The following is a 56,442-nucleotide window of genomic DNA, read 5'->3' on the forward strand; positions in this document are numbered from 1 at the left end:
AATTAAAATTACATTTCAGTACAAATAAAATATCACCATACATGACTGTAATTCCGACACTCAGGAGGCAGAGGCAGGCAAATTTCTGTGGTCTGAGGCTAGTTTGGTCTATATAGCAAGTTCCAGGCCACTAGGGGTTACACAGTGAGACCGTGTGTCAAAAAATAAGACACAAAAATGTCTTCCCACATCACAGGTTAATGTAAACAATATGAAAATGGTTAAAATGTAATCATTATGGAATTAAGTGGAAAGTGAATTTCTCAATGTATTTTCACATTACCAAGAGGTTATGATCAGGTATCTTGTTGGAAAACATGGACAATTTGTATTTCTAAAGAACAGCACCCAATATATCACAGGAAATACTTTAGTGGTCATGTGGCACTAGAGCCCATCTTCATCTCACACAGAAGAGACAAATCTGCTGCTGTGATTACATGTGCAGACCACCATCATTCAAACACCACTCTTTAAAGACTACAACAAGAGAGATGGGCATCCTGTAGGTTATTTGTAAAATGTGCTAAGCATAAAACACTTGAGCCACAGTAATGAACACAATCCCCTCTCCTTACTAATCTGCCTGACTATTATTTCTCTTCACTCCATTATCACAGCCTTCCACACAATCAACTGCTATGATTTCACCAATACAGAATTACGTTCAACACTGAGTCACTCCTACAAGTCCTCCAAATTACACACCAATTCTGCCAGAAAGCAATCTGTCACTACTGAGGGGGCATGACTGCATATGAACATATTTAGTGGAATTTACCAAGTCTATAGTGCTCATAATCTTTACCAAGAGGACACAAACATCAGCTTATCTTTTAGAATAATGACTGAAGGAATGACAATAAAGGATAACAATATCTGTAAAAGCAAAATTTACCAAAAGTAAAACTCCATAATTAGATGCATATGATACAAGTAGCTTGCCACATAAAAGAAAAAAATTAGCAAACTTGTAAACATGATCTGACTTATGACTTAGCTTGGTAGTACCCACCTTTAATCTCAGCACTTGGGAGGAAGAGACAGGTAGATCTCCATGAGTTTGAGTCCAGCCTGGTGTACATATCAAGTTCCAGGAGAGCCATGGCTACATAAAAGAAAGATCCTGTTGCAAAATTCAAAAAGAACCAGTCTCCCCAAATGTATATACTTAAGCCTATCCTCTGATTAGATGGGAAGGTTAACATTTGTTATTCTAGAGGTGAATGGGAAACCGTGCAAAACTGAAGCCATCCAAGAGAAAAATAAACATACACATAACAGAATGGATCTACGTCAATACAGAAATAAAAGTGGTTTAGGGCTGGGGAGATGACTCCCTGTGTTAAGAGAATTTGCTGTGCAAGCGTGAGGAACTGAGCCTAAATCCCTAGTACCTACATAAAAGGTGGGGTTTCATCACAAGCTTGCTTTTATTTTCAGAGGTATAGTAGGTACAGGTAGGTGATAGATCACATCTTCCTGACTGCCAGGCCAGCTCCAGGCTAGGCCCCTGTTTCACAGGAGAAAACTGGTATCCTAGAGCAAGAAAACATGTTCATAAGTCACTAACACATATACCACACATAATGTTTTGAGGTATTAAGATGTTGTTTATAAGCCGGGCGGTGGTGGCGCACGCCTTTAATCCCAGCACTCGGGAGGCAGAGCCAGGCGGATCTCTGTGAGTTCAAGGCCAGCCTGGACTACCAAGTGAGTTCCAGGAAAAGGCACAAAGCTACACAGAGAAACCCTGTCTCGAAAAACCAGAAAAGAAAAAAAAAAAAAAAAAAAAAAAAAAAAAAAAAAAAAAAAAAAAAGATGTTGTTTATAATTAAACATAGATTAACAAATTTAAAGAACTTGATGCTAGAACATGGCCCTGATGTCTAGCTTGTATGAATGTACCCAATGTTGGTGTCACTATATGTGGCAGTTTCTTGGGCAATGATTATGAAGAAGTACTATTATCTTGTAGGTATATGCACATGCATAAAATTACACATGTCCAAGCAATGTTACTCATGAAGACAATAACTAATGAGGAAATTATTTAAATGATTGATGAGTACTAAGTTATAATATTTGACCATACAGCTCTGAAAAAGACAGCAGATACATTCAATATTTTCATGATAAATTCCTAAGTGCAAAAAGCAAGTCACATGCCAACACTAACATGTTTGTAAAACAAATTATATGTGTGCAGGCATATGGATGTGTCAGAAAAAGTGCATTGAATGCCATTAGTCTTCCAATGCTGGTGAGTGCAACTGAATAGATAAAAATATGCTTATTTTCCTCCGAGTCTAATCTTGTAACAAAATGTGTGATATTTTCACATATTTCCTATGATTCTTAGGAAATCATATATGCTTAGGAGATCCAATATGCTTTCGTCAAATGTATAAAAGAGAACTATTTACAAGATGCTAAACTATGTTTCTTAAATTTATTTTTGTAGTTAAAATATAAGATGAAACTTGACATATATAACATCGGAGCAGCTTGCAAAGACTTGACATTACATATAACTTATACAAATTAAGTAGTAAGTCAACATCTATCAAAATAAATAAGCATTATTTACTCCCATAATTTTAGGCACTGTTTGTATAAAACCCATGTATCAGAAAGTAGGCAAAGTAGGATGTTTTTTAGAGAAAAGAAAATACTCTGAAGTGTGTAGAATAAAACTAAAAACAGTCTTAGAAATTTAAGTTAGGTTTTTAAAATTTATTTAAAAGTTTTTTTTTTTTTCATTTTACATACCAAACAGTTTCCCATCCCCTCTCTCCTCCCTCTCCCCACCACCTCCCATCCACTTCTCTGAGAGGGTAAAGCCTCCCACAGGGATTCAACAAAGTCTGGCATATCAAGTTAAGGCAGGACCAAGCCTCTGCCCTCTGCATCAAGGCTGAGCAAGGTATCCCTCCATAGGGAATGGGCTCCAAAAAGCCAGTTTATGCACTAGGGATAAATCCTGGTCCCACTGTCAGGGCCCCACAAACCACCCAAGCCATAAAAAATTTTAAACTGTTTTTTTTTTTTTTAATTCATGAAAAACAATGAGTTAGACATTCATGAGGCATAGGTAGATGGATCTCTGGGAAGTCAAGGCCAGACTGCTCAACATAGTGAATTTTAAGTTATCCCATGCTATACAGTGAGAGCCTGTCTCAAAAACAAAACAAAACAAAAACCCCAACACCAACAAAAGTAAAGAAGAATGAGACTACAGCTAAGAATATCAGACTCTGCCATAAAACCAGTAATCTCAATATTCATAAAAAAAAAAAATTCAGTGGCCCTTTAGTCACAGTGATGGAACAATGTACTTTTTTGTTTGGTTGGTTTTTTTGAGACAAAGTTTCTTTCTTTCTTTTCTTTTCTTTTCTTTTTTTTAAGATTTATTTATTTATTATGTATAAAGTGTTCTGCCTGCATATATGTCTACAGACCAGAAGAGGGCACCAGATCTCATCACAGATGGTTGTAAGCCACCATGTGGTTGCTGGGAATTGAACTCAGGCCCTCTGGAAGAGCAGCTAGTGCTCTTAACCTCTGAGCCACCTCTCAGCCCGAGACAAAGTTTCTTTATGTAGTTCTGGGTGTCCTGGAACTTGCTTTGTAGACCGGGCAGGCCTTGAACCGGAAGAGGTTCACCTACCTCTGCCTCCCAAGTGCTTGGGGTTAAAGGTGTGTGCCATCAATGCCCGACATAACAAAATACTATTAATGAATATTTTTATATTAAAATATCAATGGACTGTTAAATAAAACACAAAATCAAATGAAAGATAAAAACTAACTCATGTAAAAAAATATACCATTCATTAAACTTACACACTAGTTCTGCAACACACTTGACAAAATTATTTCATTATACTTTTCTTTATTCTCATGATTTTATTTTGAGATGAAGGTTTCACCTCCTGGGAGTAAGGGATCCTTCTTCCACTTCACCTTCGTGGATTAGTGCTAACTTTTTACAATAAAAATTAGAAATCTGGACCCCAGACATGGACCTTTAAAAATGAACTGCTATTGCTGTTTGTGGAGGCAGACACCTTTCATGGAAACATCGAGAAAGCTAACGCCAGCAGATTACCAATTCAGGGTCAATTTGGAATAGCAAAATATGACATTTCATTCACAATATGTATTTTCTGGATAATGCAAACCAAGAACCCCCCCCCCCCAAAACCAATATCCAGTCCTTCATATTGCTGGCATTTATCAGAATGAGACAGGAATACCCAAGGGACTTCTCCAGTATTTGCTTTCACACTTGATACATTACTGCTTTTTGTTATTTTTGTAGCAGAAAATTAGATCTGGACTGTTTGAACATGTGTGCCAATAAAAACCAATTGTCTCTCTTTCTTTCTCTTTTTTTTGGTTTTTCAAGGCAGGATTTCTCTGCATAGCCATGGCTGTCCTGGAGATCTGCCTGCCTCTGCCTCCTGAGTGCTGGGATTAAAGACCAATGTTACTACCGCCTGACCACAATTGTCTCTTTTAATCAAACTTGTTTGTTTCCCCAACCTTACTATTTCTCAAAATTTTTTTGTTTGTTTTTGTTTTTCGAGACAGGGTTTCTCTGTATAGCTTTGCACCTTTCCTGGAACTCACTTGGTAGCCCAGGCTGGCCTCAAACTCACAGAGATCCACCTGGCTCTGCCTCCTGAGTACTGGGATAAAGGCATGCACCACCATGGCCCAGTTACTTCTCAATTTTTGAGTTGAACCAAAAAATGTTCCCACGTGTTTTCCAATGATGAGTTCTTGAGATTCATTCTTCTAAATGCTATGAAAGTGGTAATGAAGACTTCACAAATTCCATATTTTAGAATTAACCTGAACTATATTTATGTCTGTAAAAGAACCTGGGATGATTGAAAAATCTGGAAGATTTCTCAAGTGTGAAAGATTTCTCTCCCAAATATTAACTTCATTGTCTGCTGGGGTCCTGAGAGAAACAAAGGCTGTCTGCATTGCGTGCACAAGGTTTCTCTCCAGTGTAAGCTATTTCACATCTTCTTCACAATGAGAAGAATGCAGACGACTTTCTCTCATTGCTTGTAGCCTTTTTCCAATGTGTCTGCTCCCATGTATTTGAAGGCAACTACTAGTACTAAACGCCACATCCATTAAAAAAATAGCTTTTCAAGCCTGGCAGCGGTGGTGTGCGCCTTTAATCCCAGCACTATCGAGAGGCAGAGGCAGGTGGATCTCTGTGAGTTCAAGGCCAGCCTGGTCTGTAGAATGAGTTCCAGGACAGCCAGGACTACATTGCAAAACTCTGTCTCAAAAAACAAACAAACCAAAATCTTATCTCTCCACTATGACATTTTCCCACATTTTCAGCATTAACTTTCACTCTCCTGTAGTTTGATTTCTGTAAGAGCTAACCAAAAGAAGACTTTCTCTTGTTATTTACAAACATCTTTATTTGTTCTACTATGAATCAGTGCATGTCTTCCCAAACGGTATGATGTCAAGAAGCCTTTCCCACACTGCTTACATACATAAGGTCTCTCTCCAGTGTGAGTTCTTTCATGTATTTCCAGTTGATTCGAAGCTATAAAGCCTTTCCCACACTTCTTACATTCATAGGGTCTCTTGCTGCTGTGGATTCGTTCATGTATTTGAACATAAAAAGCATAACGAAAGGCTTTCCCACATTGCTTACATTCATAGGGCCTCTCTCTTTTGTGGATTTGTTCATGTCTTTGAACATAAAAAGCATAGCGAAAGGTTTTCCCACATTGCTTGCATGCATATGGTCTCTCTCCAGTATGAATTCTTTCATGTGTTTTAAGAGTACTGGAATAACCAAAGGTTTTCCCACAGTGCTCACATACATAGGGCCTCTCTCCAGTGTGAATCCTTTCATGTGTTTTTAGAGAACCAGAAGAAGTAAAGCTTTTCCCACATTGCTTACAAATAAAGGGATTCACACCACTGTGAATTACTTCATGCTTTTGCAATTGGATCAAAAGCCTAAAGGCATTCCCACACTCCTTACATACATAAGGTTTTTCCCCAGTGTGAGTTCGCTCATGTACTTGAAGGTTACTAGAAGTAATGAATCCTTTCCCACATTGTTTACATACATAGGGTTTCTCTCCAGTGTGGATTCGTGTGTGTCTTCGAAGGGAAGTAGAGCGAGAAAAACTTTTTCTACACTGATTACATGTGTAGGGCTTCGCACCACGATTACATACCAATGACTTCTCAACAGTGTAAGTTATTTTATGTCTGATAAGGTAACCTAACCTAACAAAGTCTTTCCCACACAGTTCACACACATAGGTATTTTTACCACAATGAATCTTTTCATGTGTTTTTAAGAAACTGAGATATGAGAAGCATTTCCCACATCGCTTACATGCATAAGACTTCTTTGCTTGGTCATGTTGTTCATAGCTTTGATCAGGTCTGAAACAAGGAAGGTCTTGTTTGTAGTCCTTATTTTTAGAAGGTTCCTCTCCAGTGTGAGCACTTTTATGTGTCCGAAGGGACAGAGAAGAACGGGAGCTGCCCCCAAACTCCTTGTGTTTATACACCTTCTGTCCATATTCCTGGTCTTCATGAGGTTTGGGTCCTACCTGATGATTTAGGGGTGCACCTAGAGATGACTGGCCAATGCTCCCTTCTCCACACACATGCTTCTCACATGTGGGAAGTCCTGGGCAAGATTTCAGGTTCACAGAAAGCTCTGGAATACAGCTGAAGAGTTCTGTACTCTGAAGACTTTCTTTATATTCACAGAATTTCTCTACCAATTGGCTTCTGCAAAACAAGTGAAGAGTACATGACTAAGACTTGGTTTATTAATGACTGAACAAAAGGAATGTTGGTTTCATGCTGAGTAAAAGTTTATAACATGTTTAGACTGCAATGCTTTCCAAGACCACTTGAGGACAGTTAAAAGAGAAACAATGGTATTCATGTATGATGGGATATATCACCTTGAGAACATTAGGTATTCCCATAGCATTTTAACACAAATTTGAATTCACAATATTATACACATTCTGGATATACTTCAAATGCACTGGATCCACCAGCATATTGGAGATACCAGCAAGGGGCAATGACCACTAGGGACAGTAGCAAATATGGTGTGATGCTGACCTAAGCCTCAGAGATACCAGCAGGGTAGAATGACCACTGGGGACATTAGCAGATATGGTGTGATGCTGGCCTGAGCCTAGCAGACAATCTATGTGTGCTACCAGTGGCAGACCTGGAGAAGTGGAGCTGACTAAGGTCTTGGGAGCCCAGAAACAGTGAATCTCCACCAGACATGAGACACTGGATTGTTTACACTGTTGGGAGGCTGAGTTTGCCTTGATCTGATTATTACTATGCCCTCGTTCCTCACTCTTGGAGTATGAAATTATGCAACTGACTTTTTGTACCTACACTTCAAAGACTCTTCACTTTTTAAAAAGATACTTGGATTTTAAGGGAACTTTGACTTTTAAAGTATTGAAATATCTTAAGACTATTTCTTAGTTTTTTAAAATTAATTTTTCTTTTCTTTCTTTTCTTTTTCCTTTCTTTCTTTCTTTCTTTCTTTCTTTCTTTCTTTCTTTCTTTCTTTCTTTCTTTCTTTCTTTCTTTTTTTTGGTTTTTGAGATAAGATTTCTCTGCATAGTCCTGGAACTTACTCTGTAGACCAGGCATCCCCCTGTAGACCAGCTGGTATTAATAGTAACATGACATCATGGAGACAAACAAAAAGGACAGCTTATGGCTTAATATGGGGTGTTTGTATCTCACGTTGACAAGGGGTCAATTGTGCTGGTATTTTGTCAACTTCACAAAACCTAGAGTCTTTGTAGGGAACTTCAATTGAGAAAATGTCCCCCATCACACTGGCCTGTAAGCAAGCCTGTGGAGCTTGATTGACAATCAACGTGGAAGTGCTTAATTTTCTGTGAGCAACACCACTCCCAGACAGCTTGTCAGGAGGTGTATGAGAAAACCAAGTAAGCAAGACAGTGAGCAGCAATGCTCCATGGCCTCTGCTTTCTGTTCATGCCCTTGACTTCCTGCTTGAGTTCATGCCCTAATTTCCCTTGATCATGGACTGCAAAATGGAAGGTGAAAGTAACCCTTTCCACTCCAAGTTGCTTTGGCTCAGGGACTTCATCCCAGCAATACAAAACCGAACTAAGACACTCTGTATGGCATGAAGTTTGTATATATGAACTACGATAACACATCACATGTGACATCATCATATTCTAGTTGTCCTCAAAATTGAAATGTTTGGGATGTACTATTGCTGATGCTTAACACATGAATTTTAGGAGAGAATTTCCTGAAAGTGGTTTGATGCTGGATATCAAGTACATCTTTTACCTCTTTGTAAAATATTCTATCGCACCACCAGCACTCTGGAATATGGATATCTTTTAGGAAACAAATTACCTTAGTTTTCTCCAGAGATTTTCACACTCATTTACAACCTTCTGGTTTTCCAACTTGTTTCCTAAAATGTAGAATCAGAGAAATAGTTAAGAATTATTATTTACAGAAAAAATATATAACAGCTAAAGTGAAGGTATAAGTGATCTGACACATGCACCCCCATTCCACTTCCCATATTTTATTTCATACATCAACACTGATAAGCTAGAAACACTGTCCTGTGATGGGTTAGTAAAGGCAATGCTCAAGTGTACCTATAGCAGCCAGGTTCCTCAAGGTTTCCTGCATCACATCTTTGTACAGCTTCTTCTGGGATGGATCCAGCAGAGCCCACTCCTCCTTGGTGAACTTCACAGCCACATCCTCAAAGTTCACTGACTCCTAAAAGCACACACATATATTTCCCAGAAAGTGAGCCTCATGGTACTGGAGATGTACACAGATTTAATGAGAAGTTGACATGACACTATGTTCCACAAGTTGTCTTGGTCATTACACTCTACTGCTCATACAGACTAAGATTCCCCCAAACACAAATGCTGAAAGTAAACTGGAGCTTTCTGGGAAGGAAACATCAAGATAGCATGAGCTCTTGGGCACATCACTGTGCTAATTTCTCTTTCTGCGCTGCATCTTTCTAACAACTTTCATCACAAATTCTGATGGTTTAATAGCCTCCAGGGAGTCAATATCAGCAGTCCTTAGAATGTGCGTGCTTAGAAATGCTGGACAAAACAGTTCTCCTGGTATCTGGGAACTGAGATCTCCAATGATTCCTTCCCCCCATAGCTATAAGAAGTCAGGTAGATTTCTTACATAGTTGATGACAACTATATCTCAAGTTAAAAAAGCACATGAACAACATCTGTTCTCCCTTAGAATCCTTGGAATAATCTCAGAGGCATCAGATAAATATTATCTGGTTAAACCTGATTATTTTCTCTCGCTGATGACTATCACTTACTTAGTTTGGTAGACACTACTTATGCATTTTTTATAACTTAATTTATTATGTGTGTGCATGGGGGTGAATGAGCATGCTCCAGTGTTCTTATGGAGGTCAGCAACAACTCGTGGGAGTTGGTTCTCTCTTTCCATCTTAACAAGGGTTCTAGAAATTGAATTCAGACCATCAGGGTTGCACAGTAAGTGCCTTTACTGCTGAACCATCTCAGCAGGCCTCTAATTAATACTTACAACTTGTTAGGAAGCTGAGCATCTCTCCTGTGGTTGCACTAAAGGCCAGTATTAGAAAGTATATAGCTGGGTCCTCTGGACCATTCTTAATCAAACAGCAAACCAGACTCATGATGAATAATAATTTATTTCATTTGTGCCTTAAGTTGATTTCTATTGCCTTGATAAAACACGATCAAGTGCAACTTGGGCAGGAAAGTATTTATATGAATGACAGGGTATAGTCGATCATTGAGGGAAGCCGAGGCAGGAGACTCAAGAAAGACATGCCCACAGGCCAATCTGGTGGAGCCAGTTCCTCAACTGAGATTCCCTCTTCTCAGGACGTCAAGGTGACAACCAACTGAACCATCTCACTGGCCCATCACACCATTTTTATTTGAGAATGTCACATGACAATGGAAACATGTTCTTAGACAAATCTCTAATTCACCAACATGTCACCTCTATAATCTGTAAAACATGCTTTAAAGTAAAATACTTGATTCAATCTATTACCTGCAACTAATATCTGTAATAAATGTCTAAAACCAGTCCCCTACACAGGACACTATGCTCCCTCATTGAAGGTGGCCATGTCAGAAGAGCAGCAGATGGCACTTGAACTTTGGGAATTCAGCCCACCAAGAAGCAAGGCACTGATAGACAAGGCCCCGAGGACTTTGGCCCCAGAATGTCTCTTGCTCCAGCTGTGCCCTTACATGTTTGCCACTGCCTTTTTCTCTGGTATCTGGTATGGTGTGAATGGGTGTGGGGGATGCCCACTGTCCTTAATGTAGTCTGATTACTCATGAAAATATCCCATTCTGCTGGGCCTTTTTTACCTGTGGATTATTACGAAGATAATTTCCTCTTAAGCTGTACTGTTTAACTGAGGTAATGATTTTGTGCAATAATAGTTTTAGTTTAAATAGAATTTTGATGATTAAGAATTTCTAACAAATACATTAAGGGGTTATTACAGAGATTAGTTTAGTTTAGTGGGAAAATTAATAGAGGTAAAGTAGGATATAGTGTTCTCCCAATTCTTGATAAAGTAGGAGCTGCAGAGTATACAAAATAGAACCAAGGAAGTGTCATACAGCTAGGACTTATGAGTTTCTCTTTCGGAGCTGTATAGACTGTGGCTTAAGTTAATGACTGAGGAAAACAATCGAGTCCCAGGTGTTAGCTCAAGTTCTTTTTGATATTGGGAAATGTGTTCACAGGTTTCGGTGTGCACCATAGCTAAAACAAACTTTTTTTCCTAGAAACCTGGTCTTTTACTTTTTTTTTTTTTTTTAAGATTATTTATTATGTATACAGTGTTCTGTCTGCATGTCTGCATGCAGGTCAGAAGGGGGCGCCCTATCTCATTACAGATGGTTGTGAGCCATCTCTCCAGTCTTTAAACACCTGACTTCAGGTAACTAGAAAACAAAGAACTGGATGGTTAGTTGGACTAGACTCTAAAATAAAGTGAAACCACTAACCTGTTTTTCTGGCAATTATAAAAACTACCGCCTATATAAACAGTTATCTTGAAAGGCTCCTGATTTATGAGAAGTCTAATAGATAAATGTTTAACTGTATGTGGGTTCTTAGGGATAATTTGTTTTTCACCTGTAATATATAAAATGTTTAATCATATGAGGGATATGGAAAACATGCTGTTTTTTACTTATATTCATTGTAATCACTCACATAAAAAATAGAATGTAACCACATTGTAATTTTTATATCGCTTAGAAGATTTTGCTGGGGTATATAAGCTGTAAGGGAAAAAAAAAGGAACAAAAGGAAGACATCAGGAAGTTGTGGAGAAGTCACCAGGAAAGAAAAAAAAAGGAAACGTCAGGGTCGAAGAATAGAACAGAAAAAAACATAGAGTATAACAAAGACCAAAAGAAAAATAAAAAGAAGAGGAACTTTATCCCTCAGAAAATAAGCTTGTGTGTTTCTTCTCTCTGACTCTGCATCTTATTCCCAGTCTCTCTGACCTGCAGAAGGCTGGATCCTCTGCACCTCCTAGAAGCCACAGGTTTCCAAGTAAAAAGCCCAGTGACAGATGTTAGTTACTGTTGGTCTGGGCTGTCCCAAAAGCCCCTTCTCCCCAAATGAAAACTCCAAACAGGCCCTTATCACAGCTCTTGGTTGCCCACTACATTGTTACTGCAGAGGTAGAAAAGTTACCACCACGCTTCCCTACCGGTGAACCTGAGAGCCATAGTAACAAGCAGCCTGGAACGTAAGTCCAGGGTGTAATTGCATCAAGGTTGTAGGGTAGGAGATCACATTCTGACTGGACTTAAGCCCCACTCCACTCGAGGAAAAACATGTCTGTTCCTGTAAATCTGACCCAGAGCTGGAGAATTCGCAATATTAATAACACTAACTTACTAAATTGTAACAATCTCAATATCTATCTGTAGACTCATAGATAAGTGCAACACTTATCCTTGTGAGAAATGTTTCTGTGTGCAGTGGACAGTGATTAATGCAGAAAAATTCACCACTTGTGAAAGTGAAACAAATAAGTGTCTATGGAGTGCTCAGGTATAAACAGAATATCTACACTATACCTCTGTCTCCCATCCGGGTCCCCCAGGCTCAGGAAACATTGATCAACTAGGGGCAGAATGATTGTAAAAGTCAGACATCGGGCTGAAACAATATCTTCTAGACATGATAGGACTCCAGTATAAAATAACAGCAATTATGTTCATCTGCAGGAGATGAAGCCAGTCAGCATTTTCAGCATGCATGAGGGATAAGCTGATAACCACTCACCACTGTTTGAAGAGTTGTGTCTCTTGGACAATCAACTGTGCTCTGGAACATGGCCTTTGAACCTTGTACATAAGAGCAGCAAAAACTAGCTGGGTGGTGGTGTCCCACTAACCCCAGTGCTCTGGAGAAAGGAAGCAGGGGAATCTCTGTGAGTCTGAGGCCAGCCTGGTCTACACAGCTCGTTCCAGGACAGCCAGGGCTACACAGAGAAACGCTGTCTTGAAAACCCAAAAAGAGCGCCAAAAACTGGATTCAGTAGATGATTAAAAGAGAGAGAGAGAGAGAGACAGAGACAGAGACAGAAAGTTAGGTGGAGGATGGAGAAGTTAGGAGAGAGGGAGTTGTGTGTGACGATGTTAAAAATATTGTCTATATGATGTATGAAATTCAGAAACCATAAATAAAAATAGTGTCTTAAAAAAATAAATAAAACCAGCTAGGTGGTAGTAGTGCATGCCTTTAATCCCAGCACTCAGAAGGCAGAGGCAGGTGGATCTCTGTGAGTTTGAGGCCAGCCTGGTCTACAGAGTGAGTTCCAGGACAGCCAGAGCTACACAGAGAAACCCCATCTCAAAAACAAAACAAAACAACAACAACAAAAAAAAAACAAACAAAAATAACCACGCAACCAACTAACGAAATAGATAAATAAATAGATATATAAACAAACCAAACCAAAGGGTTACTGCATGTTTTTAGAGATCAGTGTTGCATCTAAGTTGTCTACTTAGTTTCTATTAGAATTCCTGTCTTTATCCATACAAGGTTTAGGTTAAAGACTAATTAAAATTTTTAAAACAATCAAGTTAACAGTGTAGTATAAAAATTGAAAAATCATAGCTCTAAGTAAAAGTTTAAAAATCTTTGACTTAGAGAATTATCTTTATGGCAGCTATATGTATATAAATACTGTCTACATGTCCATATTATTCTGTATACATAGTATCAAATTTGTTTATGAGTGAGTGCAGGTGGAGAGGCAGCTCAATTGTATCTCTCCAGGCCCTGAAAACACAAATTTAAAACTCAATGTGGCCTTCTTAGGGTAAACTACAAAGGGAATCTGATGTCTCCAGGCATATGTTGGGGACTGATATGGTCTTCACATTATACAGTTCAAAGAGAAGTAATGAAGAACACATACTTGTATCTTTTTGATAGGGTGGCGTCTTTTTGATCATTATCACAATGGTCTTTGTCTTAGTATTGGTTTGCAAGACAGTCAATACAAATCCTTATCATTTAAAAAATAAGCTAGCTTTTGTAGGTCATCTTTCTCCAAGTTGAAACATTCTCTCCAAATTGAAATGTTTGCCCCAAGGAGGAGGCTTCACCAGCCTCAGGTGGTAAACAGCAGGTAAAACGAAAGATAACATATCCAGAAAGAATAAAAACTTGGAAGATAGCCGCAGATCCCTACCAACAGGCTCAAATGGAGTAAAATGCTGGAAGACATGTTGGGACTGTGGAGCTGCATGGAAACTGAGTAGAAGAGTCAAAGGGTGGCAGTGGCTGAGAGACAAGATAAAGATTTTCCCCTTAGCTCTTTTACTTTACTTATGACCCTGGTGTATATCTGTTCCAGCAGATTTCCATTCAGTTAACAGACACTCTCCAGGAATCAATTGCGGCATATAAACTGCTCCAAAGATTCCTACATCATGCTAGCCCCAGGTAGTACTGCAGAATCAGTCAGCCCTGGACTTTCAGAAAGCCAATGTAAACTAGTCCAGCCACTGTGACTGCTTGCTGTCTCTTCAGGCTGGGTCAGCATACCAGCTGCTTCCCACTGCACCCTACCATTGCCTGAATGTCCTCCCTCCCTCTCCCAGCCTTTGATCAGCATTCTGGACTTCCTGGGCCCCCAATTTCAGCTGAGAAGCATTTACAGAAGAGATTACACATTCTCTTACCATTAACAAAAGTCTGGGATGTCAGATCCAAAAGAAACACCAATACCCAAACTCCATAAAACAGTCCAAAGAGCTCAACCTGGAAAAGAGGAGCATTTCTGGCCATGAGATCAAAGCCAGTATTCCTTAGGAACCTGGGAAGCCAGTTCCCCTCTACCAAAAGGAGGCATTTCCCTTACCTCTGGCAGGCGGCTGGTTGCCTGTTGCACCTATTAACATATGAAAGGCATGCTGGTGTCGTAAGTACCTGTTACACATTTCAAAGTCCAAGCTAGCATCTGATCCCCACCACCTCCCTTATCCTAAACTTCCTGCAGTTCATGGGCTTCCCTTCCTCCACTGAACCTCTAAACCAGCTATTCTTGCAGGGAATTTTCTCTCTCTATGCTGTGATCCTGCTTCTCTCACTATGGTCTCTCTATTCTGTAACTCCATTATTCTCCCCTCTCTCTCAGATAACCCTGGCCATGTCCGGTCTGCTGGCCATGTCCAGTCTACTTTCTCTCCCTGCTCTGAACTCTTCCAGATAACCCCAGGCTGTTCTCTTTCATGTCCACAATAAAAACCTTCCCTCTAATCATACCAGAGAACAGTCATGTGTCAGTCTACGCAGGCATCTCCGCACCTGCACTGCTGGCACTTCTGGTCTGGTCCCTACAGACTTCCCCTTAGCCCTGCCTCAGCTCTCTCTCTGCCTGTGACTTCAGGACAGCCTGTGATCTCTGCAGCCTCTTCAACCATTTCTTAGCCATTCTGTAACCTGGGCTGTCCATCACTGTGTGATCTGCTGGATAGTGTTGGTGATTCAAACTGGGATAAAGGGCAGGCGTGGTAGTGCACATCTTTCATCCTGGTTCTTAGGAGGCAGAGGCAGGCAGCTCTGTGAGTTCAGTGTCAGCCTCCCCTACCTACATGGGGAGTAGCAGGCCAGCTAGTACAAAATAGTTACACAGTGTCTCAAAAAACAAACAAACGGACATAACAACCATACTGGGATACACGGGCAAGAGTGTGGCACGGAAGTTTTAGCCCCAGTACTCTGGAGGCCCGGTGGAAGCAGACGGACTTGTCTGGTTTCAAACCCAGGACAAATGACCAAGGAGCCTATTTAACACATCGAAGGGGACCTGGCCGCCAGGTTCTCCAGCATCTCACAGTCTACCTGTTACAGGACCCTCCTGCCTCGCAGTCCACGCCCCCTACCCAGAACTCTGCAGCTCTGGGGCTGGGCTGCCTGTGCCTTGCTCTCTCCTTTCTCCCTTCCGCTCCCCTCTCTTGTCACTCTGGACTTTACCAGATGTCCCTGGGTCTGACTCTGGCTATGCTTTCCCATCTATAATAAACTTTCTCCCCCACCACACCTAGAGGCAGTCATGTTTTCATTTGTTTTTCATTCAATTTCCACAACAGTGTTGTCTATATGGGTAGTTCCAGGCCAAGCATAGTGAGACTTAGTCTCAAAAAAGAGATAGAGATAGAGAGATAGAGAGATAGATAAACGAAACAAAATAAACAAGAACAACAAACAAACAAACAAGATAAAAGATTGGAATAAAGCACTTGGATTGCCACTGCCCAGGTAGGAAGCAAAGTCAGGCTTATTTGACAAATTACCAACAACAGTGCTGGTGAATCTGAGTAGTCAATAAATTCTCACACGGTAACCTGCCTGGCAAAACTGAGGACATTTAAAAACTGAAACAATGGACTTCCCCCCCCCCCCCAAAAAAAAATGGGAATTTCTTCAGGAATCTCATGCTGAAAGAAGGAAAAGATGCCAATCAAAGGGGGTTGGGGGGAGTCTGTCTCTCAGAAAGGGATTTCACACCCTTCTAACACCTAGTCAGATGCCCTGCTGGGAAGAGGCTGAATCCCAACAATGACGGTCATTGGAGGGCGGGACCACACCTCGACCAGCACTGCTGGCATTTGCATGTCCTTGGTCCTCTTTAAACTTTCTCACTTCAGGACCCTGAAGACAGACTTAGGGTCTCCCTGCATCTCTTTGTCCCTCCCTCCATTGTGCATTCACTGAATGAATCTTTTTCTGTTTTCCACTAATTTTTTGGCTCTCTTTATTGGCTTATTGAGAACAGACCTGATTTGGGGCACAGGTTGGGAATGTCAAGTTCAAGAACACAAGCGTGCCTATTTGTTGCTCATATAACAGGCTCAAGGCTCTTGGGGTCATTGTTAGACAAACAATGTTACAGGACAAACAGAAAGGGAGCTGAGGAGAGCTTCTTTGGACAGTTAGAGCATCAAGCCACAGGCAGCCATGTTGAAGCCCTGAAGGGAGAAACAGCCTTCAGTTCCCGAGGAGTGAGGGAAGTTACCTGCTCAAAAAGGTTTAGGGTGAGGACAGGAATATTCAGTGTCCCCAGACCTAACCTAAGAACAGGCAGTATGAAAGAGCAGCGGGGTGAGGAACTCTTACAGACTAGAGCCCAGAAGCAGGGTGTGGTGGTGCACCCCTTTAATCCCAGCATGGGGAGCAGAGGCAGGCAGATTTCTGAGTCTTAGGCCAGCCTTGTGTACAACACGGGTTCCGGGACAGCCAGGGCTACACAGAGAAACCCTGTCTCAAAAACCAAACAAACAAAACAACAGCAAAAACAAACAAACAAACAAACAAAAAAAAAAACCAGACTAGAGCCTTGACTCTAAGCCATCCTGCATCTAGTGAAGACAGAGGGAAAGCAAGTAAGTGTCCACAACGGCTTGGTTTTCCCCACCTGAAGTGCGGTTGCTCCTTGGATGAGTAAAAGCCTCGGGTCACGAGGAATTGTGTCGGACTATGCAGGGCAATAGCCCCGAGCCATGAGGAATTGCGGAGCCTGAGCCTGACCTTTCCTTCCTCTTCACCTGCAGAAACAATACGCCTGGGTATCCAGTCCCAGCCCGACTCGACTCCCAGTCAAACCACAAAAACTAGCTTTAACTTCCTGGTGGCTACTTAGGTATAAACACAGACTCTCTAAATGCACTCAACCTTCACCCCGGAAAGGTTGGGGTCCCTTGCTGTTCCAATAAAGTGGTCTCAGCACGTTGTGATTATGTCTGGCTGCTTTTCTGCCTCATTTATTTTTACATTGAGACTCACAGGTGCTCTGGGTGGCTGCGTCCTGAGACACTGCATGGGATGCGCCGAGGTTTGGGGGAGAACGGACCAGTGACCTAACGGTCACCATCCACAGATTCTTATAGGGATTAAAGGGGTGCACCACCACACCCTGCTCCTGGGCTCTAGTCTTTAAGAGTTCCTCACCCCACTGTTCTTTCATACTGCCTGTTCTTAGGTTAGGTCTGGGGATGTGATTCCCCAGACAGTTCCTCACTTTAGCACATGAGCCCCAGTTCAACTCCTAAGACTGCCCACTCCCAACCCTCTGGTGTCCAGACTGCAGAGACGCGGGCTGCGGGCGCTAAGCTAACAGACACGCCGCAGCACTTACTTTTCAGGTAAGGAAAGGACCGCGGCACTGCCTGCTGGTCCAGCTCCAGCACGCCGGGTCTGGACAGCGTGGCCCAGAGGAGCCAGACAAGGCTCAGCTGCATGCAGGAGGTCAAGTACCCATTACCGCCTCGAGATTACTGCTGCCTCCTCACCATACCTGGGACGAGTCAGCACGCACCATTTCCAGCCTCTGGGTGTCCTGGTGTCCGCCTGACGCTCCTGAAGTCAGTGAAGGAGACCTGGATACCCGGGACTGGGATATGGGATCTACTTCCAAAGAACACACACACGTGTCGGAGAGTGGGGGAGAATGGGGAGAAAGGAAGGAAAGTAACAGACCTGATAGGGGCAGATTGCTTCACCTATGGAGCAAACTCCTTGTTGGGCAGTACATGCATTCAAATAAGACCGTGATAGGCCAGCAAGCCTTAGGCCCGCCTCCTGGAGCCCCGGGGACAGGAGAAGCAACTTTCACTGAGTAAGGTAAAGATCAAATTACAGACTCGAGGCCTCTCCAGATCCCAGAATCCTGCTGTCACCCATGCCTGAGCCCCATGAAGAGCTAGTATGGGGTGTGAAGGCAATTGCAGACCTCGGGGTTGGTGGAAAACGCCTTTCAGAGCTATAGTCAGCGGCTGTATCTGCCTCCCTGCGGCTGTTGTGGTCTCCCTCAAAGACCAAGTACCTTCCAGGAAGATGTCAGGGCTAGATATGCATCTTTGTGGTAGAGCCTTTGCTGAGCATATGTGAAGGCCTGCGCCCAGCCCTCGACCCCACTACACCTGCATTAGAAATAAGACAGGGATAAAACTAAAAACAAAGTACTTGAAACAAATAGTTATTTGTAACTATGTTTACGTGTGCCCGTCTGTGTGGGGGTTTGCTCGTGAGAACAGTGCCCCCAGAGGCTATTGGATGGAATCCTGCCTGTCATCCATGCTGCTGTAAAAATGCTCCTTGTGGTGGTGAAAACAACTGTTAGGGTTAAAATGGATGTTAGGATGTTGGGTTGAGGAGCTGGGAAGATAGCCTGGTGACTAAGAGCACCTGCTGCTCTTGGGCAGGAGCAGACTGCTGTTCCCAGCACCCACCCCTGGCAGCTCACAACTAAATCTATCTCTAACTAAAGCAGTGGTTCTCAGCCTTCCTAATGCTGCGACCCTCTAACACAGCCCTTCATGTTGTGGTGACCCCCAACCATAAAGTTATTTTTATCACTACTCCATAACTGTGGTTCTGCTGTTATGAATCGTAATGTAGATATTTTTGGAGATAGAGGTTTGTCAAAGGGTCACAACCCACATATTGAGAACCATTGCTCTAAAGCATCTACTACTCTCTCTGACCTCTGGGGGTACCTTCACACACATGTCCATACTCACACATATACATAAATAAATGTAAAAAAATAAAAATTTTGTTACAACTATACACAATTAGATATGTAAAAATACTTTTCTAAATGTTAGGTTAGGACGAAAGCCAAGCTGATCTTGACGGTCTCAGACTGGCACGTGTGAAGCTCACCCCACCCGGGAGTCACACACAGGCACTGCTGTCCTTTCACATGTCCTTGCACTGTTCTAGTTAATTTTATGTCAAGCTGACACAGGCTAGAGTCATCTGAGAGGAGGGAACCAAAACTGAGGAAATACCTCAATAAGACTGGCTGCAGACAAGCCTGTAGGGCATTTTCTCGACTTGTGGTCAGGGCCCACCCCACTGTGGGGCCCTGGGTTAGTGGCCCTGGATTCTATAAGGAAGCAGGCTGAGCAAGCCATGGGGAGCCAGCCAGTGAGCAAATCCCCTCTATGTTCTCTGCATCAGCTCCTGCCTCCAGGTCCCTGCCCTGTTTGAGTTCCTGTCCTGACTTCCTCTGATGATGAACAATATGTAGTTAAACCTTTCCTCCCCAAGTTGTTTGGCTTGTGGTATTCCATCATAGCAACTCTCCCACTAAGTCATGCACCCAATGCACCTAACTGCAACAGACTAAATAGTGGGAATGGATGGTTTTAAAAAGCTTCTACCTTTCCAGGAAGGAGAACAACCCAGACAAATCAACAGGCAAGGAGGTAACCAAGTCCAACTGGAGCAGTGTCCAGATGGTTGAATGCCCATTTGTGACTAAATAAACTTGACGCTGCACTTAGGCATTTCCACTATTAGAAACTAATAAAATATGTGTAATAGGGTGGAGCACAAGGTTACTATATTCACATATCTTCCTAAGTAGACTAGACAATAATATAGGGGGAAATGTTTGCTCAAAATGAAGTAATGGGAAAATGAATATTCTTTTGCCTTGTATTTTTAATGAGGACATATACTTCCTGTCAAAATACTACTTCAAAATGTGATTATAGAATAAGACAGGAGTGTTGTAGTGAATGTGAGGTCATCCTGGGCATCATAAGAATCAAGTTAGCAGCTATTACCTAGCTATAGCCTACTTCAAAGAAGCCAAGAGGTGCTGGAGAGATGGCTCAGTGGTTAGGAGCACAGGCTGCTCTTTAGAGAACCTAGGTTTAATTCCCAGTGCCACAACATGGAGGCTCAAAACCATCTGTAACTCCAGCCCGGGGGTCCAGAGCCCTCTTCTGGCCTCATCAGGCCTCAGGCACACATGTGCAGCACAGACACAGATGCAGGTAAAATACCCACTCATGAAATAAATCTTTACAAGTTAGAAGTGTGTGTGTGGGGGAGACGAGAGAAAGAGAAAAGGAGAGGCGCTAAGGGCTTGGGGACACAGCATAAGACAACTGCCTTCGGAGGCATATAGCTTGCCTGGTATGCTGCTATTCACTCAAACTTTATTAAACAGTCCTTGAGATTTCTTCTGGGTTCAATTGTTAAATTCTATGATTAACAAGACATAATCCCCAAAAGGGGAACCCAGTTTCCCTGGGAATACCAGGAACTCAATATATAGTCCAGATGGTTCTGGAAACTTGGGATTCTTACTAGCTTCCCAAGTAGGATCACATGCTCGTGCCACCACACCCAGTAATAAGTGATACTCATGGCGGATCTCCCAAGACAGCACACAGACTCAGTGGGTGAGATTGTCACATTAAAGTCAAGTATCTCTTTTAATGACACTTATTTCCCAAACCTTGCTGTTTCTTAAATTTTGAGTTGAACCAGTAAATATTCCCACAAGTTTTCTAGTGCCAAGAGTTTTCTGAATACACTCTTTTAAGTGCTGCCAAAGTGATAACGGAGACCTCACAAATTCTTTACTGTAGGCTACCCTCGGTGAGTTCTTCCATTTCTACAAAAGGATGACTGAAAGAGTTGCAAGATTCCGTGCTCACTTCGGCAGCACATATACTAAAATTGGAACGATACAGAGAAGATTAGCATGGCCCCTGCGTAAGGATGACACACAAATTCGTGAAGCGTTCCATATTTAAAAAAAAAAAAAAAAAAAAAAAAAGAGTTGCAAGATTCCCTGTATGTCTTAGTCACTGTTCTATTGCTGTCAGGAGACACCATGACAAAGACAAATCTCGTAAGACAAATCATTTAATTGGGGGCTGGCTTACAGTTTCAAAGACTTATTCCATTATTATCATGGCTGGCACTATGGTGCTTGAGCAGTAGCTGAGAGCTACATCCTGAACCATAGGCACAGACAGAGAAAGAGTGACTGGATCTGGCACAGGCTTTTGAAACCTCAAAGCTGACTCCCAGTTTCACACTGCCTCTAAAAAGTTCACATCTACTCCAACAAGGCCATATCTTGTAATTCTTTCAACAGTTCCACTCCCTGGTAATTGACCATTCAAATATATAAACATGTTTGGAGCATTCTTATTCAAACCACTACATTATACATGAAGGGTTTCTCTCCAAAATGACTACCACAATGTCTTTTGTGGGCCCCTAAAAACCAAAGGCTTTTTATGTTTTCTACATTGTGTGCATAAGGTTTCTCTCCAGTGTGAGCTATTTAGCATCTTCTCCACAATGAAAAGAATGCAGAAGACTTTATCACATTCCCTGCAGATTTTCTCCAAAGCGCTATTCTCCGTGTGTCTACTTCCATGTCGTTGAAGGGAACTTTTCTAGTATTAAAAGCCACATTGATTCAAAAGAACTGCTTCTCTAGAAACTTGTTTGACATTTTCCCATGTTGTTTGATTTCTGTGAGAGCTAACTAAGACAAGACTTTCTCACGTTATTTACAAACATCCTTATTTGTTTTACTATGAATTAGTGCATGTCTTCGCAAATGAGTTGAACTCGAAAAGCCTCTCCCACATGTCTTACATTGATAGGGTCTCTCGCTGCTATGGATTCGTTCATGTACTCGAACCTCAAAAAAGCGACGAAAAGCTTTCCCACATTGCTTGCATACATAGGGTTTTTCTTCACTATGCATTATTTTATGTTTTCGAAGAGAACTGTCAGAACTGAAAGCTTTCCCACATTGCAAACACACATAGGGCTTCTCTCCAGAATGATTCCTTTCATGGCTCTGAAGGGAGGAAGAAGAAGCTAAATCCTTTCCACACTGCTTACACTTGTAGGGGTTTGCTCCAGCATGCATTCTTTTATGGAATTGAAAGGAACTGTGATTATTGAAAGATTTCCCACATTGCTTGCACACATAGAGTCTCTCTCCAGTGTGAGTACTTCCATGTCTTTTAAGGTTACCAGAACTACCAAAAGTTTTCCCACAGTGCTTACACACATAGGGCTTCTGACCAGTGTGAATTCTTTCATGTGTTTTTAGGGAACTGGAATAAGTAAAGCCTTTCCCACATTGTTTACAAACATAGGGATTCACACCACTGTGAATTACTTTATGCTTTTGAAATTGGTACCAAAATGTGAAGGAATTCCCACACTGCTTACATACATAAGATTTTTCCCGAGTGTGAGTTAGTTCATGTGATTTAAGGTAACGAGAAGCAGTGAAGGCTTTCCCACATTGCTTACACACATATGGTTTCACACCAGTGTGAATCCTTCTATGTATTCGAAAGTAAGTAGAATCGAGGAAAGTTTTCCCACACTGCTCACACACATAGGGCTTCTTAACACTGTGAATTCCCATACGTCTTCGAAGACAAGCAGAATGAGGCAAAGTTCTCCCATTATGATTAGGCAGAAAAGGATTCTCGCCAGTGTCAGTTGTCTGATGTCTTAAAAGGTTACCAAACCGAGCAAAGCCTTTCCCACATAGTTCACACACATAGGGCTTCTTAACACTGTGACTCTTTTCATGCCTTTGTAAAGGACTGGGGTGAGTGAAGCCTTTCCCACATTGCTTGCAAACGAAGGATTTTTTTCCATGGTCATGTTCTTCATTCTTTTGGCCAGATTGGAGACAAGGAAGGTCTTCTTTGTAGTCCTTATTTTTAGAAGGTTCCTCTCCAGTGTGAGCACTTTTATGTGTCCGAAGGGACAGAGGAGAACGGGAGCTGCCCCCAAACTCCTTATGTTTATACAACTTCTGTCCATATTCCTGGTCTTCATGAGGTTTGTGTCCTACCTGATGATTTAGGGATGCACCTAGAGATGACTGGCCAATGCTCCCTTCTCCACACACATGCTTCTCACATGTGGAAAGTCCTGGATAAGATTTCAGGTTCACAGAAGGCTCTGGAATACAGCTGAAGAATTCTGTACACTGAAGACTTTTTTTATATTCACAGAATATCTCTACCAGTTGGCTGCTGCAAAATAAATTAAGAGTACATGACTAAGACTTGGTTTATTAATGACTGAACAAAAGAAATGTTGGTTTCATGCTGAGAAAAAGTTTATAACATGTTTGGACTGCAATGCTTTCCAAGATCACTTGAGGACAGAAAAAGAGAAACAGTGGTATCTATGCATGGTGGGATTTGTCTCCTTGAGAACATTTAATATTCACCTATCATTTCAACACAAATTTCAATCCAAATCTTATGTACATTTTGGATGTAGAATGGCATCAATCAAAATCATCTCGGTTTTTTTGTTTTAAATACTTGCATGTCCATAAAATAAGCTGAGAATAAGTCATTTCCAACTTGTCCTTATGGCTGGTAGATAAACCAATACAACATTAAGTTTCAAAAATGTGTCCATTTACTGTGTTTATAGGTGTGCATGTGTGCTATGGTACATGAGAGGAGCTCAGGATAGCTTTCAGGAGTACTATTTCCTTCCATGTCAACGAAACAGGGTCTCTGTTAGAAGTGCAAGTGTCATTTCATGTGGGTTCTGGAAATTAAACTCAGGCCGTTATAATTGCATGGTCAGCCCTAATACCAGTTAGGCAATCTTTTGGTTCCCCTGTATAACATTTGAAATGATGAGGTGTGCTCTGGTTAGTTTTCTGTCAACACAATGTAGAATTATCCTGGAAGAGAAATCTCAGCTAAGAAAATGTCTCCTTTAGATTGTCTTTAGGCAAATCTATGAGGGCATTTTTGTGATCATTCATCAGTGTAGGAGAGACTAGCCAACTGGGCATGGTATCGTCCCACCCTCACCTCTGGCAACGGCTGGTCCTAATTATATAAAAAAATAGTCTGAGCAAGCCGTGGAGAACAAGTCAGTAAGGACTTTCTTCCATGGGTCTCTGTCTCAGTCCTTATCTCTAGGCCCTTGCCCTGCCTTGAGTTCCTGCCTTGATTTCCCTTAATGGTGAACTGTGATCAGGACATGTAAGCCAAATAAACCCTTTGCTCTGTCTATACAGGAGAAGGCGGCACCTCAGTTACAGTGGACACCACAGCATGTTGGCAATACCAGTAGGGTGGGACAACCCCTCAGGACAGTGCATGATGATGTGGAACTGGCATGAGCCTGGAAGACTACCTGTGTGTGCGGCCAGTGGGGGAGTTGGGGAAGTGGAGCTCTAAAGAATTTGGGAACCCAAGAGATGGTGTTTCAATTCCAAACGTGACACACAAATATGTATACTGCTGGAAGTTGGTTTTGAGTGGCTTTGATTTTGACTATGCCCTGGTTCTTCACTCCTCGGGTAAGAAAGCATATAGCTTTTTTTTTTTTAAATATTGTCGAGACCCACCATTTGGTAACTTTTGACTTTTAAAAGAAACACTGAGTTTTAAGGGGAATTTGGACTTTTAAACTGTTGAAACTTAAGACTGTTAATTGTGATATCAATATCAACATGACATCCTGTGGACAAACAGAAAGGACAGGTTATGGTTTAATATTGAGGTGTTTGTGTGTAATGAAGACAAGAGGGCAATTTTGCTGGTAGGTTTTGTCAGCTTGACAAAACCTAGGGAACTTTGGTTGAGGAAATGTCCCCATTGACCTGGCCTATAAGCAAGCCTGTGGAGCATTTTCTTGATTGGTGATCAGTGTGAAAGTGTCTAGTTCACTGTAGGCAGTGCCTTTCCTAGGAAGGGGGTCACGAGGTGTATAAGAAAACAAACCGAGCAAGCCATGGGGAGCAAGACAATAAGCAGCAATCCTCCATGGGCTCTGCCTTCAGGTCATGCCAGAACTTCCTGCTTGAGTTCATGCCCTGACTTCCCTTGATCAGGGACTGCAAACTGCAAGGTGAAATTAACCCTTTCCACTCCAAGTTGCTTTGGCTCATGGACTTCATCCCAGCAATACAAAGCCAAACTAAGACACTCTGTATGGCTTAAAGTTTGTATATATATGAACTACGATAACACATCACATGTGACATCTTCATATTCTAGCTGTCCTCAAGATCGCTGTATTTGACATCTTCTAGTGCTGATGTTTAAGACAGAAATTCTAGGAGAAATTTCTCTGAGATGAAATTGGTTTGATGCTGGATATTAAATACCTCTTTTACTTCTTTGTAAAATGTCCTTGTACAACAGCACTATAGAATGTAGCTTTGGGAAACAAATTACCTTAATTTTCTGCAGAGATTTTCATACTCATTTACAAACTTCTGGTTTTCCAACTTGTTTCCTAAAATGTAGAATCAGAGAAATAGTTAAGAATTATTAATAACAGAAAAAATAGATAACAGCTAAAGTGAAGGTATAAGAGATCTGACACATCACCATCCCCCTTTCCGTTCCCATATTCCAATCCATACATCAACACTGATAAGCTAGAAACACTGTCCTATGATGGGCTAGCAAAGGCAATGCTCAAGTGTACCTATAGCAGCCAGGTTCCTCAAGGTTTCCTGCATCACATCTTTGTACAGCTTCTTCTGGGATGGATCCAGCAGAGCCCACTCCTCCTTGGTGAACCTCACAGCCACATCCTCAAAGTTCACTGACTCCTAAAAGCACACACATACATTTCCAGGAAAGTGAGCCTCATGGTACTGGAGATGTACATAGATTTAATGAGAAGTTGACATGACACTATGTTCCACAAGTTGTCTTGGTCATCACACTCTACTGCTCATACAGACTAAGATTCCCCCAAACACAAATGCTAAAAGTAAACTGAAGCTTTCTGGGAAGGAAACATGAAGATAGCATGAGCTCTTGTGCACACAACTGTGGGAGTTTCTCTTTCTGTACTGCATCTTTCTAACAACTTTCATCACAAATTCTGATTGTCTAATACTCTCCAGGGAGTCACTATCAGCAGTCCTTAGAACATGTGTGCTGCTGGGTGGTAGTGGTGCACGCCTATAATCCCAGCACTTGGGAGGCAGAGGCAGGAAGATCTCTGAGTTTGATGCCAGCTTGATCTACAGAGGGAGTTCCAGGACAGCCAGAGCTACAGAGAGAAACCATGTCTGAAACAACAACAACAAAAAGAATGTGTGAACTTAGAAATGCTGGACAAAACAGTTCTCTAGGTGACTGGGAAGTGAGATCTAGATTGATTCCTTCCCCCATAGCTGTGAAGAATGAGGGAGATTTTTCAAATAGTAGATGGCAACTGTACTCCAAATTAAAAACAACTCCTTCTTCTCCCTAAGAATCCTAGCAACAATTTCACATTGTCGTCAGAGGGATGCTATCTGGTTAGAACCCAGCATATTCTCTAGATGATGATTCTGTATCATCTGGTTTGGCAGACAGTATTTGTACACCTTTCTAAAACCTTGTTTTAGTGTGTACTGTATGTGGAGAATGTGAGGATGCCACAGTGCTCTAGTGAAAATCAGCAACAGCTTGTGGGAGTTGGTCCTTTCTTTCTAACTTAGCAAGGGTTCTAGAGACTGACTTCAGACCATGAAGGTTACATAGCAAGTGCCTTTACCTGCTGAGCCATCTCAGCAGGCCTCTACTTAATACTTCTTATAAATTGTTAGGAGCCTGAATAGATGTTCTGTGACTGCACTAAAGGCCAGTATTACAAGGTTTATAACTGGATTCTTTGGTCCGGTCCTTAGTCAAACATCAAACAGGACTCATGACAAGCAATTCATTTTATTGGTGTCTTATTTTACTTTCTGTTTCTGTATCACCGTGACCAAATGCAACTTGAGCAGAAAGTGTTCCTATGGATTACAGGTCACAGTCAATCATTGGGGAAGTCAAAGCAGGAGACTCAAAGAAAAAACATGCAGGCAAGAACTGAGGCAGAGAGCAGAGATGAGCACTGTACAAGCCCAGGCCCACATAACCTGGAATGGCAACACCCATATTGGAGTAGGCCCTCCCACGTTAATTAACAAGCAAGGAAATGCCCTAAAGGCATGCACACAGGCCAATTTGGTGGAACCAATTCTTCAACTAAGATTCCCATTTTCTCAGGTGTGCAATTTGCCAACCAACTGAGCCATCTCACTGGCCCATTACACTATTTTTATTTGAGAAATTCGATGGGTAATAAAACAATGGAAAGATGGTACATGTTCTTAGACAAACTTCTAATTCACCAACATGTCATCTCTAAAATTTCTAAAACACATATTAAAGTAAAATAGTCAGGCAATGGTGGCTCATATCTTTATTTCCAGCATCTGGGAGGCAGAGGCAGTTGGATCTCTGTGAGTTTGAGGCCAGCTTGGTCTACAAAGTGAGTTCCAAGACACTCAAGGCTGCTAATACAGAAAAACCTCATCTTGTAAAAAATCAAAACAAAACAGAAACTACAAGGAAATAAAAGGTGGATATATACAATTAAATTTATTATAATTAGATGACTTTCCCTTGCCAAAATGCATCAAGACTGATAATGGTCCCACCTACAACAGTACAGGATTTTCAAAATTCTGCCAAGACTTTTCTATTGTTAATAAAACTGATATTCCTTATAATCCTCAAGGACAGGCTATAGTAGAACGCTGCCATCATACCTTAAAAACATATATTGCTAAATTAGAAAGAGGGGAGCTAGAGGCTCATCTCTCCTCTCCACATTCTATTCTTTCCCTTGTTTTATATATTTTAAATTTTTTATCGGTGGATTCTGCTGGAGTATCCGCTGCAGATAAGCACTGGAGGGCTCCTGTTGCAAATCATCCTCTGGTGCGATGGACGATCTTTCTACTGGCACTTGGAGGGGACCCGATCCGGTGTTGGTGTGGGCCCGGGGATCTGTTTGTGTCTTTCTGCAGGACAATGAAGTTCCTCTTTGGGTTCCTGAACACTGTGTGCACCCTGTGGCTGCTGCTGAATCCCAACATGGCAGAGACCTATTGGGCCTTTGTAAAAAACTCTTCCCTTCTGATGCTAACGGGGATTGAGAGCCCAATATGGCCAGCCTTGGCAAACATTAACGTAAGCTTAGGAACTGTAGCCATGTGGTTGGATTCTTCAGAAGGTAATGTATGGTAACTTTTTTCAAAAATGTTGAGAATGTATCACACCTTGGAGATTAAGGATAACTCTGAAGGTCAATGACCTTCATTTGTTAACAGTAGCAAGCCAGCTAAGCCTTTTCACATTTTGCAACCCTCTTCAAGCTGGTATAGTACCTACTTTTCAGGAATAGCTCTGTGCAACATTTATTGGCCTCCTGAAATTCATATAGCCTTTTTGAAGATACCTTAAAATTTGTGAGCCTGAATGTAGCCATTAATGAGACCATTAGTTCTGCTCCTTGTTTGCTGTTTTTGTTTTCTTTATGGTTCTCAGTTGTTCTTTTGCAGACCTGCCAGCCTAAGTAGTGCTGGGATCAAGAAAAATGGGCCTTGGTGGTTTGTGTTCCTGGAGCTGTGTCCATGCCAGTGGACCGTGGCAGTTAGACACAGATGATGCTCACATGCTCCAGAAGAGACTCTAACATCGCTGCTGCCATTGTTGCTGTTGTAACAGTGGTGGCCACTGCTGCTATTGCTTCTGGGATTGCGATTTCATTGGTTACTACAGCTAGCACAATGGAGACCCTAGCAGCAAAAGTCGCTACCACAGTTAATCTTTCATCTTATTGGGCATGATAAATTTAATTCCACTATTATACATTTAAATTGGCTTTAAAAGTTGTAAAAATTACTAATACTCAAGTTCCATTTGCTTATGGGATACCACCCTACAAGACTCCAATTTGCAGTAAGGCTCATTTAAGGGAATGGCTCAATTGCCTTTAGCCTCCTGGCTAGGGGTGGGTTAGGACTTCTGTTGGTCTTTTCTGTGTCGCACAGATTGCAAGCCCAGTGCCACTTTGAGATCTTTGGCAGCAGTTACTCTACAGCTCATGTGGTTGAGTCTGTATGACAATGAGTATTCAGAGACGGGTAATGCTTGGGGGGCGGTCATCAACCTAAGACAGAGCACTTTGTGTGGCCTGGGCAGGTGTCTCCATGACGGGTAAGGTGACCTGTTGACGTCCCATGCAACCTAAGTCAAAGCTCATTTTTTTTTTAGTAAAAAGGGGGGACCTGTGGGCCCCGGCCTCCGACTGTGAGTGGCTGCTGCCTTGCTTGCTGACCTTGACCAGATGTCCTCCCTATTCAGATTCCCTGCTGGTTTCCTTCTCACCTAAGGATCACTAGAGAGATCACTGGAGGTTCTTTGTTCCTGTATCCTGCATTTGGTGTAAACAGCTTGATGCAAGAATGTAGAACATTCTCCAGCGAACTTCTGCCCTCCGGGGATCCTCCATTGTGCTGTAAGCCTGTATTTAAGGTTTCCTCCCTCTTTCAATAAATGGCATTTGGCATTCGACATTCAGCTGTGGCAAATGACTCGCTGTCTCTTGTCTCTTATTTTCTAATCCGCAGCCCCTCGATTGGACATGGTGAACGGTATCGGTAACGCCGGCGTTACCGCTACATTCCCTAATTTCTCAGGGTCAGTATTCATAGATGGTTATGGTATCAGTGCTAAGAGAAAGCTACACCAGGAGGAGCTGAATATAACCACGATTATGTTTTTTAAAAAGAATATAAAATTCTTTCAATTCAGAAAAGCTGCAAGGGGCTGGTAAGGGAGCTCAGTGGTTAAGAGCATGGGCTACTCTTCCAGCGGATCTGGACCCTTTCCTAGCACTTATGGCATCTAACTCCAGTTTCAATGTCCTCTTCTGGTTCCACTGGGACTGCACACATATGGAGCAAAGACATTCACGCAGGTAAAACACCCATAAACAAAACACTTAAATTTTTTTTTGTTTTACAGGTATAAAAGAAGATAAATAGCTGGAGAGGGAGTCCAGTGGATAAGAACCCTTGTTGTTCTACCAAAGGACTTGAGATCAATTCCTGCACCCGTATTAGGCAGCTCACAACTGTCTGTAACTCCAGTTCCAGAGGGATAAGGTGCCTCTTGCCTCTCTGGTCACCCACACTCAGCCTTAAATCAAAAAAATCGTTAGAAGAAAAGAAAGAAAGGATATTCCAAAAGGATCAAGGGAAGTGATCATAGACACAAGAACAAAGATATCTCTAAAACTGGATAATAAGTTACTTCCCTGAAATTATCTGCTAACTCAGAAACCACCAGGGAAAGAGAAACGGAGGCATGTGCTTGTTTGTCCCTCAATGTTCTTGGGAAAAAGATGGCTTTGCATCCTAAACAAAGACAGAAATCACTGTTCTTAATCAATAGTTAAGAGGGATTGCTGATCTTCTAGAGGATGCAGGTTCAAATCCTTACATCCCCTCCAGGTGACAACTCCATGTATTATTATTTGCTGATTCAGATTCATTGTGCTTCTAACGTGGGACATGTACTGCGAACATCCTTCCTAATAAAACATTGTTTTCACTCAACAGGGCTTTGCAAATTCAAACTTTTAGCTTCAACAATAAATACCTAAACTGATCAGAAGACAGATAATACTTAACTAAACAGATTTCTTTTTTGTCCTCTTTACGCTCTAGGCCAGTTATTGCTGACCAACACCAACCTGATCCTAAAGTTGCCCATTCCACATTGAAACCCCAAGGACAGGATGGTCTCAGAGAAAACCGCTTTCTGATTTAGCAGCTGACTATGACACCCTCCATGACACCAGATCTCCACCTTCTCTTTCCTTCTGTTTACCCATATTTAGCTCCGTTTCCTCCTCCCTAAGAGAGAACAGCCTTCTTCACCTAACCTCTAGAGAAGCGTGCAGATCTACCACTAGGAGCCGACTCCTTACAGCAACACCCCTTTCACATACAGGTATGGCCTGGCTCTATCACAAATTGGCTTTTTAAACAACATTAAAAAAATACAGCCAAGTGTAGTGGTGCACACCTTTAATCCCAGCAGAGGCAGGTGGATCTCTGTGAGATTGAGGCGAGCCTAGTCTACAAAGGGAGTTCCCAGACAGCCAGGGCTGTTTAACATAGAGAAATCCTGGTTCTAAAAAGCAAAAAAAACAAACAAAAAAGGACAGTGACAATTATGACAGAGGCCAAGTCCACTCACCCAGCCCTTTTCAGTGTGTTTGGCCATATCAGAAACACTTGGAAAATTAGAGATGTATTTTTAGTCCTAAGAATCACAGAATTTAGAGGAAGCATTCTTGAATCTGTGACTTTCCTAGGCACCAAGAGGGGAAAGCGGTGGGACTGCTCTTGGTTACTGTTGTGCAGAATATCACCGTTGTGACCGAGCCTAGCCTGCGCTCTTGACCTGATTTGTTACAAGCAGAGCATCAGGGCCTGGAAAGGGGGACTGTTTACAGAAGAACAGCTTGTTTACCTAAGTAAACACCCACCACCTGCCAGCACACGAAGACACATTAACCATATCAATAAGTAACAACACCTGAAAATATAACAAATCATAACAGAAATGCCAGACACAGGAGCTTTTGATCCACAACAGATGGAACCCCCTTCCTGAGACTGTAAAAGACCAAAGTGTGGCAAGCATGAGTCATGATAGGGTCAGCTGTCAAAAGCCGGAAACTTCTCACCAGCCTGCTAACATGTCCCCCACCTCAACCTTGCTCCAGCAGTTTCTTCATGGCCAAACACTCAGCCCACTTCAGACTCACCATCCGACAGCCTGCCCTCCCAGGGCAGGTGCATTCGGCATCTCCACCCCTGCACTTCTGGTCTGGTCCCTACAGACTTCCCCTTAGCCCCGCCTCAGCTCTCTCTCTGCCTGTGACTTCAGGACAGCCTGTGATCTCTGCAGCCTCTTCAACCATTTCTTACCCATTCTGTAACCTGGGCTGTCTATCACTGTGTGATCTGCTGGATAGTGTTGGTGATTCAAACCGGGATAAAGGGCAGGAGTGGTAGTGCACATCTTTCATCCTGGTTCTTAGGAGGCCTCTCTAGATCTCTCTGTCCCTCTTTCCATTGTGCATATTGACTGATCCCAAGACATTCACTTTCCCAAAATTTGGCATTTAGACAAAAGTCAATATTCCCTCAGGAACTTGATAAATAGTTCATACCCACTAAAACTTGAAATCCTCATTATTGCTGGCATCAGGATCCTATGGGTCTTCTATTAACACATGCCTTTGGTGGCTATTACCATACCAAGGTCTATGCTAAGCTCTAGGCTCCTTCTATTCTTACTCACAAGTTATGTACTTCAAAGCCCTCTGTCCCAGCTCAGAGGCTCCTCTTCTCCCAGGCACCTCTTCCCTTAAAACCTTGGAACATTATCTCCCTTAGGCTCTTCGCTTTCCTGAGAGACAGCCTGGGCAGTTTGTAATAAACATTTTCCTCTCTCACCTACAGAGCAGCTGTTCTGGCTTCTTGACTGCGACCATTTCATCCACATACACTGACGTGTCTTTCTCTGCTTTTCACTAATAACTTGGCTCTTTTTACTGGCTTATTGAGAACAGGTGGCTGGGTGTGACTTGGGGCACAGGTTGGGAACGCCAAGCTCAAGAACACAAAGGAACAGTTACAGGATAAACAGAAAGGGAGCTGAGGAGAGCTTCTTTGGACAGTTAGAGCATCAAGCCACAGGCAGCCATGTTGAAGCCCTGAAGGGAGAAACAGCCTTCAGTTCCCGAGGAGTGAGGGAAGTTACCTGCTCAAAAAGGTTTAGGGTGAGGACAGGAATATTCAGTGTCCCCAGACCTAACCTAAGAACAGGCAGTATGAAAGAGCAGTGGGGTGAGGAACTCTTCAAGACTAGAGCCCAGGAGCAGGGTGTGGTGGTGCACCCCTTTAATCCCAGCATGGGGAGCAGAGGCAGGCAGATTTCTGAGTCTTAGGCCAGCCTTGTGTACAACACGGGTTCCGGGACAGCCAGGGCTACACTGAAAAACCCTGTCTCAAAAACCAACCAAAAATCAAACAAACAAAACAAAACCAAAAAAAACCCCAAGACTAGTGCTTTGACTCTAAGCCATCCTGCATCTAGTTATGACAGAGGGAAAGCAAGTAAGTGTCCACAACGGCTTGGTTTTCCCCACCTGAAGTGCGGTTGCTCCTTGGGTGGGTAAAAGCCTCGGGTCATGAGGAATTGTGTCGGGCTGTGCAGGGCAATAGCCCCGAGCCATAAGGAATTTGCTCAGCCCTCGCTTGACCATTCCTTTTCTCCTGCTGATACAATATACTGGGGTGTGACGAGATTTTAGGGGAAGGACGGGGCAGTTATAGAACCAGTGCCCTAACCCTTACCATCCACGCAGCTCCGCCTCCACCACCCCACCCCACCCCGCACATGAGCCCCTGCCCAACTCCTAGGGCTGGTTCCCCACGACCTTCTGGCGACACCGCCCAGACCGCAGGGACGCGGGCTGCGGGCGTCCCACTGACCCCACACACCGCAGCAGCGAGCGCTCAGCCACGGACTGGACCGCGCGGCTCTGCCGGCTGACCCAGCAACATCCAATCGGACCCGGAGCCAGAGGAGACTCAGCTGCCTCCGAAGGCCGGTTCCCACGGCAGCCTCCAAACGCAGCATCCCCCTCCCCACATGCACGATGCCGGCCGAACGTACCATTTCCAGTCACGGAGTGTCCCGGTGTCCCCCCGCTCCTGCTGTCAGTGAAGGCGACTTTGATTTCTAGGCCGGGGATTTAGGACACACTTCCTGAGAAGACAAACATGCCTAATGTTGGGGGTTAAGAAAACAGACCTAGGTCAGGCAAATTCCCTCACCTAAGAAGCATACTCCTCATTGGACAAGTCAGGCACTAAAGTAATAACGTTTATCCTGATAGGCCAGCAAACCCTTGGCTCAGGTCCTGGCGCTCTAGCGACAGGAGACACAAGTTTTCCTAGGCGAAGAAGCGAGGAAATTACGCGCTCTAGGCTATAGCTTTCTGTCTCCATGTGGGGGAAAGTGCATTTAAACGTAATTTGTCCTGGCCTCCACTTGCTAATAACAATTCCTATTTCTTCCGCCTCTGTGGGCTGACAGCAAGAGTTCAGAGAATTCCAGACTCAGTTGCCACGGAGACAACGAAAAAGAGCTGCCTTGAACAGACTGGTCCCGCTGTATTTGGCTGGGGGGCCTCATTAAAGGAAATCCCCTGTCCCCATCGCCCCACAGCCCATTAACCCACCACCAACCTGCCCAAGACTTCAGGAAACCTACCCACAGAATTTACAAAAACAGGCAATCTGGTTTACCTTTCACCCTGCAATTTACAGGGGAAAAAAAGACAGGACAGGCAGGCAGGCAGGCAGAGGAGAGGAGGGGAGGGGAGAGGAGGGGGAGGAGTTGGGGGGAGGGGAGAGGAGAAGAGAGAAGTAAAGAAAAAGAAAACCAGTTTGTCCAGAAAACCAGGTTCTGGGCCTGCTGAAGCCAGGACCTCCCCCTCCCTGCTCTCCACTGCAAAAATTGATTCTCAACCCCGAATGGTATGTTCAGGTTTGGAGGCCTCTGTTTCTCAGACTAATGAAAGTCTGCTCCCTCTTGCTGTGTGTTAATCAGGGTTCTTTAGTATAACAGAACACACACATGCCTATATGTATATGTATGTGTATATGTGTGTATATACATGTATATGTATGTGTGTGTTAGGGGATTTGTTACAATGATTTACGGGCTGTGGTCTAGCTAACCCAACAATGGTCAGCTATGAACAGAAAGTCCAAGAATCCAGTAGTTGCTCAGTCCACAGGCTGAATGTCTCAGTTGGTCTTCAGTAGATGTTGGAATCATGAAGTAGGCTCCAACGCCGGTGAAGGAATGGACTTGCTAGCAAGTCGAGAGCAAGCAGGCAAACAGCAAAAGCCTCCTTCTTCCATGTCCTTATATAGACTTCCAGCAGAAATGCAGCCAGATTAGATCTGGGCTAAAGATCTGGATTAAAGACACGTCAGCCTGCCTCAAGATCTGGATTAAAGGCATGTCTTTTCTCAGCTCAAAAAACAAAGCAAGAAGGAAAAAAGAACTAGATTATGGGTGTGCTTTTCTACCCAAAAGATCCAGAGTAGATGTAGTCAAGTTGACAACCAAGAGTAGCCATCACACGATGTTTCAAGGTCAAACTGAGTCTATTCTTTCATTTTTCTTTGCTAACATATTTCTTATTACATTGGTATTTTCTCACCTCAGAATTTGGAATGACAGAGGTTCTCAAGGTGTTCTCACTGCCATAGTCAACCAATAACATAAAAACACACAAAAAAGCAATGGCAGTTTTTCCATTCCATTCCATTCAGGCAATTATTCCACAATGGAATTTATAGTGAAAAACTGGCTCAAATAATAGCAAAAATTCCCACACATTAAAAATTAGACCCTTATATGTGGTGGTGCAGGCCTTTGTCCCATGCACATGTGAGGACTTGGGACAGTCCTGAGCTCTGTGAGTTCAAGGCCAACCTGTTTGTTCTACCTAGGTAACTCTGGGACATCTAGAGCTCCATAGTTAGACCTTGTCTGAAAAAAATAAAAATAAAAATAAAAAGATGTACTGCTCAGTTTGACTGCGTGATTCATGATGTTGTAACAGGGCCCCAGACTTTTGTTGGTCCCCAGACCTTCACACAACTGAGTCCATGATGTAAGTACCATTCGGGCTGTAAAACTCAGCATGGACAAAGTACCACCAAAGCCCATAGTTATGGGAGAGTCTCTAAATGTACTACCCTTGCTTTTTGGCTAACTGTTTTGTTAACTGAAGTATATCAACACAGGACATGGTTTTTATACATAAAAGCTCACCCTGAGAAAGGCTCAGGACTATACTGGGACCCCAAATACCTAGTATAGTCACTGGCTGACTAATAAAGACTCTATTAGCTTAAACTCATGTTTGAGCAGTCTTCTCTGGTGAATACCCCACAACAGTGTCTCTTACAAACATTTACAACTGACCTTCCAATGAATGACACATGGCACCTGGCCCTAAGTGACCAGTGTAAACAGACGAAATGTGGGCTAGAAAATCCAGCCTCTCCCCGCAAATATAGGCCCCATACAAATGGTCCTGGCATAAGACTATGCTCTCACTCAACTGCTATAAAAGCCTTCCCTATCCTCTCAGTAACGCGCTGAGTTCTGTCCTCTGGCCGTCAGCTGGGGCTGCACAGCAGTGTATTTAATAAATTGTCTAATAATCTACTTTTCCCTTTGTTAGGTCCAAAGAAGCCCCCCCAAGATGGCAGTGCTGGTAACAATGTCCTAACAGAAGGACTTTGGCTGAGTAAACAGGAGGTTTATTGGATAAACTAGGCTTGTTTCTGTTTACCAGATAAACTGATCTCCTAAGGCAGGTTTCTGTTTGTCAGGAAGATCCCTTAATCCATCCCAAAGATCAACTACCTTGGGCAGGAGTATCTATTTCCCAGTCATTCCTAACAACTCCAAGACCCCACATGTTGGTTGCCATAGAACATCTGCCAGCTTTCACTCCATTTTGCTTCTGTCTCCCCACCTTCCCCCAACCCTGAGAGATGGCCTTAGCAGTGCGACCACCGATAAAGCTTTCTTTCCACCCATGGAGTGGTCCAGTTTGTGGTTTCACTGCACCCAGGCTTCAAAGCAGTTCGTATGTTCCTAGCCTGTCAGAATTGTCCACTACGGGCCAAATAGAAGGTGCCAACATTGAAAAATTGAACCAAGAGAGAAAAGAAATACCTGATGTCATCCAGAGAAGTGGGCTGTTAAGTAAAAAGGAAAACCCACACTCACAACGTCCCCTTCCCAAGTTGAAGGGCCAGATTGACATTGAAACATCCTAGAGAGGATCACTGGTGAATGGCCAAGGGCAATTAAGGATGGGACTCTAGAAGACTGAAACCCCCTCTTCTCCCCAGTATCAGAGGTGGATCTCTGTATCTCCAAACCTACACAACTATCAAAGGGACTTCTCACTGTGGGAAAAAGTCAGCAAGTCAGGTGTAGCAGTGCACACCATTAATCTCAGCACTCAGGAGGCAAATGAATCTCTGACCAGCCTGTTCTATAGAACTAGTTCCAGGACAGCCAGGGCTACACAGAAACCCTGTCTCAACAACAACAACAAAACAAACAGAAAAGAAAAAGTTAGCAGAGAGAGAGAGAAAAAAAAAAGAAGAATAGACTCAGTTCAACTCCAAATCAAAGAGAGCAGACTTTTAAGAGTCTGAGAGAATGGCAGCCCAAAACCCTGAGCTCAGTATCCCAGGGTACAGGAGAGTGAGCCTAGCTGGGCCTGTTTGTGGTGGAGAGTAGGGAGGGGAAGGGCCTGGCTCCACCAGACACAGAAACTGCTTTTTGTTTTTGTAAACTGAGAAGTGAGAGATACACCAGGTTTCAGGGGTCTTTGAATCTCTGGGCTCCAGGCACACGATGCAGCTGGCTGCTTTCCAGGAACTCCATGGACAGCACATTTCTTGAGGCCTTGGGCCTGTCACATGGCCCTGGTTTAGGGTAGAGGTTTCCTTTAAACATTCTCACCTACACTCGGGAATACAGACACCTTTTCTCCACAGGACCCACACTGTTGAAGGCTTTCCCTAAGCCTGGCCTTCACAGGAACTGTGCATTTCAAATCAACACACTATCCAGAAAACACCGCCACCCCAACAGCCACCACTTCAGTCACATCTGCACCCCAGTTTCCTGTGTCCCTACTTCCCACTCATGGTTCTACACACAGACACTTGTATGGAGACGAAAAGTTAAAAAGGCCAAAACCAAGGAGCAAAATTCCCCTCTTAAGAGCAGACAAGCCCTGAGGGATTGGAGGCTGATCCAGCAGTTTGTGATAGCTTAGATAAACAGTTAGTGCCTGGTTCGTGAGGGTCTTGCCTCAGTTTGAATACTGAAAGACACAAGTCAGTCCTCAGGTGTGAAGACTGTGTGTGCGTGGTACAGGGCCTTGGAGATTTATGAGGTGGAAAGGGGCGGTATGAAAGATTACATTTACAGGTTAGTTCCCTTCACATCTCAAAGTGACAGATACCAGCGGGGGAGCAGAAGCTTCCACAGGCGTTATCAGTCAAGTCAACTTTTCTACTCAGGGGTTCTCAGTCCACTGGAGGGTGGCTTTTCGGTTCTTTTTTTGAAGGGGTCTGGGGTGTGGTGGTAGTTGAAATGGTCTCTCTCTCCACAGTCCTGGCTGTCCTAGAACTCACTCTGCAGACCAGGCTGGTCTTGAACTGAGAGAGAGAGAGAGAGAGAGAGAGAGAGAGAGAGAGAGAGATCCACCTGCTTCAGTGAGTGCATGAGCCATCACTTCGCGGACCAAGGACCATTCTTATTCAAACCACCACACCCTGCTTCTTTTTTCCATCATCCTCCTTCAAGCATCTGCTGAGATTCAGAACTTGCCTGCCCTGGAGTTCTTCTGCTAAACTTTAATAAATTATCCTCCACCTCAATTTTCATCCATTCTTTATGTTCTTTTATTAATGAGACTAAGAACCCTGAAAGGGGTTGCCAGTCTCAGTGATGGACGAGAATCTTTCCAAAACCACAGCCTAAAATAAAGCCTCCCTGCCCGCGATTACTTCAGTCCTATATCTGGTCATGGGGCTGCCTTGAATATTCCTATACATGTTTGGGTCCAAACCCTTGTTTTCCTTGGGTTGCACACACACACAGTAGACTGTCAAGATAAAATGGGAATCCTGCTTCACTCTCCTTGAGCTGACAAGCTGTTTTCCACACCAGCTGCAACAGTCGAATTCTCTCTAGAAAATGTCAGGGTCCCAGCTACTCAGCATCCACCCCAGTCAACACTTGCTGTTTCCCCTTTCTGGATGCCAATCTTCCTGGTGGGTGTGAACTGACCTTGTGTCATGGCTTTCTCTACATTCTCCCAATTATTATCGACACTGAACACCTTTCCAGGTACTCTGTAGCCAACTGAATAACATCTTAAAATAGGACATTGTATGTATGTCATTATTAGGGGCAAATAAAAATACACACAAAAATATGGTTATAGGGGCTAGAGAGATGGCTCAACATCTAGAGAACACCAGCTGCTCTTCCCAGGACCCAGGTTCAATTCCCAGCACCCATACCCAGTTCCAGTACACCTGACACTCTTTTCTGGCTTCTGTGGACACTGCACAGATGTGATGTACAGACATACATGCAGGCAAAACACTCATACAATACAATAACAACAAAATAATTTAAAATATTGTTATAAATAAACACTAAAGATGTGTCTGAGAGAATATTAACAGTGATTACTTAGTATATTTTTTTTTTTTTTTTTTTTTTTTTTTTTTTTTTTTTTGGTTTTTTCGAGACAGGGTTTCTCTGTGTAGCTTTGCGCCTTTCCTGGGACTCACTTGGTAGCCCAGGCTGGCCTCGAACTCACAGAGATCCGCCTGGCTCTGCCTCCCGAGTGCTGGGATTAAAGGCGTGCGCCACCACCGCCCGGCGATTACTTAGTATATTACATTCATCTGTGATACATTTCTGTTTTGCATCTTCCTTCTTTTATGGGAGTGTATTTGAATAGGTATTTGAAGTGAGAAGCCTGGAGGCAAAAATCACAGAAGTGACTTTCAGAAGAGAAAAACATACCTTTTTTTTTTTTTTTTTTTGGTTTTTGAGACAATGTTTCTCTATGTAATAATTCTGGCTGTCCTGGAACTCACTCTGTAGCCCAGGCAGGCCTTGAACTCAGTGATCTGCCTGCCTCTGCCTCCCAAGTGCTGGGATGACAGGTGTGAGCCACCACTGCCTGGCAAAAAGCATACTTTTCTTTATCTCTTTTTGAGGCCAGAAGTTAGACCCCACCAAGCAGTCAGGAAGGAGGCTCCTAACCCTGAAGGCTTCCCCTCGATGACAACCCCTTGCCCACCAAGGTTGGTTCTTAGAAAAACTACAGATAGCCAGGTGGTTGTGGTGGTGCATGCCTTTAATCCCAACACTTGGGAGGTAGAGGCAGGCCAATCACTGAGTTCAAGGCCAGCCTGGGCTACAGAGTGAGTTCCAGGAAAGGCTCCAAGGCTATACAGAGAAACCTTGTCTCAAAAAACCAAAAACAAAAAAAGAAAAGCCAGAGATGCCTGGTGTGGTGGCACACACCTTTAATTACAGCTCTTAGGAGGTAGAGGCATCTGATCTCTGAGTTCAAGGCCAGGCTGTTCAACCAAGCAGGGGGGCGCTGGGTTGTTGCACATAGAAACCCTGTCTCAAAAAAACCAAACCAACCAACCAACCAACCAACCAACCAAACAAACAAACAAACAAACCTCACAGAGTTAGAGAGCCAATTGCTCTTGGCAGTTCATGTCTGTTTCCTCTAGGGTCGCCTACTCCCTTTGCTAAGTGGGCAATGGAAAGCATGCTAATTGGCAGCTCATGACTACATCCCCTAAAGTCACTCTCACTTTACAACATCCTTTTTAAAACCCTAGGCAGGATCCAGACAGCTGCAACTTCCTCTTGGGACTCCCTTCCTTACAGATTTCATTCAGGGACTCAGGATAAACCAACTTAGCCTTGGCCTCTGGTCACTATTGACTATTCACCCTCTTTGTATCAATCCCAAGCCCATTTGAATCTCTTCAACAGACTTCTTTGCACTCAAGGAGACCATCTGCATCTCATTTTTAAAGTTGTATTTATATTTTTATTTTAAATTATATGTATGTGGGGCTGGAGAGATGGCTCACAAGTTAAGAGCACTTGCTCTTCCAAAGGGCCTGAGTTCAATTCCCAGCAACTACATCTGGTGCCCTCTTCTGGCCTGCAGGAATACATGCAGGCAGAGCACTGGATACATATTTGTAATAAATAAACAAATCTTAAAAAAAAATTATGTGTATGTGTGTCTCTATATGTGTGGAGGCTGTTGGGAGTTTTGTGTGTGTGTGTGTGTGTGTGTGTGTGTGTGTGTGTGTGTCTCCGCGCGCGCACACACACATGTGAGCACAGTTGCTCACTGAAGCCATAAGAGGGCATCAGAACATCAGATCCCCTGGAACTAGAGTTAAACCTGAGGTAGGTGCTGAGAACCAAACTTGGATCCTCTGAAAGGGCAATAAGTACTCTTTGTCATCTTCCCAGTCCTTACATCTCACTTTATTATTATTATTATTATTATTATTATTATATTTATTTATTTTGAAGCAGGGTTTCTCTGTGTAACAGTCCTGGCTGTCCTGGAACTCCCTGTATAGACCAGGCTGGCCTCGAACTCACAGAGATCTGCCTGCCTCTGCCTCCCGAGTGCTGGGATTAAAGGTGTGCACCACCGCTGCAGCCCGGACTTCATGTTACATTTTATTTGTTTCATTGTGTTGTTTTGTTTTAAATGCAGGGCCTTTAGGGTGAAGAGATGGAACACAGGGCTTCCCACGTGCTCAGCAAGGGCTTTATCATTAAGCTAGCCCCACTGTGAGGGGCACCTCCAGAGACAGCCCTCGTCCATAGCGCAAAAGGAGTGGATTCCAACACCTCCCGTACCCATTAATTCCCTGCAATCCTTCGCTTTCTTTCTTACTAGGGAAAAACCTGAAGGCATCACTACATAACACCTAGAAGAACCTTAGAAGAACCTAACACAGTGACCCACAGATTTGTAGTGTCAGTTTGCAAAGCCGAGGCAGAGCTTACTTTAAGACCAGGAGTTTGAGACTGCTCATGGTGACATAATGAGACCCTAACTTAGGGGAAAAGAAAAAGAAAAAAGACAATGAAAAAAATGCCAGGTTTTAGACTGAATAAGCACAGTAATTTATGCCCACCCCTCCAGAAAAAATAATTCTGAGGTGAGAGAAGGCAGGTCTATCAAGTCATTAAAATGGGGGTCAAAGTAGTGAAAATGGAGCTGAAATTTAACCTCTTCTTGGCTTCCTACGTCCAGAGAGTAGTCCAGCTTGGCTGAAGGAGAATGCACCTTCACTATAAAGACCTGTGGTCAATTAGAGAAAGTCAAGGGTCTTTGGCTCAGACACCAGCCGGCCTCCCTCACCCACGCACTGGATCCGTAGCGACCCCTGCTGGCGTTCAAGTAAGGTTCGGGTATGGGTGACAGCTCTGTTTATTCTGGGATCCGCAGAGGTAGTTGGGTGGGTAGGGTGGTCCCAGGCCAGGTGTAGGGTTACTTTGTGCCAGGGCTCAGCGGCTCCACCCGCAGCCACAGCCCGCCCTCTGCGCGCAGGATCAGCTCCGGCTGCCTGCGCGGCTCCTTGTCATCAGGCAGGAGGCGGAAGCGCAGCAGGGTGAGCGCCAGCGCCACCTTCATCTCGTTCATGGCGAAAGTCTGTCCTATGCAGTTCCTGCGGGAGGGAGGGGTGGGGACTGTGACTGCGCCCGGACCCAGCTAGGCATCGTAGGACCCAATCTGACCCGGTCCCTGCCGCGCCTGATCAGCCAGAGGAGCAGGAGGGACCGTGATGCGCCTGGGACAGCGCTTGGGTATCCTACTTCCCCGAAGCTCTTGCAGCCTCAGCGCCCAATTCAGACCAGGGCGGGGCTCTGAGCACAGAACAGCAGCCCTTCACCTTCCAACCCCTACTCTCCAGACCTCAGCAAATAACCTGAGTAGAGGGCAGGAAGGAGACCCAGAACCCGACCGTCCATTTCCCCACTATTTCCACTGTCAGCCCCACTCCATTAACCCAAGCCCGCTGCCCTCACCTGGGCCCCGCTGAGAAGGGAATAAATGCCAGAGGTGACCTGTCTTTGATGTTTTCAGGGTCAAAGCGGAAAGGGTCATAGACCTGCAGAAGACATTGAGCCAAGGTAGATGAGTGACCTTCCAGTACAACTAGGGGCAGAGTCCAGAGTGTTCTCGGGGAGGCGAGGTCTGATTTCCTAGATCAAAGCCACACCTCTTCCCCTAGTATCCCTACCACACGATGTGGGAAAATAGGGGGCAAGACAGGCAGCACCTCAGGGTCCGGCCACACAGATGGGTTGTGATGAATCCCAAAGATGCTGATGAGGCAGGCGACACCTGAGGGAGAAAAGGGGGTTGTACCGACAAGTCTGTGCTGCCTACCCTGGACCCTTATTCCCTGTCCTATGTGCACCTTTAGGGATGACCCGGCCATCTGGGAGCATAACGTCCTGAGTGCAGCATCGGGAGATGACAGGGACCGGGGGATGCAGCCGCATACTCTCCTTGATGCACATGGTCAGGAAAGGCATCTGGTTCAGGTCGTCCCTAAGGAAACCCTTTGAACTATTACTCAAGGAGTAAGAGAGAGACTGGAAGCCCACGTGGATCAGCGAAATGTTTTCTCATCAAGGTGGACCAAATATGTGGTAACTGGAACAGTAGAGAATTAGGAAGTGTTCTAAGTTGGGACTGATTTCCTGCCAAGCTGTAGCCTTCTGACCAGTCCTTAGCCTGGTCCCTCCCTGGTCTCTGGAGCCACAGTGGAGGTGAACACAAAACAGGTGGGAAAGCCACTGTAGGAGGGATGAACGACCCAGGGGCCCTGGGCAGCACATAGACTGCCATTTTGTTTTATTTTATTGAGACAGAGACTCTCCACACAGCCTTGGCTACCTTGGAACTTGCCATGTAGACCAGCCTGACCAGGAACTCAGAGGGCCTCCTGTCTGTCTCCCGCATGCTGGGATTAAGAGTGTGTGCCATTTTATTTGTGTGTGTGTGTGTGTGTGTGTGTGTGTGTGTGTGTGTTTATGAGTGCAGGTCAGGGCTTAAGATCCACTAGAACTGAGTTCCTGTTGGTTGTGAGATGTGGATTCTGGGAACCAAACTTTTCAAGAGCAGGAAGTGCTCTTAACAGCTAAGCCATATCTCTAGCTCTAGCACACTTTAATGCCCAAATATCACCTATGAGTTTCTGAACATAGCACTACATAAGATCTAGGGTACAGGAGAAGAATAAACACTCATGGAAGAAAACATCTATTGGAAAGAAAAAAAGACTAGGGGAAGTACTTTCATTGAACACATGCAAAAAATCACCAACTTTTCCTTATCTCTGTTATCTCAGCAACACAATTTTTTCTGTTTCAAAGCCAACAACCGCTTTCTTGCTAGCCAGCCTTGGTACCAGGTCTGTTCTCTGGGCTCACATTCTGTGCCCGTGAGCAAATACAGGGAAATCATCAGAGTGACTCAACCCCTACTTGAGGAGGAGAGCCAAGAAGAGAGGAATGTGCCAGGAAAACCTGTTCTCACCATTCAATCTCCTCAGGCTCTCGGTCCCTCAGCAGCTCCCGCACCTCCTGCCGGCAGCGCTCCTGGTACTCTGGGTGCCTCGCCAGGTTGTACAGGACCCAGGAGAGCCCACTGGCTGTGGTGTCATGGCCTGAGGGACAGACAGGCATGGGTCTCTGCACTGCTTCAGCACTACTGAGTGGACAGCACCCCGCAATTAAGTCCAGGAAAGGATGGAAAAGGGAAAGGGTAGAACCGAAGGATTCCAGGTCCTCCCAACAAGTCTCAAGATGGAGAAACTCCTGCCTCCTCCCTAGTCCCACACTGGGACCCTCACCCTCAAACATGAACGTGTCAGCCTCTGCTCTGATGTCCTCGTCTGACAGCTCCTTTCCATCTTCATCCTGAAGGCCAAGCAAGACCCACGAAATCTCAGAAGTTCTGAAAATTTCTGTGTTTAAACTATGACATTTTCAAAGGATCTGTTGTTCAGCCAGAAACCAAAGGCCACCCACCACTGCATATCTCTTGGCTATTACTATTGGTACAATCACACCTTCCCAGGCTTTCTGCTGGTTATCCTGTTTCCTGTGTTGTTCACAGTTGGAAGAGCCAGTAACTTATACATAAAATGTCACCATGTTTCTGCTTAATGAGGAATTTATGGAAAACCAACAGTGACTTGATATGTAAGATGACTGTATGGCAACTTGCCTTGGGAATCAGAAGTACATCTTTATTCCAAAGACTTCTATCTATATTCAAAAATGTTAGATCCAGGGAACCTTATCTCACCTGTTGAAACATTGTTTGCAAATCTACAGACTTTGCCCTGAAGAGAAGCTGTTTAACTCTAGAACAAAGTTTTCTCTCTCTTCCCTTCCTCCTTTCCTCCCTTTCTCCCTCCCTCCCTCCCTCCCTCTTTGTTCACCATTTACCACCTTGAGGGGAACTAGATTCAGGTGTACTTGTTATTCAACATGAACCACAGATGATAATGCACTGCCCTTTCTCTGTGATGTAAACCCTGTGGCACATACAGCTAAACACTTCATCTCCTGGAAAGGGGGAAAATGGAGAAGCCATTGCTGTATCTTATTCTGGCTGTGCCTGTTGCCATGACTAATTAAGGGCTGCTGTGATTACTGACTTGAAGCAGTTGCAAACTGTGTGCATGTACAGACATAAATGCCCTACAGTGATGTATTAACCTGTAAAGTGCTCAGGCTTTTCACAGTTTCAGCCTTGGCAGTTTCCTGAAGTCTGTATTCCAGGATCATTGATAAAATCTGCCTATGCATGCCATGTCTCTCCCAACCCCACACCTGCATGGCTCCACAGTGCCCCCTGTATCAAGCTCATGTTATTTGACTTGACATTTGGCATCGATATTCATCCTGCTTCTTGATAAGCCCACCTTGACCAACAGCAGCACATCAATGAAATCCAAAGTCTTGTTCTCAGCCTTGGACTTTAGGAAATCATCCAAACCCTGATCTGGGAGGGTGCAGCGCCGCTTCTGGATGACAGCATCAGTGAATTTATGCACCAAGTTGCAGGCCTTACGGAAGCGCATCCCATCGGGGGTGAGATGGTACAGCAGGTCAATGTACAGCAGAGGCTGTTGGTGCCTTTTGGCCACTAGAGCACTGAGCTCCAAGATGGCAGCAATATATTCACTAGGCTTCCTTCAGGATTTGGACAGAGGAGACAGCAATTTAAAATACATGAATCTTGTGCTTCTTACCAGCAGCCAGGAGCCATTGGGAATGGAGTAGCCAGGAACAGTTGGCCACAGAAGAAGAGTGGAATGAGCCCTGAGATTCAACTCTCAACAAACTCATCACATCTCTGTGAGCTGCCTCCACACCCATAGGCCCCCAAACCACAGTGTGGACAGCTCTCAATACTGACTTATTATGAAGACACTAGATGAGTCAACAGTGGCAACATTGATACTGATAGGTGAGCTGAACCCTAGGTCCTTTTGAAAAAGAATGAGGTCCAAGCTAGATGAACAGTTTAAGGAAGGAGGTATCATTAGCTCTGCAACTTAGAATTAACTCCCTAAGGGGTGTGTGTGTGTGTGTGTGTGTGTGAGTGTGTGTGTGTGTGTGTGTGTGTATTCTTGAACTTTATTTATATATTATATATTTATTTATTTAAAAATTTTATATTTATTTAAATATTGATATCTTACTTATTTACATATTTTTTGGTATATAATTTATTTATTTTGTTGGGCATGGCAGCACATGACTTTAATCCCAGCACCCTGGAGGCAGAGCCAGGTAGATCTCTGTGAGTTTGAGGTCAGCCTGGTCTACATAGTAAGTTTCAGTCCAGCTAAGGATACATAGAGAGACCTTGTCTCAAAAAAAAGTATTTATTTTTATTTTATGTGTTTTGCCTGATGTATGCATTTGTACACCGGTGTCCTTGAAGGGCAGAAGAATGTGTTGGGTCACCTAGAACTGGAGTTACAGATAGTTGTAAACTTCCATGTGGGTGCTGGGAATCAAACTCAGGTCTCTGCAAGTGTCAGCTCTCCAGCTCTCCTATAGAATATTCAAGGCCATAGAACTTCAAGATGTGGGGGCTAGGGAGGAATGTCTTAGGACATTAGGTATGTTCTTGATGGGGATAGTCTATCTGTCTGCCTCTTTGTTTGTCTGTCTGTTTCTAGATGCTATGAGGTGTCAGACTCTTTTAGCAGGTGCTCCTGGCTGTGATGTGCTGTTATACAGGCTCAATGGAGCTGACCGACCATTGACTAAGGCTTCCGAAACCACAGGCCAGAATCAGCCTGCCCTCATTTCAAGCTCTCTCAAGTACTTTGCACACTCTTGGAAATATGACTAGCACAAGAAATATGACAAACACCTTCATAGTTTCCCTAGAGCCATAGACTAAAAGTACTCCTGCCTTACACTGGCCGTTTGATCCCTTGAATTTCATTTCTAAGGTGCCTCCCCATTTCCTCTCCCACCAATTCTGCTTGTCATCATCTCTGTGGCTTTACTGAAACAATCCTACCTCCTGCGAGGAAGAATCACTTTCTCCTTTCCCACGTCTTTCAGCGTTGGTTCTGAACCACCTCCTCTAGGGAGGCCACTCTAGTCCTCCTAGTCAGTCCTCCCTCCTTTTGGTCCATGACCCAGGTTCTGAGGCCCAGAACAAAGACTCACTCCTGACAGTTGCTGTTAAAACTGAAGACACATTTCTGTAGACTGTCCAGAGTCATGAGGCTGACATGTTCAAACATGTCCAGACGGGCACTGCCTTTGGATATCATGTGCTGCCATTTGGCCTGGCAGAAGGAGAGAGGACAGGGATTAGACCTTGGCTCCTTGAGACCCTGCCTAATCAAAACCCCTGACCCAGAACCAGCCTCTTCATCTTATGCTCCAACCACACAAAACCAGGAATAGCCAGGGTGTGGAAATGAGGGTTCCAGGGACTCACATGCATGATGTTGGTGCTGTCATTGAAAATCTTCACATACGGCTTCAGGATGTTGAAATGGAAGGCGGGTGTCAGCATGCGACGGTGGCGGGTCCACTTGTCACCAGCACTCACCAAAAGCCCATCCCCTGGTAGAGCAGCCATAGTATTAGGCAAGAGTAGACCTTTCCCTGACCCCCAAGGGTGTCCTTTGCCCCTCGCCTGCAGATACTCACCCAGCCAAGGTTTCAGAAAGCTGTAGAATATCACATCCTTGAGAGCAACTGCAGCTGACATGAACAAGGACAGTTGGGGGTCACAGAGTCAGTGAGGGCAGACCATGGAAGGTGGGAGTCTGTCCTTCACCTCCAAAGTCCACATGCCATGAAGAGAACCAAGGACAGAGGAAGCAAAATGAAGTTGAAAATGAGAGAAGACTAGACCAGGCAGTAGCAGTAGCAGCAGGTAAGACAAAGGTATGGCCTGACATGCTACATTATGCTGCAGCACCAATTCACATGGCTTCTACATAGTCTAACATGTCTGCCATACCTGATCCCATCACAAAACTCTGTGACATTTAATGGAACGTAGGTCTCTGTCATCTAGGCACCCTAGGTATCTGACATTTCCTGAACAGATATGGGACACATCACAAGGACACATAAGGGTTAACCTGACATAACTACCTTGACATCTTGACCCCTTATGCTATAACATGGACCAGAGATCATCTGACAGACCTCTGTGTATACCTCAGTCAAGCTGCTGACAAGATTTGAGAATAGTTATGTATGGTGGTTTGAATGAGAATGTCTCCCAGAGGCTAATGTACACGAATATTTGTTCTCCAGCTGGAGGCACTGTTTATGGAGGTTTAACAGGTGTTGCTTTGCTGGATGAAATGCCTCACTTGTGTCGGGCTTTTGAGAGTTCACAGACTATAGCTACTCCTGGATTCCTCTTTCTTCTTTGTGTTTATGGTTGAGTATGCGATCTCTCAGTTTCCTACTCTTGTCACCATCACCATGGTGGACTCTCCCTCCAAAACCATAATTTAAAATAAAATAAACTCTTCCCTCTATGAGTTCCCTTGGTCATGGCATTTTATCACAGCAACAGAAAAGTTACTAAGGAATTGTGGTTCTTGTTGTTTCCAACACTCAAGAGGTTAAATCAAGAAAATCCAGAGTTTGAGGCTAGCCTGGACTGAGCAGCAAAACAGTATCTCAAAAAAAGCAAAAGCTCCATTAATATACCAGATCTGGCCCAGATCGTAACCCACTGATCTCACCTGGAGGTTCTTAAAGTCTTGCCTTGGATACAACATCGATAAAGTATCCATCATTTCTCAGAAGGACCCTGGATCCCAGACCTCAGATAGCCCTAAAGAGGGTCCAGAGATAAAAAACAAGAAGGCCATCTCCAATAGCTTCTCAGTACCTGCCATGCCTCAAATATTCAGATCTGAAGTTAAGCCCAGACATGACCACTATCATGCATCTCAGCTGCAACAAATACAAATGCAAAAAAAAGGAGATGGAAATGTAATGTAAACTTGCAACAGCTGTGACCACACAGATGACATCACATAATTATGTTCACAAAATAAGCAACATGATCAGACATAAGACAGGGTATGTCCAGGTAAGAAAAATGGGGGAGCATCAGGGCCACAACCCAGCCTGCCTGCCTGATACACATTACATTATCAGCTAGAGAAATCACAGAGACCTCAGTTGTGGGCAAGCTGGAGCCAGTACAGTCCACATGGAGTAAAGAGCATGGACTTCATGAACGTAGGGTGGTTTGGACTGGGGAGATGACTCAGTGGATACAAGCACTTGCCTCACAAGCCTGAGGGCCAGAGTATGAATCCCCCAAAACTAGACTTGGCAGCACGTCTGTAATCCCAGTGTTCTTATGGTAAAATAGGAGCCAGATACAAGAGGGTTCTCCACCTGCCCCTGAAGCTTGAGGTCTATCCAACTTGTGTGCATATACTTGAGTAAACAATGAGAGACCTTGTCTCAAACAAGGTGGAAGGCAAGGATCAACACCCAAGGTGCCTTCTAACTCCACACGTGTGCCATGGCATACACATGCCTGCACTCACATGCACAAACATGCCCTCCCACAAGCATTTTAAAGAGTAAAGTGGGGGTGGTTGGTTTAGATGCTCAAGTTCCAGGACATAATTGAAATAATTTGGCAGGCAGGGGGTGTCAGGCCCATGCCTGGCAAGGGACAGAGCTGTGGTGACTCTTCTCTTTCCTTTCTTAGCCTGGTGTGTCCCAAGATGGGAAGATGAGAATGCAGAAGGAGGCTAGGCTGAGGTGGGTGTCCTAGGGAGATTTCCAGGCTTTCACAAGACACCAACCAACATAAGGTGATCAACCAACTCAGCAGAGTTGGGTGGTTTGGAAATAACAGACCAGATTCTCTAATAGCCAGCCACCTGGCCCTGCTTTCAACACTACTACTTGTGCCCACAGATATAGCTTGAACAACTCCTCCTCCAGGAAGCCTCTGCATATAATTCTCACAGAGACCACACCTCTCCACTTAGCTGTCAGGGCCTCTCTCCCTCTGACAACACAAGGTTAGGGATGTCCCTGTCAAGTTCTGTCTCAATAACTGACTTCCTCTAGGACAGGACCTTGGGTTGAAGACACCTGGAGACTGAGAAAAGTCCAGAACACCGAGATCCAGGTGAGTGCAGACAATAGAATCACGTGGGAGCTGGTGAAACCATAAAGAGAAGAGAGGGGCTGACAGGGAAGAAAGGAGGGGCTGGACCACTTCAGGAGCTGAACAGAAGTATGTGGCTAGGGAATGGAAGCCCTTAGATTCCCACCACCACCAGCTCCCATGGGTACCTGAGGCATTGAGGACAGATCGGACGATGTCAGAGTGGCACAGAGTGATGACGGGGAACGTTGGGCCCATCCACATCATAAAGCCCTGGGGGTAGGTGACTATCAGCTGGGTCAGTGTCTTCATGCCCTGCTCTGTAGGAGTGACCTGCAAGCAACAGGGGGACAGTCACCTCCTGATGTGGTTTATATCAGGGATCAAGTTGGCTGGGTGAAGAGATGCCCAGGTAGGGATACTCATGACCTCTGGGTGTGTCTGTGATGGTGTTTCAAAAAGAATTATTATTTGCATCAGTAGACAGTGTGGACAATACCATCCAACCCACTGAAGATCTAGAGGGACTAAGCAGAGAAGGGGAAAAGTCCATCTCTTTTCCAGAGCTGGGGCACCCATCTTCTCCTACCATCAGATATCAAGATTCTGGTCTTTGAAATGTTAAGCTCCAGTGTTGTCCCACCTACAAGCTCCCAAATCATGACACATAGACTTCTTATTAATTATGAAAGCTTGGCCAATAGCTTAGGCTTCTTTCTAACTAGCTCTTATAACTTAAATTAACCAATTCTTATTAATTTACTTTCTGCCTCGTGGCTTTATTGCCTCATCTCCATACTGCCCATCCACCTTGCTCTGCACCCCCTGGCATCTCCTCCTTCTTCCCAGTGTCCTCTCTGTATCCAAACTCCTGCCTAGCTATTGACTATTCAGCTTTCTTGTTTGTTTGTTTTTGTTTTTTTAGACAGGGTTTCTCTGTGTTGAAGATCTGGCTGTCCTGGAATTCACGTTGTAGACCAGGCTGGCCTCAAACTCATAGAGATCCACCTGCCTCTGCCTCCTGAGTACTGGGATTAAAGGTGTGCACCACCACTGCCTGGTGGCCATTCAGCTTTTTATTAAACCAATCTGAGTGATATATCTTCACAGTGTACAAAAAAGGTTATTCTACAACTCTCCAGTATTTACACTTGAGCCCCTACACACCCCTGGGTTCTCATATTGTTGTTCCAAGACTGAGTTGCTCACAGTCCAGATTCCTGTTTGCAGATGGCATACTGAGGTACTCCTCCATCTCCATAAAGACATAAGCCAATTTCCATAATGCACTGTACCCCTCTCTCTTGTACCCTGCTTTACATATATGTATAGATATGCATGTATGTATACATAACTGTATATGTGTGATCATGTGCTGCATAATGTCTTTGTCAAAGACAGACTGCACAGATTTATCTGTTATGGCTACAATGAAGCTAAAGAATCTCTGTTGCCTCTTATTTTCTTTATACATTTCTATGTTTAGATACATTCAGATGCATAAATAGCATGATATAACAAATCTCCTACAATATTGAGGATAGCACCATGATGTCCAGATTTGTATAGTAGAACAACAATTGGTACCACATAGTCTAGGTGTACAGTGAACTACACCTAGTAGATTTGTGTCAGTAGACTCTGAGGTCAGCACAATCACAATACCCCTTTTGGACAGATTTCTCAGAAAATGTCCTCATCACTTCTCCATCTCTCTCTCTCTCTCTCTCTCTCTCTCTCTCTCTCTCTCTCTCTCTCTCTCTCTCTCCCTCTCTCTCTCTCTCTGTGTGTGTGTGTGTGTGTGTGTTTACTATTTGTTCCACTTCTCCAGAAAACTGTAACTAAGTCTCTTTCCCAGGAGCATTAGGGTCCCTTCTGCAGCCTGTGGAAATGACACAGCTTCTGTCATAAGTGAACCTGTGTCTTGATTTTGCAGGGATGAAGGGAGCCCTTCCCTCTTTCTATTCTGTTCCTCCCAGAGCCATGCCCAAGACCCAAGTGTCCACTCCAGACCCAGTGGACAAGTTAGGATATGTACCCATGACCTCTCATGTCCTAGCTGGTCCACAAGGTCTCCAGTTCTTCCCCTGGGCAAAGGGCCACACACCAGGGAACTCCAGCCTTAGCAGGTTCCAGGGGAGCAGGAGTGACCTCCAAGTCTCCATTAGGATAGCAGCTCCCACCCACATCACCAGATGCCCACCAGCCTCAGAGCATCGGGAACCTCTGTGCACAGCCCACACTGAGCCATGTGCAAGTGAAGCAGCTGGAGTAAGCCACCTAAATGGGAGATCAGATGGGAGTCAAAGTCCAAAGTGTGGGGTCAAGGGTGGGGTGAAGGAAGGTCCATGGGAGGGTGAGTAGGGTAAAGAGTGGGGTCAAGGGAGGTGGGGGGGTGAGTGGGTAAAGGGTGGGGGTCAAGGAAGGTCCACGGGGTGGGGGGGAGTGGACAGTTTTCATCCAGGTAGTACAACAGGGCCCACTGGTCTATCTTTGGGAAGAAGAGCACGATAAGGAGGAAGTGGCCCAGGGAGGGAGGTGGGGAGTCAGCCTGCAGCTCGGCTGTCGCCAGCTGTGCCCTGCCTGTGTGCAGTTGGGGAGAGAGATCAAAGATCAATACTGGAGAGCTGTAGGACAGAGACGGGCTCACACAAAGAAACGGCCACAGTCCCCGGGAGGCCTCCAGTCCAACAAGCAGAACGGAGGAAATGTCGGGGTCTCCACTCTGTGTCTCCCACCCTGAGAACTCAGTATCCTCCAGTGTGAGGAAGAGAGTTGGAAATCCAGAGCAGACTGGGGTGGGAGCACAGGGAGGTGAGAGGGGAAGGCATACCCGAGACCATCAGCTCACCCACCCCAGCAGTCTGAGCCCCGTTCCTGGCCCCCAAAAGACCATCCACTCTGACACCCCCACTCATCCTGACGCCGCACTTACCATTCCCACATGGCCCATAAGCCAGTTCCTTTTGGGGGGCTGAGGGAAACCACGGAGGTGACGGAGGTGACGGTAGTTCCCATAGGCAGCATAGGTCTGGGTCAGAATTCGGGCCAGGAGCCAGAGGGCCCCAGCCAGCAGCAGGAGCTGCCACAGGGAGGCCACCTCAGGCCCCAGCCCCAGGCGGGACAGGCTCAGCTGTGTCATCCTGCTGGGTGGATAAGTGAGCAGTGAACAATGAGGACTAGGAAAGGGGCAGGGATCTCCAGAGACACTGGACAGAGGACAGAGCAGGAAGGAGGAGTGAGATCCCGGGATATGCAGGGGAAGGGTCTATAAGAGTAGACAAGAAAATGAGGAGGGGAAGGAGGAGCACGGGGATGAGGGGGAGGACCAGCGCTAGCAAAACATAGAGGAGGAGAGAGATTGATCTGGAGTCGACATCCCTAAATTATGCAAAATTAAAATCCAGGGGTTCAGTTATTCATAAACTACCATCCCCAAAGCCAGCTGGCTCCCTGCGGCATCCATGCTTGGCCAGCTGGCTTTCTGCCCTGCCCTGGCCTTGGGTTGTACCTTCCCTATCCCAGACTAGGTCCCTGCAATATCACCACCCCCAGCCTGGCACCTCCTCTCAGGAACAGGAATCTACCATACCTTCCCTCTCCTCTTCTGGGACTCTTTTGTCCCTGGCTTCTGGACACTGGGAGGCTGGGCCTTTCTAAGCCAGCCAATCTCTGCCAAGCCTGGATGCCTCCTCCTTGCCTGGGAAAGTGGCCAAGATGGGGGTAGAATCAGCCTGGTGCAGAGAGGAATCATCATAAGCTGGCAAAACATGGACACCTGAATCTTAGGACTACTGTGGGACAAGGTTGATGCTGTGTTATGTATTTCCAGCATCCTTGCTCCTCCATGGATATGGTACACTAAGAAAAGGGTGAACTTGGAAATCCACAAGCTGGGAGATCAGAATCTAGCCAGCTCGGTGCCTGATCATTTCCTGAGCTCCTGTCCAATGGGCTGTGAGGATGACAGGCACCATTTTTCAGTACAATATGAGAAGGCTATGGGACTGAAGAGTCCGCCCACCAGCTACTCAGCCTGGTGGCGTTCAAGTCCTGCCTTCCCAGCAGAAACAAGACTTTCCAGAGCAGGAACAGAGAATGAACCCCAATTGGGGTTTCCAGGTCCAAAACCAGGCATCAGGAATCCAGTTGAGACTGGGATGGTTAGAGCTGGGAAGTGCAGTCATGTGCGGGTGAGAGAGACCTTGAACAGATGGGATCCAGGGGAAGGTAAGTGTGTGTGTGTGTGTGTGTGTGTGTGTGTGTGTGTGTGTGTGTGTGTGTAAGCCAGAAGACATCTTCTCTCCTATAGCCGGAGTCACAGGTGGTTGTGAGCCACCTGACATGGGGGCTGGGAACTGGTCCTCTGGAAGAGCAGGAACATTCTTAACTGCTGAGCTCTCTCTCTAGTTCCCTTCACTTTCTTCTTTCTTTCTTTTTCCTTTTTTCTTCCTTTCTTTCTTAATTTCTCTTTCTCTTTCCTCCCTCTCTCCCTTCTCCCTTTTTCTTTCTTTCTGGTTTTTTTTGAGAGAGTTTCTGTGTAGCCCTGGCTGTCCTGGAACTTGTTCTATAGATCAGGTTGGCCTTGAACTCAGAGACCCACCTGCCTCTGCTTCCTGAGTGCTGGGATTAAAGATATGGACCACCACACCCAGCCCACCTCCTTCCTTTTCTAAAATGGAGTCTAAATGACATTTTATTTAATAATCACTCTTCTGTATGATCATAATTTGTGTATTTTGTTGTTCTGAGGCAGTGTTTATGCTGTGTAGCTAAAGATGACTTAAGCTTCTAAACCTCCTAATTTCAGCCCTGAGAGCTGGAATTACCGGTGTGCTCCAGAATTCTCCGTTTATGCAAAATTGGAGACCAAACCCAGGACCCTCTTTTTTTTTTTTTTTTTTTTTAACTTATTTTTAATTTATATTCATTGGTGTTTTGCCAGCATGTGTGAGAATGTCAGAAGTCCTGGAGCTGTAGTTACAGACAGCCATGTGGATACTGGGTATTGAACCCATTCCATTACATCTGGAAGAGTAGTCAGTGCTCTTAACTGCTGAGTCATCTCTCCAGTACCTCCTCCCTCCCCTTCCCAGGGCCTCTTCTATGCTAGGCAAGCACTCTACAAACTCAGCCTTCTGATTTATATTAAGCTCAGGAGAGGAACGAGGACTTCCAGGTAGAGTGGACAGGATCAGGTACTGCTTAGGCTATAGGGACAGGGCAGAGAGGAGGAGGGATACTCAGAAATGTATGGGAAGGGATGAGAGGGGAACAGAGATATAGAGGAAGAGGAAGAGAGGGAGATTAGACTGTGAAGACATGGAAATGAGAGACTGATTAAAGTTCCCACCTGTCTAAGTCATATGGGCATTACTTGCAACTCAGTTGCCTAGAAATCCTTATCTCCTGGACCACCTGGCCCCTGCTGCTATATTCACACCCCATCCTGAGCCAGGACCCTGTAGCCCCACCAGCAGCAGCTTGGTACCTTCTCATGTGTTCCCCACATCCTCCTCCCCTCTTTTGGGGCATCTTTGTCTCTGGCTCCTGGAGGGGTTTATGAGGGCCTGGGTGGGACTAGATCAGCCAATCACTTCCAGACCTAGCTGCTTGCTCCTGGCCTGGGAAGGTGGCCAAGATGTGGGGGTAGCTGGCCTTGTTTAAAGGTGAGACAACCAGGCTTGTAAAACACTTGATCCTTAGAACTTGGGCACTCCCTTCTGGGATGAGGGGCAAGAATGGAGGTGT

The 56,442-nt window shown here is 44.4% G+C and overlaps 3 protein-coding genes and 1 non-coding gene across 5 annotated transcripts; 1 reads left to right on the top strand and 3 right to left on the bottom strand.

Moving 5' to 3' along the window:
* Positions 1-5,259: 5,259 nt before the first annotated feature.
* Positions 5,260-16,003, bottom strand: LOC114680874 (zinc finger protein 124-like). Of its 2 annotated transcripts, XM_037197917.1 has the most exons (4): positions 14,328-16,003; positions 8,703-8,829; positions 8,449-8,509; positions 5,260-6,798 (listed from the first exon to the last, which is right to left on the bottom strand). In XM_037197917.1, the coding sequence occupies exons 1-4, from the start codon at positions 14,328-14,330 to the stop codon at positions 5,436-5,438; spliced, it is 1,554 nt and encodes a 517-aa protein (XP_037053812.1). In that variant the 5' UTR covers positions 14,331-16,003; the 3' UTR covers positions 5,260-5,435. The 2 variants fall into 2 exon arrangements, with proteins under 2 accessions (XP_037053812.1, XP_037053813.1); XM_037197918.1 differs by lacking the exon at positions 5,260-6,798 and having other exon boundaries at positions 8,445-8,509; positions 14,328-15,998.
* Positions 16,004-21,096: 5,093 nt separating this feature from the next.
* LOC114680882 lies at positions 21,097-21,203 on the top strand. The gene has a single exon (XR_003732830.1). It is a non-coding gene; the product is annotated as a U6 spliceosomal RNA (small nuclear RNA).
* Positions 21,204-21,399: 196 nt separating this feature from the next.
* Positions 21,400-34,193, bottom strand: LOC114680849 (zinc finger protein 709-like). Its single transcript, XM_037197925.1, has 4 exons — positions 34,011-34,193; positions 25,909-26,035; positions 25,653-25,713; positions 21,400-23,474 (listed from the first exon to the last, which is right to left on the bottom strand). Exons 1-4 carry the CDS (start codon positions 34,011-34,013, stop codon positions 21,971-21,973), a joined length of 1,695 nt encoding a protein of 564 aa, XP_037053820.1. The 5' UTR covers positions 34,014-34,193; the 3' UTR covers positions 21,400-21,970.
* Positions 34,194-42,441: 8,248 nt separating this feature from the next.
* On the bottom strand, positions 42,442-54,319 carry LOC114680847 (leukotriene-B4 omega-hydroxylase 3). Its single transcript, XM_028854017.2, has 13 exons — positions 54,284-54,319; positions 53,627-53,837; positions 50,880-51,024; positions 48,237-48,290; positions 48,022-48,149; positions 47,745-47,866; positions 45,974-46,244; positions 44,894-44,960; positions 44,578-44,707; positions 43,454-43,587; positions 43,313-43,377; positions 43,059-43,141; positions 42,442-42,697 (listed from the first exon to the last, which is right to left on the bottom strand). The coding sequence occupies exons 2-13, from the start codon at positions 53,831-53,833 to the stop codon at positions 42,520-42,522; spliced, it is 1,584 nt and encodes a 527-aa protein (XP_028709850.1). The 5' UTR covers positions 53,834-53,837; positions 54,284-54,319; the 3' UTR covers positions 42,442-42,519.
* Positions 54,320-56,442: the final 2,123 nt, after the last annotated feature.

The sequence above is a fragment of the Peromyscus leucopus genome, chromosome 22 (assembly GCF_004664715.2).
Source record: "Peromyscus leucopus breed LL Stock chromosome 22, UCI_PerLeu_2.1, whole genome shotgun sequence".
Classification (NCBI taxonomy): Eukaryota; Metazoa; Chordata; class Mammalia; order Rodentia; family Cricetidae; genus Peromyscus; species Peromyscus leucopus.

Bases quoted from the DNA above. Each gene is read 5' to 3' on its own strand.
- LOC114680847 (XM_028854017.2), bottom strand. From the start codon at position 53,833: ATGACACAGCTGAGCCTGTCCCGCCTGGGGCTGGGGCCTGAGGTGGCC. The intron at 44,961-45,973 runs GTGGGCTTATCA...CTTGGCCTTCAG, and splicing joins ATGTGCTGCTGTTGGTCAAG to GATGAAGATGGAAAGGAGCT. The intron at 44,708-44,893 runs GTGAGGGTCCCA...TCTGTCCCTCAG, and splicing joins TGACACGTTCATGTTTGAGG to GCCATGACACCACAGCCAGT.
- LOC114680874 (XM_037197917.1), bottom strand. The intron at 8,510-8,702 runs GTACACTTGAGC...TCTACATTTTAG, and splicing joins GAGGAACCTGGCTGCTATAG to GAAACAAGTTGGAAAACCAG. The intron at 6,799-8,448 runs GTAATTTGTTTC...CTTGTTTTGCAG, and splicing joins AATCTCTGGAGAAAACTAAG to AAGCCAATTGGTAGAGAAAT.
- LOC114680849 (XM_037197925.1), bottom strand. The intron at 25,714-25,908 runs GTACACTTGAGC...TCTACATTTTAG, and splicing joins GAGGAACCTGGCTGCTATAG to GAAACAAGTTGGAAAACCAG. The intron at 23,475-25,652 runs GTAATTTGTTTC...TTTATTTTGCAG, and splicing joins AATCTCTGCAGAAAATTAAG to CAGCCAACTGGTAGAGATAT.